We start from the raw sequence: 71,864 nt of genomic DNA on the forward strand, positions 1-71,864 counted from the left end.
AAAACTGGACTTGGAGAAAAATCCACGTGATCACGGGGAGAACATGCAAACTTCAAATACAGGGACTCCTAGTTACGAAGGTTTGTTTGTAGGTCCAACTTTACTCTTGTCAAACATGTATGAAATGTACACTAAACACGGGGAATGGCTTTAAAAGTTGTATAACTTTATAATCTGTTTATGCCACTGGTTCTTCATGTTCTGCTGATGTAGATGCCACCACCATCTATTGCACGGCGGTTGAACTTATGACTCTTTTTCCAAACAGTAAACTGGACATACGGACAGGTTTGTTCGTCGTTGAAAGATTGTAAGTCGAATGTTCGTAAATAGGAATCCCTGCATATACCAGGCGTCAGGATCGAGCCCACGACCTGTACACCAGGCGAAGGAGACTCCACCGCGGTGCCTATGCAATCTTGGACAAAGCAGCAAAAAAAGTCACAGCTCTACTTAATTGTATTCTTATGTTTTTTTCGGTAAAGTCACGTAGGTAAAAATAAATAATAGAAATAAGAGTATAAATCCTTGCAGTCACGAAAGCTTCAAATCTAGAACTACTTAATTGTTTTCATAAATATCGAAGCACTGTAAGATTTGGCGATGCGTGCACGGCACGACTGATCACACTCACCCACGTGCTCGCCTAGCCGGCCATTTATTTAAAAAGCCCGAGTCACGTGCCACCTCCCCCCCCCACCTCGGCGGCCGCGCGTCTGCAGCGAGCGTGACGTCACTTGCCTTGACCACGTGGACCGACGTATGCCGGGCCCGGGTCACGTGACGCAAACACCCGACACCCTGTGCCACGTGATCGCGGGCAGGCGTCCGCTTCTGTCACGTGACCGCGGGCAGGCCGCTTGTCACGTGGCGAGGGTTCCCCCCCCCCCACATCGTGGGTCACGTGACGCGCGCGGCTGTTGGGTTCAGAGGTCGTGGTCGTAGCGAGCGGCGCGCTGCGTGGTGGCGGAGGTGGTGGCGGTGGTGACCCCCGTGGCTGCGTTGCAGCGGCTACCGGGGCGGGGGTTGAAGGGGGAGGTGGGTGGTGGTGGTGGCTCCTCAGCGTTTTCCTTGCCGCGTCTTCGTTCACGACTCCTGTGACCCCTTGTAAGTATAAACTCGCGTTTATAGACAAGGCCTCTCACGCGCGGCGCGTTGCGACACGATCCCAGTAGCGTAAACAAACAACACAACAGTTAACGTTAAAACGACGACGGGAAACAACAACAACCCCTTTAGTAACGGAAACGTACACGCAAGAGAAAGTGAACGTGTGTGTTTCTTCTCAGACGAGAGCCTCTATTCTAGATTTGAAGCTTTCGTGACTGCAAGGATTCATACTCTTTAGGTTTTTTCGGTAAAGTAACGTAGGTTAAAAAAAGTGATTTATAATGTTATTTCTATTATTTTAATATTTATTATTTATTTTTACCTACGTGACTTTACCGAAAAAAACCTAATAGTATGAGAGCCTCTTATTATTAATAAACCTCGACTCACCGAGAGGTCCCGAACGCGGACCGGAGGAATAAAACATTTCACAAACAAGGCGGGCGACCACCGACAGCTCCATCGTGGCCCATTGGACTCAGGCGTGTGTCCTTTAGGTTCAACTTGCATTTAGTGGATCGAACTTTTGGCTTTATTCTCTACGGGACGCGTGTTGGGGGGTGGTCATGCGAGCCTGGTCGCAGGGAGCGGAGTTGCTGACCCCGAGCCGGGCAGCTCCAGGAGCTGTTCTGTGGTGTTGTACTCGCGGTTCGGTGGGGGGGGGATTGTTGGTGTGTTGTAGGGGATGGGAGGTCCTACGAGGTTTTTCAGGGCTTGGGTGTTTTAGGAGGGGGTGCTGAGGAATGTGAGGGTGCTCTTAAGGGGTTATGGCAGGGGTCGGCAACCTGCGGCTCCGGAGCCGCATGCGGCTCTTTTGAACCTTGACCGCGGCTCCGGGGCGGATGCTAGCGAGGGGAGGAGGCGCACTGTGACACCTGCTCTGGCGTTGCCGCTGCTGACAGGTCGCCGCTCAGCTCCACACTGCCCGCCCGGTGACAGGCAATAACGTTGCCGTTGCTTTGTCACATGTTTGGAAGAAGTAAAAACCTTCCTGGGCAGCAAAGAGCTCACCTTTGCTGAGCTGGAACAGCCAGAGTGGCTGGAAAAATTACATTTTATGGTAGACATGACAGCACATCTAAACACGCTAAATACAACCCTTCAGGGGAAAGGAGGCACAGCCCTGCACATGCTGGAGGAGGTTTTGGCATTCGAGCGCAAGTTGACAGTGTTTGTCAAAGATTTACAGAGAGGTACACTGTCTCACTTTCCCTCTTTGAGAGAGTTCAAACAAAGTCATGATACGATAAATTTGGAATATTTCAAGTCTGCAATCACCACAATGCAAAGTTCGTTTGGGAAACGATTCTGTGAGTTCAGAGAGGAAAAAACGACATTATCCTTCCCTGTCACTCCCCTGGCGATCGATCCATCCCTATTGAATATGACTGCATTTGCAGGTGTAAGTCAACCTGATCTTGAGATGGAACTGGCCAGAGGTGTGGACTCGAGTCATGTGACTTGGACTCGAGTCAGACTCGAGTCATGAATTTGATGACTTGCGACTCGACTTGGACTTGCATAACAATGACTTTGTCCCACCTATGAGATGTGGACTCGAGTCATGTGACTTGGACTCGAGTCAGACTCGAGTCATGAATTTGATGACTTGCGACTCGACTTGGACTTGCATAACAATGACTTTGTCCCACCTCTGGAACTGGCCGATATAGCCGACAAAGATATATGGGTGTCCAAGTTCAAATGCTTGACCGCTACTCTTGAGGATGTTGCCCGTCAGAAGGCCATTCTGGCTCAGAATCATAAATGGAGTGATATTGAAAACCTTCCCAAACAGGACAAACTTGTATTCGAAACATGGAATGCCATCCCCAACACTTATATAAACATGAAAAAGTATGCATTTGGAGTCCTGTCGATCTTCGGCTCCACATATGTATGTGAGCAGGTCTTCTCCAACATGAACTATATTAAAAACAAACATCGATCACGCCTCACAGATGACAGCTTGCAAGCCTGTGTGAAAATGAAGGTGACGTCTTACAGCCCTGATGTGCAGACACTGTGCACTGAGGTTCAGGAGCAAAAATCCCATTAACCAGGTAATTTAGCTATTAATTTGCAAAAATATATTTTACATTGTTAAGTGAAAAAGTCCTTTTTTTATTCAGATTGACAGCTGACTGCACGATCCTATATATATAGCAATAAGGTAAGAAACAATATATGCAGTGTTATATTTGTTTTAAATGTTGCAATGGTTTTGCGGCTCCCAGTTTATTTTTTCCTTCGGAAACGGGTCCAAGTGGCTCTTTATGTCTTAAAGGTTGCAGACCCCTGGGTTATGGGGTGTTGTTGAGCGCTCCTAGGGGCTGGTAAGATTATAGGGGGTGGAGGGGGGCTTTGGTGGAAGTGGAGGTTCTTTGGGATAAGGGGGGGGGGGGGTCCTAGGTGTTGTAGGGGATCTTGGAGGGGTTCAAGGGAAGGCTGGGGATGTGTTGGCTCCTGGGTGCTTCGGATTAGCAGGGGGATGGGGGGTCAGGGTCCTGAGGGTGAAGGAGCGGGGGATGAGGGGTCAATGGATGTGTGACAGCCATTGACCCCTCCGTCTCTGTGCGAATGCCACTACTATTCTACAGGAATGTATTCGGTTCAGATCCATATCCGTACTCTTAGGTTTTTTTCGGTAAAGTCACGTAGGTAAAAATAAATAAAAATAATAGAAATAAAATAATAAATCACGACGTTTCGGAGGCAGCACAAGTCTCCGTCATCAGGTGGGACCGTCACAGCTGAATTTACTGTATTAAGTGAGTAAAAAAATCCAAGAGGCAAGCCCTTAAATACAAGTTAAGGGGGGGAGGGAGGGGCTTATCTGAATGTGGTAGCCAGGGGTATGGCCTGATGGTCCTGGGGAGCGGGGCTAAAAGAGAACATTGGTGCACATCGGCTCATGGTTGTGGCCGGTGTTAGCTGGTAATAAGCATAAAAGTAAGCAACACTGGTAAACGCTGTGGATGTCAACACTCGGTAAAGTAGAATAGTACCTGTCAGATAAGATGGTACAAATGTGTAGTTAACTCTTTTTTACATGGTTAATGACATCTTTCCAATGATTACTCAGTTTGTACCCATCATCACGGTTGACGTTATGTCTGTGTTTGTATATCTGGATGGCTTCGTGCACAAACCTCTGATGGTAGCCAGAAGGTTTGCAGAGCAACTTGGTCTCGGAAAAGACAATCTCATGAGAACCCACAGCATTGTAGCAATGATCAGCAACGGGAAGACTCAATTTGCAGTCACGAAAGCTTCAAATCTAGAATCCATATCCGTATTTTGGTTATGCATTGTTACACAATAGCTTATTTTTGCACTTTTTTGCATAACATTTTCTTTTTAGATGCGTAAACATTTTTTTAGGCTTTTACATTTGACTGTGAAATTGCCATAAATAAACATGCAAATAGACATAAAAAATATCCGACTGTAAAAAGTTTCTGTATTTACTGCACTGCACTTACCACTCCAGTCTCCAAGACTCTGCATGGGGTGATGATAGTGGGGTGTAGAATTGGAGGTGGTTATTCAGAATCTGAATTCAACTGTGATATATGTTTTAAGTTGTCAAGTTTCATTTATTAGGTATAGCCCTTGTGAGCCATTCGGCTCTTGAATCGGGTGCAACCGCAACAAACAAAAAACTAAAACATGAACAAAGTGACTATGTGACTAAGTGCAAACAGAAAATCCAAGAAAAAAAAGCAAAAATTCAAGAAGAAAGCACCGTACACCAACGCTGTGTGCAAAATTCCCAGTGGGATGCAAGTCAAACAACAACAACAACCACAAGACAACTTAGATTAACGCCATCAGTCTCACTCCGTACTACAACAAACAAACATGGCCAAACCAAAACACTTTTCGAAATCACCAAAATAAAGCCATAAAAGCAATGTAAATATTGCTCGATAACGCAATCGAACACATTGCTTTTACGGAGCAACCTACTTGGACGTACACTCTTGTTTAAACACCCAATGTGTTTGCCGTTCACAGGACTGATGCAGCCTTTAGACCGGCGCTCAGGCAAACGCCGAATTACACAACGCACTTTTCGCCGGATCGCATGTTATATTTTCTGTTTTTAATTAGTTATTAGTCATGAAAAATGTATATATATTGAAATCGTGCAAAGCTACTTTTTTTTTGTCACGCACATGGTGCCAATAGCCGGACTGGTACAGCCTTTGGAGCGGTTTTCCGGCAATCGCCGGATTACATGCCAGATGACATGCCGGTTTTGTCCGATCCGCCCGGGACGCCCGGATAATGTGAGAAGCCGGATAATCTCGCGTCGGATAATCGATGGTCTACTTTACTTATTTTCCTGAGCTTTTTTTTCTAAGTTGTCCATCCCTGCAGATATACATTGTGCTGCTATAAGTGTTGTGTTTGTGAACCTTTCAGTTGCTAAAGTTGTGACACCATCGATCGGCAACCATGGGGGACATGAAGTCCTCTCCCGAGTACAACTTCTTTCGCAGCACCGTGCCTCTCAAGCGGGTGAGGAGACAGGCAGCGTGTTGGGCTCGACTTTGTATGGTTAAAGAGAGAATCGAAAGAAAGCTTAATCCTTTTACAGCAGTCAAATGTACCGCTGTGCGCAAATAAAGTTAGCAGCGCACGTTAAGCAACAGCACACAGTTTGGTTTATTTTGAAATGTTTGCGTAAATATTGGGCAATGTACCTTTCTAAACCAGTCAAAGTTGCACGCTTTGCCCACTATATGGTGTTATTGCCACATTATCAACCAACAGCCATGATAATCCACTGGTGGATTAAGGCCTCCTCAAGCCGTCACCATTTCTAATAGCCCTGCGACATAGAAATCCATTCAGCACCTGCACAGAGCTGATTTAATCGCTCCATCTCCTTGGTGGATCTAAGCTTTAGCCTGTTCCCTAGCTGCCAATTCGACTTTGGGTTTGATCTCCAGTCATTATCTATTATAGCAATGTGTTCTACTCAATCTCCCTGAAAAGTTAGCATTATTATAAAAATGGCAGAAATATTGAATTGTCTGAAATATAATTTCGATTTTATTTGAGCACCCCTTTAAAAGTTACCAATGTAAGATATGTCCACTTTCAAGCATAGATTATTTTTTAGGTCTGGTTCAAATACAAAGTAAAAAAATAATTATTGGAATTTTGTAGGACCCAAATCTGTTCATTTTTTATTTTGTCCACTTATAAGCACAGACTAGACTACAGTTGTCACAGATTTCTACTTTAACTTACTCAGGACTGTCTACATGTATATGTTATGTACAGTAATGCATCTGATGTGTCGTTTCTGCTATGAGTGTAATGATTGAGCAGTTGCACACAGAGATGATTATCACATAAATGCTTCCTGGCCATGCCAGTTTCATAACACTGTCATTGTCTTGTGATTACAGGCTTTTAGCGAGCAGTCTTGCCAACAGTAACTTACTCCTATCATTGTAGTAGCCAATAATGTAGGAGCCCTTGTGAATTTATAACACTGGCAACTTGAAAGGTTACAATTGTTTATGTATTATAGGTGGCTAATTGGCTCCGCTGGTTTTATGCAACTTATGTGCAATTTATTTGTATGTCTGAAAGGTTGTTTTTGTTCTTTAAAATTGTATTAATTTTTCTGACATGTTTTTATAATCTCAATTTTTTTGTTCATATGTTCGTACCATACTCTGCATGCTCAGCTTCCTTTAGCCAGGAAAATATCATTGAGTATCGTGATTTTTTTTATATATACATTGGGATGTTTGGCAATTACCATTAATAAGTGTTTAGCTCTATGTAAAAGAAAGAAAGCCGTAGTACCCAGAGAAAATACACGAATGCAAGGAGATAAAACCGAAATATTTACAGATTTCACAATAAATGTTTTATACATTATGCTGGCCACCTGACAATGCTCATGTGTGTAAAACCCTTTGTGCAAGGGAGACTCAAGTACACTATCTCATTCTATCATCAGATTGTTGTGGACGATGATGACAGCAAGGTGTGGGCACTGTATGATGCGGGGCCGCGCCAAGTGCGTTGTCCTCTCATCTTTCTGCCGCCCGTTAGCGGCACCGCCGACATCTTCTTCCAGCAGATCCTGGCGCTGACAGCTCGCGGCTACCGCGTCATCTCTGTAAGCTCGCTCGCCCCTTTTTGAACAATCAAACGTTTCTAAATCTCATGAACAGTGTTTTTGGTTATGTGTTGAACGCAATATTATACTTCCTGTCATTTTGCTCATCCACGCATTCCTGTCCTGGCTAATCATCTCGACATCCACCCGGACAAGGCTTTGTATCCTGAATTACCACTTGGAACCACCTCTTTCTTGGCCTGCCACTTGGTTATCACGCTGGTGCTTCCATATTCTTCACCTTTCCTCTGATGTGGTTGGTTTTCCTCTCTTCTTTTGAAAGAAGTAACACTTCTAGATTTGAAGTTTTCGTGACTGCAAGCATCCATACTCTTTGGTTCTTTCGGTAAAGTCACGTAGATTAAAAGAAAATGAAAATAACTTAATTAAATCACGACGTTTCGGAGGCAACACAAGCTTCCGTCATCAGGAAGCGTGTGTTGCCTCCGAAACGTCGTGATTTAATTTAGTTATTTTCATTTTATTATTTTTTATTTTTCATCTACGTGACTTTACCGAAATAACCAAAGAGTATAGAAGCAACACTCTTGCGAATTCATAGTACACAATTGCGCATATTAATAATGGTTTATTTTATTTTTCTATCATTCATATTCTCGTGCCACTGACAGGTGCAGTACCCCGTCTATTGGAGCCTGAGCGAGTTCTGTACAGGATTCCACAGACTCTTGGACCATCTTCAACTCGACGAAGTCAGGCTTGCCTCATTGTGTTTAACAAACACCAAGTTTTTTATATACGAAACGTACACCAAGTTTAGACTAAAGACTCTGTAAACACTTTAACACTTTTTAACTTTGGAATGGAGGATTTTTTTTTCAAATGTTGTACCGTTGCAATTGAGTGATGTGCCTTTTGTTTGCAGGTACACTTATTTGGGGCATCTCTGGGTGGGTTTCTGGCACAAAAGTTCACAGAGTACACATTCCGCTCACCCCGCGTTCATTCCCTCATCCTGTGCAACTCCTTCTGCGACACAGCTGTCTTCAACCAGATGTGGGGTGCGAAAAGGTACTCCTGAGGAATTCGTCACTTTTATTGTAATTAGCAATGCGAGTTGTACTTGTGAAATATGGCACTTCTTCCAGATAGGCATGAGCCACGTATCAACAAAATATATGCAAGTTATTTTCGGTTTTCCTGTGAGGAATCTACAAGTCTAGCAGTTGAATCTCATTGCACAATTTTAGCAATGTATTGTTTTTGTTAAATCAATGTGACCATAGTTTTCCAAATCTTTTAGTTCTATATGCCTCCCTATAAGACAGATTTCAACATCAATCGCCAGAGGTCAGGTGTGTTGTTTGTTACCTAATTCCAACTGGTGGATTTCATGGGATAGGGAGGGTTTGATTTCCAAAATCCCTGATGCAGTTCATTATGACATGTGTTTGTTTTGCTAAATCGAAGCTTTGGCATCTCGGAACACTGAGCAGCGCTACTGAGATCCTGGATTCAAATCCAGGCAGTGAACCATGATGAAAACAGTTTCTCAAGTGTAGCAAGTTGGATGGTCTCAGCCCGATAATCAGTGACCGTGAACAAAAAGTATTATCTGTGTTTTTACTAAAATTTATTTCAGCTCTTGAGAATTAAGAAAATTCAGTTTGACATGTCACGGACACTTGTTGTAAGGCATGTTAAAGTTGTCCCCTTGGTGTGCATACAGATGACTATTGAAGTGAATTTTTTAAGTAGTTCTTTGACTTCATCTTCTGCAGTCATTCTCTCTAACAGAGTGGTGCACTTCTATCTACGCGAGTTTGGAATATAATTGATTCATAACATGACTACCAGTTAAACAATTGGAATGCTGACATCGAGTTGTGTTTGGCAGCTTCTGGATGGCCCCATCCTTTGTGCTGAAGAAGTTTGTCATGGGGAATTTTGCATACGGACTCATGGATGCTGCCATGGCCAATGCCATCGACTTCATGGTGGATTCGGTGAGAGTAAGGAGTTGACACATCAGCTTCTCGAAGCATCTTATATTTTCAAATATTCTACAGGTCACCCAACTCATCAATCTGTACCGGCATATCTGCCAGTCGCCATTGACTGGTCGACAGGACACAATGTGACCTGATTGTCCCAAGCACCAGGATATTAAGATACATCCCCTGCTGTTTTTCTGTGTGCAGCTCATCTACTCACCTACCGACTTACCACTCAATCATTCACTCACCCTCTAACCCGCTACATCAGCCACCCACACTCGCTTACATTAGTTGTGTCTGGCCCATCGACTTAAGACTCGCTGTTTGTGATTTGTCTCTCTCAACCAGTTCAGCAGTAAAAATGTTCAGTAAAGCTTGCAAAGCATAACCATAGCAACTTGGTGACAGCCTTTGTGCTGTAAGTATGGCACTAATACCACATGTGTTTTGTTTTATTGAAACATGTCTTTAAAAACGAAATGCTATTTTAAGTAAATATTTGTACTCGCTGTTTTATTCTGTACAGTAATAAAGCGATGTTAGTAATTTTCTATTGATGACAAAAGTCAATTATGATTTTTACCGATTGTCAATGATAAAAACACACCACTTGGAAAGAGAGAAGGTACAATGCAATTGGAAAAAAAAAATCTCAAATGATGGTGTAATGATCAATTAGTGCAATGTGCTTACGATCGATGTGCCTGATGGCTGGGGTGGATGAATTTGTATATTTCTGTAGCAGGAAATATCTTCATGGTGCTTCATATCTCGTATTGGTCCTCATTGTTATCCTTTCTGATTTAACTGCGTGATCCCACTAGGTTGAAAGCTTGACTCAGGGTGACCTGGCATCGCGCCTCACACTCAACTGTCAGGATTCATACGTGGAGCCGCACAAGCTGAATGGCATCGTCATCACTGTCATGGACGTAAGAAAGGGGTGGGGAGGGGCTCTCCGCAAGCAACAATGTTTTGTGCAACGATTCTCCCCCTCCCAGCGATTTGCTACATTTTCACGATTCTGGATCACGATTTTTACGAAAGAATCGATTATTTTCAAGAATTAGGAAGTGAGAATTGCCCGAAAAAATGTACTTCCATTTTTTGTTGCACAAATTCAAGAATTAGGAAGTGAGAATTGGCCAAAAAAATGTACTTCCATTTTTTTGTTGCACATTTTACAATCCTGGTGACCCGCGTTTGATTCCTTGGCCATAAAAGTTAGTGGACAGTAGTAAGTGAACCTTCTAAATTGATAACTCATTTCTTTAGAACTGCTTCGTGTTTATTTTGTGGTCCTTTCCCCACACCTCTTGATAAGCACGGTTGGTTACGTACGGTGCGAAAGAGGTTCAGCATACATACACACATCGTCATTCTCGATGTCAACTCATCCTTAAAATAAATACCTGCGATGGTATGCAAACATAAGCACTTAGGAAAACTAATCAGCCGTGCATAGTGCTGGGCCACATAACCACTTTGTGTACTGTGCCAGCCTTGGTAGGTTTTTGCTAACGATGCTTACCCCTGCAAGTCTACAACTATAAAGAAGGAAATGTCTGTAATCACCTTGTCGCGTGTGTGTGGGGGTGGGTTGGTGGGTGAATGCGCGTGTGGTGTAGGTGTTTGATGAAAGTGCGCTCTCCGTGGACGTGAAGGAAGAGATGTACAAGTTGTTCCCCTTGGCCCGGAGGGCTCACCTCAAGACAGGCGGCAACTTTCCTTACCTTTCCCGTAGCATGGAAGTGAACCTCCACATCCAGGTGCCAACAAGTACATTTAACGAACTTTGATCCCTGTTGAGAAATGAGTTTATTATTTGATTGCTTTTAACAGTCACAAAATTATGTAATTATCCATCCTCTCATTGGTCACTTAATTACATTTGTTTAATAAGCTGTGATGGTTACGTTGACACCAAAATCCAGAATCGCATTTTGGCGAATTTTCCCCATGCAGATGATTTTTAGGAACGATGTGTCAATGTCTCCATTACCAAATATGGCACAAATCAACAAGGTTATGCGTTTTGGCTCAAATTGTCAACTTGTGAATTGCACTGTCAATGTAGAAGCAGGATCATTCTGGGGAATGGTTTGACAGCTGGCTGTCTTAAATTGTGTTCCTCAACGATTGTTAAACCCTGTGCCCACTGTCCCGGCTTGTGACGTTCTGGCCAGATTCACCTCCGACAGTTCCTCGGTACGTCGTACGCCGCCATCGAATCCGACACGATCAGCTCGGAGGAACTTCAGTTGTGCCGGGGTGGGAATCTCACTGAGGCTTTGGAGGATGAGGAAGGAAACCACAAAAAATAAGAGTTTGTTGAGTGACTTGTCATTGCTGGTGGGGTGGGGGGGGACCTGTTAGGGTGGCCGTGGGTGGCGGCGGTACAGGAGTCTACGGGAGTATAAAATGCATCCGTCGTCGCTGCCCACAATTATGAGGTGCTGCTAATGTTTGGTGTTGAATCTTTGTGCACCACTGCTGTCATTTTATGCTCATTCATGCCCCACAATGTTGTGAGCTTAAGATTTCCATGTTTACTTTGTGTTAGCGTCTGTATGTTAAGTTCTCTGACGAGAGACCCAACTGATGAACATACAAATGTTAGATGGACGTGGAGTTTTTTTCTTGATGAAGTCATACCAGTGGAAAGTTTGAATCTCGAGAAATGTTTTGGAGTTAAATCTTTTGATACTGCATTTGATGGGATTTATAAAGTAGTTACATCTATGGTACCCTTTTGGTGAAGGCCAATATTCCTTGTTATCAAGGAATATTTGTTTGCATTTTTGTACAAGTATGTGTGGTTAATGCAGACTTTATGCGTTGTAATGTGTCTATTTGGTGTTTGAATACCTCAACACCTGCATGCATACTAGAAAGGGTAAAGCCTTTTGTTTCATCAGTTACTGACACTTTGGTGTATGACTTAACTCCAAAATATTTCTCTCGAATTTCAAGATGTCATGCAATTTTGAATATTTTTTGTTTCCCAGCTGCGGATGTTTTAATAGCTGTAACTATTGTTCACAAATATTTTGCACCACAATCATAAACTGTAGTTTTCTAGTACGGTAGTGTGATATACTGTTTTGAGTTTGTTTTTGTGTTAAAACAATGGTTTTGTGTGAGGTGTGGGGGACACTTGAGTAGAAAAGCCAGTAGTGTTGAATGGAAGTTGAGGTGTTGGTGTTTACTAATGTAATGGTTGGACTTGTTTGGTGCAGTACACATATAAGCCAAGCCACAAAATATCTCAAGAGTTCAGTCTGGCCAGATCCTCTGACATCCGTATGGACTTCTCATCACTAGAACATTTATGAACACGTTAAAAAAACATGATCATCCTGGAAAAATCCTATGCAAATGTTACTTTCTCATCTTCCTGCCTTATGATTGTCACTGACAGATCAGAGGGCATTGAATCCAAATTTTGTTGTCACCGATTCGAGTTAGTATTTTTCAGCACCACGATATTAAAGCAATACGAAGCATACAAGCAACATGTGTTACCTTCCAATCAGCTGTTTTACTTGGTAGCTAAATTACATTTATATCACATGTTTAAATTGCATTATTTGTATTGCTATTAAAACACTTAAGTGTCATTGATGTGATGTTATACATTACAACATGGCTTTTTTTATTTAAACAAGCATTACTCTTACATTTTGACGAAAATAGAAAATAGCATCTGGTAATGTGAATGTTGACTGAAGATATAAGACGACACTAATTGATAGGGACGTGGTCTGTAGATATAACCTGTGCCTTTTTCTCTAAAAGAAAAACAATCAGTCTAACTGAACACTTTGTAATATTTGACATGAAACCACCGTACTCCATTTACACCCCAGAAAGCATTAATTGTTATCAATAATATCCTCAGTTTACTCATGATGCAGTATTTTTTTCTTTGCTGAATTTGTACATCGTGTTTGAACAATATATTCCATTTTATTGCAATCGTTGGTATGTTTTAATTATGTAGACCACTCATTTTTCTGTATAGTTTACCACATTTTATATTCAACAAAACATAAAAGTGAACTGCCAACCGTTGTAGTTATCCTTTAGGAAGTTGTATTTGTATATGTAGCATTTATAAGGATCTTTCAATGTAGGTGCCTTTAATAAAACTAAAACCTCGCAAATTACCCTTCTGCGTAATGAGTGAATTGGGCTGCAGAATGGAACCAGTGCCTTGAGTGGACTTGCATTTAAGAATGCTGTGGTGTTTTAGGCGGTGAACATAATAACTGATCAGTTTCAGATATCATTTCTACATTAACCTCGCGATTCTTAAACGTTTTCAAAACTGGATCCACAAGGTGGACAACTTCATTGGATTTTTTTCAGAAATCGGTAACAGTAACTGCATTTGCAACTTTTCCTCTTGATTAATATCTACGTTCAATTTGATCATTTTACTTTACAAATACAATTAATCAACGGTAAATCCCTTGTGGTCCATACCATGGGGCATTGTATATGTGCACGTGTTTGTTTGTTATATAACCATTTAAGATACAATTTAGGATAAGCAAACTACAGTATATAACATTTTATCAGTTAAAGTAAATTTTCTATGAAAATGTTACATAAATGCTCGATTAAATTTAGAATTATATGCTCACTGAATATCTTGCAATGCTGGGGTAAACAAATTCGTACTCAAATTATAGAAACGCACGTTAATACATTGAATTTGTAAAGTAGAAGGACATATCGTCTTGACTCACGGCGGAGTAAAGTGGGTTTGGGCATCCCAACGTCGTTACGAGGGCTGATGGCCAGTGGTCGATCGAGACAAAACGGGGGTAGCAGTCAAAGGTGGGAACCCCCAAAATGTATGTACGTAGCAGGAACTACATGGATCATTGCATCGTGAGACGTGAGAACTCCGGTCATCCTCACAGCAGCGGCTTTTGGCTCGCCATCGAACAAAGACGGCCACCGCATCGCGCACTTTCAGATGCGCTTCTGCGGCCGTCTGGAATGCTCTTCCGCCCGATATTAGGAAGCCACTGGAGCTATGTTATGGTGTCAGACACTGGAACCTTGGTGAACAGAGAGACCACATCAAAGCTGACGAGGACATCGTCAGGAGACAGTACAATGGCCTTGACCATGGAAACCAATTGGGTTGAGTTAAGTACTGCTGAGGTGGTCTTGCCAGTAAAGGGAAGCAGAATATCCGATAAAAAACAGGCTTGCTTGTAGGTAGGTGAGTTGATCGTGGACGCGATGGGCCGTAGTGGGGTACCTTCTTTATGGACCTTGGGAAGACCATAGAATCTGGGAGGTCTTGCAGCCGAGGGTTTTAGGGAGGGACGTTTGATTGGTTCGATTAGGGAAGTCGAACTAATGATCTTCGATTTAAAGCTTTCGTGACTGCAGGGATTCATCTTCTTGGTTTTTTCAGTAAAGTCACGTAGAATGGAAATAATAAAATAATAAAAATAAAACAATAAAATACAATTCTCACGACGTTTCGGCCACAACGCAAGCAGCCGTCCTCAGGTGAAGAACAGGTCTGTCGGAAAGACAGCGTCTGAATGAACACCACCAAGCTTGGCAGCGTATATTTAAGCTGGGTTAGAGGAGGAAGGGCACCTTGACAAAGGAATTTCCATATCAACAGAGGAATTTAGCATATTTATGGAAAATGCAGATATGGGATTAATCACTACTTGTGGAATGCGTAGGAGGTGGGGGGGGTCTCAAAGCCCGTGCATTATGTAGGATTAGCAGCAACAAAGGGAGGAAGTAGGGTTAGCAGTAATAAAGGGAAGGAATTTTAATAGTAAGGAGCTGCAGCAGCCCAAACCACCACGTAAAAAACTAAAATATAAACTACATCAATATCAATATACTAAATATACTCTCCAATAAGCTGAGCTACTAACAGTAAGTCATACATTACAATTCTATGTCGCAAAAAATATAATATGCCTCCAGCTAAACTTTTTCCTTACATCACACGGATCTACCCCGTACTATATACTGCCATAGACAAACCCAACATTAAATTACATACTGCATTACTATACACCAACCTTAGACTATACATTGTAATATTACACTATGTATTATTCTACCCACCCTACTGTATACCACACTGCTGTATATTCACTATACAATTACGATACTATATATTACCTTATGCATTATATTAAACATTACACTTTTATACTCTTTATTATTATACAAAGACTCCATTCCCTGCAGAGAATACAAAGGATATATAGTCAATACCAGTGAGTGGACTGCGGTCTGAAAGTCTGAAAGTCACCGTAAACGTGAACACAATCAGTTAAGATCCGAAATGGTTTATTACGTCCTTCCAATGATTGCTGAGCCAGAATCCATCTTCTCGGTTCAAATTGTCTCTGTGTTTGTATATGTGGATCGCCTCATGAACGAATCTCTCATGATAGCCAGATGGCTTGCAGAGAACCTCTGTCTTGGACTTCTCCACACAATTTCAACCTGACTTACTGTTAGTAGCTCAGCTTATTGGAGAGTATATTTAGTATATTGATGATATTGATGTAGTTTATATTTTAGTTTTTTTACGTGGTGGTTTGGGCTGCTGCAGCTCCTTACTATTAAAATTCCTTCCCTTTATTACTGCTAACCCTACTTCTTCCCTTTGTTGCTGCTAATCCTACATAATGCACAGGCATATGACTTTGAGACCCCCCCCACCTCCTACGCATTCCACAAGTAGTGACTAATCCCATATCTGCATTTTCCATAAATATACTAAATTCCTCTGTTGATATGCAAATTCCTTTGTCAAGGCGCCCTACCTCCTCTAACCCAGCTTAAATATACGCTGCCAAGCTTGGTGGTGTTCATTCAGACGCTGTCTTTCCGACAGACCTGTTCTTCACCTGAGGACGGCTGCTTGCGTTGTGGCCGAAACGTCGTGAGAATTGTATTTTATTATGTTTTATTTTTATTACTTTAAGTGATGATCTTGTTGGTTTTTGTCGCTATGCTGTTAGTCGGATCACTTTTAATTTTGAAGTAACTACCATCATTGAGGTCCTGGATTTTGTTGTATGAGTTTTAATCCATGATGACAGTAGCATTGCCCTTGTCGGCCGAGAGGATGACTATATCATCCCTCTTTTTCAAATTTGCGAGTTCAAAGCGTTCATTTTTGCTCATGTTGCTAATGGGTTTCTTAGAATTCTTGAGAATAGTGGCTATTTCAGCTCTCGCAACATCCGCTTGGATGTGATCTATGCCTTTGAGGGCTACATCGACCTGAGAGATCACATCCTCTACTGGTATATGTTTAGGGGTGACAGCAAAATTCAGCCCTTTAGCCAGTACCGTTTTCAGATTGTCCAAAATCGGGATGTTACTCTGATTAATAACGATCTTGTTAACATCCAGCTTTGTGATGTGTGGTTCTGGCTTCTTCTTTGATAGGAGGTTGAATTTAGCGATCAGGTTAGCTTTACATTTGGTTGACAGTGATTCAGCAGAGGCAGCTGTCATGTTGTCAACGCGGTTCCAATCGGAAGGGGACATTTTTTGTATTAACATTAAATATGATTGTAAGAGAGTCTTGTCTAAACTATCGAGTTCAAATCGGAGTAATTTTATTCTCTGAGATTCGTGATAGGCTAGCTTTAAACAAAATCCGTTTAGAGTTCGGTGAAGACACATCAGCAGATGTGGGTATGAAAGTGATGGGTATTACCTTGTTATCGCGGCATCTCTTGAAGGTTATGGATCCTTGCAGTCACGAACACTTCAAATCTAGAACTATAAGGGCTGTTGCCGTTTATTAAAACACTTTCTCACTCGACATCCTACACTCACACCCGTGTAGGTGCACTCTATCTCCGTCCTTCACATGGACACTGAATAACAATTTGGACCCTACCCCGGCTATCCCTTTGGCTCTCTCGTCTGCCCAGAGCGGGGGATCAGCCAACACCACTCCACGACGAGGAGAGAGACCCCCCTCCAACCGGTCCTTACCTTGGCCCCCAACAACGACCCCGCCTCCGTCACGGGGTCCCCCTTAAGAACGCTTTGGGCGGCTCCTCCCCCCAGCAAGGCCCCGCCCACTTTCCCGAAAGTGCTTTCAGAAAGCCCCTTACGTAACCCGTGACGTTACATCTTTCATGGCCCCGTATGACTCTCAACCCACTCGCACCTCCTTCCGCTCGCCCCCTCATTAGTTACAATACGCCTCTACACATGTACATTACTGTATGTTAAACATACAGGTGGCAACGTGGGGAGGCCTTCAGAAGTGGACAGGGCACGGCTGACTATGCATGATATGCAATATCACATTGTATTGTTGTAAGTGGAGTGATTTCTCCAGCAGGAATTGGAAGGTGAGTGAACGATGTATAAACATTGGTGTGAAAGATATCCCATTCAAAGTTTACACCCAGAAAAACATATCCCGTGTTCAGATTCCCCCATATAAGAACCCTCCTAAGAGGACACATCGCTTGTGTGAATATGTATGTAAAATGTATGGATTGTACTTGTATAATGTCGTGCAAAACTACAAATACATGGTCCTTCCCCCACACCTCCGATTAGCTAGGTGGCTACGTACGGTGCGAAAGAAGTTCAACGTACGTGTACTCTAACGTAAATAGGCGTTGTTAGATATCTGCTTTGACCTTGTTATCTACTTTGACCTTTGCTTTTAGTCAACTGGTCTTAATTACAAACTAAACTCAACACATTCGTCGATAACATTGCCCTGAAGGAAAATACATAAAACCGGTGACGTTTCAGACAATGACCCTTCTTCTGAGCACAGCGTTTAATGCGATAAAAAAACATGCCTGTCCAATTATGATAATACAATTTATGTTCTAATTAGATTGCCCAGGGGTGCATTTCTTTCACGATATTTCCAAAATAAAAAAAGAATTCTTGTATTTTGTTATACTTGTACATCTATTATTATATGAGTACCACTCCGCTGATGCGGTGGTCTGGCTAAACCACCTGGATGTCAAATCGTAGCTGTCGCTTTGCATCTCTACATCAGAGACAGTGCGGATTATCTTCGTAGCAAGAGTAGCTACATTTGCTGCGGGCCCCGCACTTTCAAGGGCCCCGCGCTAAATGCTTCTAAGCTATCAGTGATTCTGCACTTGCTCTATTACTATAGTACTATACCGCCTTCAACTTTTATGAACGATTGGGTGTTTAAGGTTAGCGAATGGTCGTATTATCTGGCTGTTTAGCAAATGAAAAAATACAATTACTTTACTATGCAAGTTCAAGATTTGTGTTTTAATATGTATGTGTTTTTATATTTAGGGCCCCTTTTAACATATGCGACAGGCCCCGCACTAGCTTCATCCGACACAGACATCAGCCGTACAAAACAAGATTATATAAAAGTGCTTGACATTCAGGAACACGGTTACGATGTTATGTAAAGCGCCGAGATGGCCCGTGCTTATGATGTGAAGTGCACTGTATAAATATTGATTAGCTATAGCACGTGGAACTTGTGTGAATACAGCCACGGGGGGGTTGGTGGGGTGGAGTAAATTGGGGGGTGGGTGGCTTATTCCATACCCCAACGACACCAGCCATCGACGCTGAACTTACCACTAAGGGGCCGTCCATAAATGACGTCACGCGATTTTGGACGATTTTTGACCGCCCCCCTCGTCACACGGCGTCACAAACAGTCAGACCCCCCCCTCAAATATGACGTCACAAAGCTCTGCCCCCCCCAAAATAAAACATGCTTCAAATCGCTTTAAACTATTGTCATTGTAGTGCGTATTTAATGTGGCGCTGCACTCTGATGTTGTAGGAGAAAACATTCATAAAAAAGTATATTTAATAAAATAGAACGTGTTGTCTATATTGATTTAAAGTTGCGCATTTTGATGTGACGTCACATTTCTCAAACCCCCCCTCCCCCTCGTCACACATCGTCACAAATGTCTGACCCCCCCCCCCCCTAGGTGCGTGACGTCATTTATGGACGGCCCCTAAACCAAACTATTTTAAAATCTTACTGAGCTGTCATTAGCTGCCGAATTAATCTTCGTTTGTACAAAACGTGGAGGGGGCAAACAGCGGAAGAACCCTCCGGGGAGAGAGATCCACGCGACCAAAGGCAAAGATCCCCCGTGTAGCCTTAACAGACTGTCGGGGCAAGTGCTGTTAGCGAGCAGCACCGATGAAGGCCGGGCACGTGGCACACGAGGGGGTGGCGTGGTCAGTAACCACGCCCGGCCGTCTTTGTCTCCCTAGTGGCGATGTTTTTAAGCACCGCACCAGCTACTCATTTGAGGCCGAGTCGACCTAGGGGAGAGACCCCTGGCACCGGTAGCAGCAGAGAGAACGAACGCGCCCACTCCACAATAGGTGAGCAACAGGCACCGCCAGGGACCCGGGACCGAAACGTCGTCCTCAGAGACGCTGCCGCGGCGTTAAAGTCGATTAAGCACAGGAGACGAGGGGGTGGGGGTAGAAGGGCGGGTGAGTGGGGTGTTAGTGGGGGGGGGGTGTTAGTGGGGGGGTGAGTGGGGGGGGGGTGAGTGGGGGGGGGGGGGTGAGTGGGGGGAGGAGTGATGTGGGGGGGGTAGTGGTGAGTGGGGGAGGAGTGATGTGGGAGGGAATAGGGGGGCGGTGGTGAGTGGGGGGTGAGTGTGGGGTCGTGAGTGGGGGGGGGTAGGGGGGTGGTAGTGTGTGGGGGGGGGGGAGTGGGGGGGTAGGGGGGCGGTCGTGAGTGGGGGGTCGTGAGTGGGGGGGGGGGGGAGTAGGGGGCCGGTGGTGAGTGGGGGGTGAGTGGGGGGTCGTGAGTGGGGGGGGGTAGTGAGTGGGGGGGGTGGTAGTGAGTGGGGGGGGGGGAGTGGGGGGGTAGGGGGGCGGTCGTGAGTGGGGGGGGAGTAGGGGGGCGGTCGTGAGTGGGGGGTGAGTGGGGGGTCGTGAGTGGGGGAAGTAGGGGGGCGGTCGTGAGTGGGGGGTCGTGAGTGGGGGGGGTAGGGGGGCGGTGGTGAGTGGGGTTATTGGGGGGCTGAGTGGGGGGGGGCTGAGGGGGAGGGATCTCAGCCCCCCCCGGGGAGAGTGAAGCGACTTAGACTGGGGGGGATCACTTCTGCTGCTGCTGCTGCTGACCTTGAGAGGCAGCTGAGCCATTGCGCATTCACCGCCAGAGACAGAGAGAGAGAAACGGCTGCCTCGTCCCTCTCCTCCTCACCCTCCTCAAAAAAGACAGCAGCGACGACGGACAAACACCACCACCATTATTTTCCATCTGCAACGGCACCACCACCACCACCACTGCACCACCATTATCATCGTCATCACCGAATCCTCAACAACACCGCATTCATCATCTCCAACAAAAACATCGTCAACAAACAACTCCCGCTGCAACGACCATCATCATATTCAACATCACCACCATTGGCTTCAACAATAACATCACCACCACCATTGGCATCAACAATAACATCACCACCATCATCATCATCATCTACTACGACAACAGCAACAAGCCGTGCGACGCGACTGCGCGAGGTATAACATCGAATCTGCGACACCAGTAATGTATATAAACCTGCTGCGTGTTTTTTTAAATAATAAGAATATGAATCTGCGATATGCGAGGTTGCATGGACCGTATATGCTGCAGTGTAGACTGTATTGTTGACTGTATATCCTTACTCTGTGTATATACTGCGGAGCCATTCTGCTTGCCGATGGTGTTGATTTGGGACTAAATTTGGCCGTGATGGTGCCGTGTGCGGACAGTGGTGGTGGTGATGGTGGTGCACGTGGTGATGATGGTGCAGGTGGTGATGATGGTGCAGGTGGTGGTAATGATGGTGCAGGTGATGGTGCAGGTGGTGGTGATGGTGCACGTGGGGGTGATGATGGTGCAGGTGGTGGTGATGGTGCACGTGGGGGTGATGATGGTGCAGGTGGTGGTGATGGTGCACGTGGGGGTGATGATGGTGCAGGTGATGGTGATGGTGCAGGTGATGGTAATGATGGTGCAGGTGGGGGTGATGGTGCAGGTAGTGGTAATGATGGTGCAGGTGATGGTCCAGGTGGTGGTGATGGTGCACGTGGGGGTGATGGTGCAGGTGGTGGTAATGATGGTGCAGGTGATGGTGCAGGTGGTGGTGATGGTGCACGTGGGGGTGATGATGGTGCAGGTGATGGTGCAGGTGGTGGTGATGGTGCAGGTGGTGGTGATGGTGCAGGTGGTGGTAATGATGGTGCAGGTGGGGGTGATGGTGCAGGTGGTGGTGATGGTGCAGGTGGTGATGGTGCAGGTGGTGGTGATGGTGCAGGTGATGGTGCAGGTGGTGATGATGATGGTGCAGGTGGTGATGATGATGGTGCAGGTGGTGATGATGGTGCAGGTGGTGGTAATGATGGTGCAGGTGGGGGTGATGGTGCAGGTGGTGATGATGGTGCAGGTGGTGATGATGGTGCAGGTGGTGCAGGTGGTGATGGTGCAGGTGGTGGTGATGGTGCAGGTGATGGTGCAGGTGGTGATGATGATGGTGCAGGTGATGATGGTGCAGGTGGTGATGATGGTGCAGGTGGTGATGGTGCAGGTGGTGATGGTGCAGGTGGTGATGGTGCAGGTGGTGATGATGATGGTGCAGGTGGTGATGGTGCAGGTGGTGATGCACGTGATGATGGTGCAGGTGGTGGTAATGATGGTGCAGGTGGTGGTAATGATGGTGCAGATGGTGGTGCACGTGGTGATGATGGTGCACGTGGTGATGGTGCAGGTGGGGGTGATGGTGGTGCAGGTGGGGGTGATGATGGTGCAGATGGTGGTAATGATGGTGCAGATGGTGGTGCACGTGGTGATGATGGTGCACGTGGTGATGGTGCAGGTGGGGGTGATGGTGGTGCAGGTGGTGGTAATGATGGTGCAGGTGGTGGTAATGATGGTGCAGATGGTGGTGCACGTGGTGATGATGGTGCACGTGATGATGGTGCAGCAGGTGATGATGGTGCAGCAGGTGATGATGGTGCAGGTGGTGATGATGATGGTGCAGGTGATGATGGTGCACGTGGTGGTGATGGTGCAGGTGGTGATGGTGGAAGTGATGATGGTACAGGGTGTAAGGCGACTCGGGTCGCATAATGCTTGTGTCAAGTGCAGTGCGTCGCATGTTATTGCGATTGTGGTGAAACGCACCCAGCCTCGCCTCTAGGGCACGGGACCGCCAAAGAGATGGAGCGTTGAAATCCGCTCGTGTGTAGTCGGCGGATTAATTATGTCCTTGTAGAATCGTTAGGGATGCGACTGTCCAGCAGTCGACATTATGATAATGGAGGGTAATGTTAGCTGCGTTTTCAAAACCGCATGTTTTTGCTCGTCTGCTGCATGCCCGGCGGTACAACGTAGGGACATTGTTTTTCCTTTATTCATCCAATACAGTCTTCACCGAGGCTCATTTACAGGAAGGTCCCCCCTCCACCCTTGTTATGAATGACCAATGCTTTGCAACAGCGTTACATATCTGGTATAATCAGTAAGTCGTGTTTGTGTATGTACAGTACACTATACTGCCCTGTGTATTATACACAACGTTTTGTCATCTGCGTATTTTGCATTGAGTGTTCGCGTATGCATTGCAATAAGACCTTTACAATTTCTGATAATTGTATCATTGATAATGTCATTTTAATGTATGTTGCAGGCTTAGCCACATGTCATGATAATTACTAAATGCCATAACAATGCAGTTAATAGCATCATGATAATAACGGAGTGGTTACATCTCGTGCATTGGAGACTGTATCCGTGTTTTCCAACAGCTGTCTGGATCGTCACCAGCAATATTGTTCATTATATTAAGAGAAAAATGTGTGAATAAGCGTTGATAATGTGTCGCATGTAACCTATAAATTGGTCAACGTGGATCGATTTGTAATTAATTGGTTCACTTTGGTTTATCTGCCCATATTAATTGTTCGGCGGTTATTGGTCCATATTAATTGGCGCAAAGGAACTGACCCGCAGTGTGGGATGATTGATGGCAGTCGTTCGTTCAGGCACCGAGTTATTGTTGGTTTGATCGTGTTTGGCCAAGGGACCTGAACTGGGAACTCCCCCAATTTAATTGCGAATACGCTGATCTCTCAAATGTCACATGCATGGCAATCGCAAGTGTGTGTGTATATTCTACATCGTAAAAAAATCAGCCTTACCAACAATCTCGCACCTCCATCGGTTATGAACCACAACAATGGCTCTTACCCCTATCCAATCCCTGCAGTCTCCTGCCACCACTAGTTAATCTCATGCCACTTTCATCCATTGCACACCTCCAACATAAGAGATCTGCTACAATGTATGACTTGTTTTTGTGTTGGTTTGTAATTGATCATCAGGCATGAGACACCCAACACGTTGGGCCATGATGTGGTCAGTTAGATGGCAGTACAATAAGTAGGTGGAATTTTAAACCGTATATCTGAATCTATTCAGCATTAACCCCATATTTGCATAGTTGGTTTTCTATGGGTACTCAGGGTTCTTCTCGCGTGTAAAAATACTTTGTATGGAATTGGTCAAACATCCCAATACAGGGGCCCAACAGCCTTTGCTGGATAAATAACATTATCATTTATAGCAGTAATTTGGCCTGTGTATAATACATATATGTATTGTATTAACGGTGCTGTTTGTACATCCCTATGTCTCCAGGTCACAACGTGATAAGGATCGTGTCATCAAGGGTTCCACCACACCTGAAACTACATCAGCTGACAGCGTGAATGGGAGGGCCGTAGCCAGGAGACGCACCTGAGCGCCACTCACGCGAGCGCCACTCACCTGTCCGTCCTCGCCTGTGCCACGCGCTGCCCATGGAGAGACGATTTAAATTATTCAGACAGCGTTGCGCGCAGCCCTTGAAGCGTTGCACTCTGCGAACGGTCGGCAATCGCAGAGCCACGAAAAGGCCAATGTTAAACATGTAAGCATCCGAAAGTTGTTTGCAAAGGTAGGCAATCAAAATGTAGACTTTATGTCAGTAGGAATTCCAGAGGAAGGTGAATTTAGGCAAAACTTATCAAATTCTAAATCTGCTGGTCTCATCAATATGCCAAGAAAGTGCACCATTATTGCATTGGCCGCAATGTAATTTCTGCATTGCGTTTTATAACCTCATAACGTTCGGGCTGTTGCGTGCCATTGACACTCCGAGCCCGAAGTGCGCTAGCATAAAACACACGGACGAGGGGCGGGAATTTCTCGGAAGGCTGCAGGCCACTGCAGCACCATGTTTTGCTGCAACCCGTGCTCCGCCACCGCCAACACAGTGGGGCCGGTGAGCGTTGCGCCGGGCTGCGGCGAATTCGAGCTGGTGGAGGTGCGGCCCGGCCGGGTGCTGCGAGTCCGCCACGCCGTGCCCGAGCGCCCGCCGGGATCCGAGACGTGCGAGGACCCAGCCGACCGTGCGCACTGCACGCTGCGCTGCCGCCGCCGCATCTGCGTCTACAAGAACGGGCAGATGTACATCGAGAACTCCGACGACGGCGAAGGAGAGGAGGTGGTGAGCAGCGGCGGCGGCTCTGGGAGCGGCGAGCCCTTGAGCGCCAAGGTGGGCGAACCGGGGCCTCCGGTGGCGACTGGCAATTCCGGCGGCGCCGAGAACCGATCTCCATTGCCAAGCCACAGCAGAAACAACAGCAACACCAGGCCCTCGGAATTTGGCCACGGCAAAGGGGCCTGCAGCATGCAGTCATCGGCAGCCAGCTTAGGCGGGGACCCCAGTAGCACCCAGCCTCCAACACCCGGCATCCCGGTTACCAACACCCAGCCACGACGGCCCCGGCGCAGGTGAGTCAATGAGTTGGTCAGTCCATACCTGGCTGGTCATATGGGCACCATGGCACAGTCTGCAATCATTTTCATCCAGGTGCCAATGTTGTTAGTGACGGTTAAAACAACCAACATTTCCAATTTTTTATGCTTTCCTCCTAAGGTTGAAAGCATTATGCATGACCGCCATCCGCTCGTGACAGCGGGGGACTCTGGAAGATGATTTACTGTGAACCAACCTGCGGCATAGAATTGTGTCGCTATATTAGAGCCTTATTCTATTGAAAACTGGCCAAGTTGTTTAAAGGGTTATCTAAAACTTGGAGACACAATGCAAAGCAAAAGGACTATTTGCAAACATACAAACGCATTTTGCCCTGACAGCAGTTACCCAACGACTTCCATACTGCAAATTAAATTACTGCCAAAGACAAGCGCACATTCGATAGCATTACTAAATCCACGTGAATTGATTAACTGTCTTTACACCGTTATCGTGAAGCCTTGAACGAAATCCAAATGTCACATCGCAACCTCGATCTTTTTTCCGTGGAATTTCTTCCCCCGGTTCCGGCACAGGAGGAGGAAGCCCAAGAAGACGGTGCTGGTGGAGTGCGAGCGCGTCATCACGAGCTGCCGCGGCACCGACTCGGACGTGGTGCTCTTTTTCTTCCACGGTGTGGGCGGCTCGCTGGAGGTGTGGCGTGAGCAGCTGCGGGCGCTGTCGGCGCTGGGTTACGAGTGTGTGGCCCCCGACCTCCTGGGCCACGGTGGCAGCTCGGCACCCGATGCCGCCGCCGCGTATACGTTCGCCGCGCTCGCCGAGGACATGCGCTTCATCTTCCGCCGCTACGCCAAGCGGCGCAACGTCCTCGTGGGCCACTCGTATGGGTGAGAGACCCCGAACCTGGCATGTCGGCCAGCTAACCAGGTCATAGATATAGGCCAAGCCATAACCATCACCTGAGTCATTAGCTAACCAGATAGGAACGAGTATTGTATATATTGGTATATTGTATATACCAATAACTTAAAGGAGTGAACTTGTAATTATGCACTGAATATTGAATGCAGTACAAACGATTGTGTACACATGTACAGGGACTCCTCTACTTACGAACATTCTACTTACGAACTTTCAGAGATACGAACAAACCTGTCCGTATGTCCAGTTGCCTGTTCGGACTGAGAGTCGTAAGTTCAACCACCGCGCAATATATTGCGGTGGTGGCATCCACATCTGCAGAACATAAGGAACCAGTGGCATCTATATTGACAGGAGATTATACAACTTTTAAAGCAATTCCCCATGTTTAATATACATGTGGTTCACCATGTTTGGAATCGAGAGTAGTAAAGTTGGACTTACGAACAAATCGACTCACGAACAGACCTCCGGAACCTAACTCGTTCATAATTAGAGGATTCACTGTAAGTTTAATTTATTTCACACCGTACGTAGCCAAACGTGCTAATCAGAGGTGCGGGGGAAGGACAGTTAAAATGAAATTAGTTTAAAATCTAGATTTAAAAGTGCATAGTCTAGTGGTATTGGCCCTAACCCTAATCTAGCTAGCCAACCCTGGCGGTGATGTTTCTGTCCCTGAGTATCTTGGCTAACACAATGACCTCCAGTGAAGGTCACCACCACTTGCCAAATCCTCTCCTTAGATTTTCTGCCTAATTAGCCAAGCGAGCACCACGCTTCTACTGTCTTGTTCATTTAATCGATCCGGAAGACCTTCACTTGTCCGGACACTGAAGGTATGTTGTTGTTGCTTGGGTAGGTTTTATTTCAGTTGGAAATTATATTGGTGTTCAGGCTTTTGATTGCGATAAAATAACCTTATTAGAACATACCTGACCAAATAAATGAAGATTATAGTTAGTCCTCACGCAGTTCTGTCCTTTTAGACAGACAAAATTAAAGTGCACGGGAGCAGGAAGGCAGCCTTTGTGTCTGCTTTATACCACAGTGTTGTTTAGGGTTTTTTTCTTTTCTCCCCACTCCACAATATTGGACAAGCCGAGTGGGTCGGGCTTGTCCAATACGGTTAACCGCTTTATTGACACCCGATGTTCCGTGACATGCGCATGCAAGGCTTTTGCTACAGGTCATGTAAAATGCGAGCTTTTTATTCGCTTTGCTTAACAATGTTGAGAGAGAGAAAAAAAAACATGTGCATTTGATCTTAATGGAGAGCTCTGATTTTGTGACTGTAGCCAAAGATGCAATTTCACAGATAATATGGATACATGACCACATCAGAAACGGCTGTTGCAGTCTAGAAGTAACAGGAATGTCCTACCTTCTGTTGGATTTAGCATAAAATTGGCATTAAAAAGAAACGTGGAATATTGAGTTCTAAAAAAACTGTGTACTCTGAAGATTCAGCTCCCATAACAATCGCCTAAAACGAATTTTAATATGATAGGTTCAAAAACAAAAGAATAAAGGTTTTCCTTCCAATATTCTGGGTTCTAAAACCAAAAAAAGAATATTTGTTTTTGTCAATCCACTTTCATATAAAGGTCTCCACACGCGATGCGGGTCGTGGGGGTTATTTGACCATACTTCACCACGCTGGTCGTTATGGGTTTGTGAACACAGGAAGCATACACAGGAGTGTAGAAGTACAGTGTAATAACGTTGTTTTTTTTATCCATATTTACCACAACCACTCTGTACTATTTATGTACAGTATTAAAATCTGTTTCATTTATTTGTTTGTTGTTTAATTTAAAACCAAAAGCTGGACGAGGCCATGAGGCCATGGTGGAGAGACGGCACCTGAATGTCACGCTAAGGCCAGCAATTAATTCCTGTCGCCATTGCTGTTGTTGTTGTCGTTCCACTGCCAGCGTGTCGTTCTGCACCTTCCTGGCTCACGAGTACCCGGAGCAGGTGTGCAAAGTGGTGCTGATAAACGGCGGTGGCCCGACGCCCTTAGAGCCCAGCGTGTGCTCCGTGTTCAACCTGCCCTCCTGCGTGCTGCACTGCATCTCGCCCTGCCTGGCGTGGGCCTTCCTCAAGTGAGCGCCGTCCTTGGCTTTGGATGCCGCTTCACCTTGTTATTGTGGAGACCCACGAGGTTGCTTCATCCCGGTCTCAATTCTTACAATTCGGGGTCATGATTACATTCAAGAATAGTTTTTTTCCAGATATTTCTGCGAATGTAGTGGCCTCAAGTGGCATCAGAGGTCATGCTAAACCATTACATACATTGGAATATAATCGATTGTTTACACACATACATTCCGGTGCACGTATCACAAGCATGTGAATGGAATGTAGTTGATTTTAATCGATGCACCGCTTTTCGACGCATTATTTTTGTTTTTTTTAAACGTTTGCGCAGGGCCGGGTTTGCACGTCAGGGCACCAAGGAGAAGCAACTGCTGCGGGATGGAAACGCGTTCAGCGTGCCGCCCTTGGTGCTGCGCGCCACCATGAGCGGGCAGTACTGGCCTGAGGGCGACGAGCTGTACCATGCGGCACTCACCGTGCCCACGCTCATCGTGCACGGCTTGCATGACCGCTTCGTACCAATCGAAGAGGACCAGCGCATGGCCGAGGTAAGTGGTGTGTGTGGGCCCAAGCAGGGCACACGCACGGAGCAAGCGGACCACTCGGTCGGAAATCAAGTCATCGGTGCACAAACGTGGACCTATGAGTGACCATAATGTTAGCACACCGGTGGGAAGAAGAGAATCACGGGTGGCACAAAAAAAAGCATTATGGGTAGGTGAAAAGTGAGGACACAGATGGACAGGAAGCGGAGGCGTAGAAAAGGCTGGGACGTCTGGCTGCAAAGAAGGCAAAGATTTAATTACTTGCACCTGGGCCCATGCCAACCATGTCTTGCTACTAGCGGGAAGAGAATCGTGGGTGGGAAGAAAAAGTTATGGAGACATGGGTCGCTAGAAAGAGAGCTTCCTTGGTGGTCAGAAAAGTAACCATGGGTGAGTATAATGAGAGTCATGGAGCCATAGGCAGGGTTACCAGAACAGTCTTTCAAGTGGCCTGTGTACCTTATATTTCCAGATTCTCACACGATAGTCTTTATTTTTTTTAATTCTAAATAATGAAACAAACATCTTTTTAAGCAGGCAAGAGCCTGATGGGATTAAATGTATATCCTTTAATAGAGATGGCAGATAGCAAACATGTTAGTGAGATTAGAAAGGCATTATTCAAAGTAGGCATCATATTCAGGTATGTTACCATGGAAAAGGGTATAGTTCAAAAGCGCTCACATTTACAGTGCTCAATTGGTGAATCCAACAGCTGCCAATTAAACACTCAATGGAGAGGAATAGTTTTTAAATGTTAACAGCAATGCAATGCTGTTCCATGCACGAGGAGAATCATGTCCCGAGCTCACACTCTCTCTCTTTGCTCATATCCAGATCCTGCTGATTGCCTTTCTCAAGGCGGTGGAGGACGGGAGTCACATGGTCATGTTGGAATGCCCCGAGGCGGTCAACACACTCCTGCAGGACTTCTTGCTCTGGGAGTACCGCCCGCCGCCCAGCAGCCAACCCGACGCAACCGCCACAACTCCACGGCAGGAGGACACCTGCGAACAACTCGGGACGACCGCGCCCAACCACGAGGCGCCCAGCGTCGGTGCAAACGTGGAGCATCTCTCCGTGCCGACGGGCGCCGTTGGCGGAAACCCGGAGTGCGTGCGCGAAGGCGCTGTGAATGGCGAACTCGTAATGTGCAAAGCGGACGATCGTGATCGCGCCAAAGCCAGAGGTCAGGTCTCTCCCAGGGTAGAAAAACTAGCACGCAAGGAAAAGGTGGTGAACCGTGAGGGTGTGAAGTGAGACGGTCGATGCCAGCGATGGTCATCCTTGTTTGTTATGGAGGTACGAGCACTGTCGATTGACACAGTCCCGTGTATTATAAGCGGCGGAAGTGTCGTATGTACCGGCGAGGCTTGAGTAAGGAGATTCGTTGTAAGTGCTAAGCCTGAACAGATTGGTGGCCGGTAATGCTATTAACACTGGATATGTGTAAGTGTGACCTTGCACAGACACTAGAATGTGTGCGTTTGGAGTACATTACTCTATAAGGGTCAGTGGAGTTCCACGTTCTCGAAAGAACCTGGAGACCTGAGGTTGCAGGATTGAAAACATCCCAGCAGACCTCCTGGGAAGGTGACGTGTTCATCGTAAGCCACCGCATTAGTCCTTGCAGCATTTTCGGGCGCAAATGTCATTGATGTGCTAACAGATGTCATCTGATGATATAATGTGTAACTCATTGTTTGAGTATTAGTTACGGCTAAAGAAAATAATCACAACGTATTGAAAATGTGGCACAGGATAATAAGTCATGTTTTAAACTATATACTGAAGTAGTTAATCACATAGTAGTTTAATACGAGAGAGGTGTGGTATCTCCACCAGGGAGAGTGCATGGGTGTGATGTTAGCAGAGAGTGAAGACACGGGAGGATCTTGTACTGAGACAGAATCTTTACCTTGGAGGACTGGAGTTGTCTCTTAAAATGTAAAACCACCACCTGGCATAATCCAGCTGTGAAGGAGGCTCTTCTCTTTCACTTGCCTGGTGCAGTTGGTGGGAGTTTGTTTCCAGGGTCCGTGCAATTTGAGTGCTATCTAGGATGCCTTATTGGATTATATATAAAGATTGTTCTCTACCAGCTGGGAAGCCTGAGACAATGCATGCATTACCCTGTCCTAGTTTAGGCAAGATGCTCTTAGCAGCATTGCCTCCCGCTAACACTTGAGTGTGTATATTTAGCTCTGTTCCCTCCAGGAGAGTGGGATGATTCATGCGATCATATGCTAATCGGATGTTAAACCCTACGCCCGTGACATCTGACTCTATTTCACATCGGATCGAATATTTGTTTCGCTAACTCTGACCCGTGGCGTATGCCACAGGTGTGCCGAAACCTTTACCGTGTCACGTATACACCTGCATGGACACAGCTTAAATTCGTAGGTCTGCGATAACATGTACAGACTCTGAATTTTCTTTTTCATCATTAGCATTGTTTTTTAAATAACAAAATCATCTTTCATGCTTGTGAAATTCAGCCCTCATTTTTTAATACTAAATAATATTACCAAAAATATGGTGCAGTACTGTGTTTATATTAAAGGTTTAATTGGACATTGCTTACAGTATTCATATATTTGTATAAAAAAAAAAACATTGCAAGTGTTTGAATGTGTTTTAATATTTGACCCATTTTCTGCGTAGACCATGTGGTTATATTTGGGCAACGTTTTATACTGATAATTCAAATTATATTCGGGTATTGTGTACGTACTTGCATACATACGACATTGTACTTTCAACATTCTGACAGTTCTGCTTACATTTTCATCAGCAAATGCAAATTCACACCTTAGATTACTGTCTATACTGTAGTATTTAATGCACTTTACTGATGCTACAGATGTCATGCCAATATAGTATAACATTGGTGTCAAGCGCTTTAACATAATAAAATGTTTACATGCACATGAACCATTGGCATTGCCATTGAACATTTTAGAGCTTGTGCATAAGACAATTGGGAGTTTTAAAGACGATATTGCTCTTTGCCATAACTGCCAAGTATTTACAAAAAATATATACTGTACTTATGATCAATGCAATTACGTTGCCATGTAGCCAGAACGACAGTATTTTTGTTAAAAAAGCACCTGCTGCAAAGCAGACTCGCTGTACTGATGTTTTTTTTAATGTGAGTATATGGGGGTTGTTTGTTAATAGAAATGATATTGGAGCAACTGCTGCAATAGGTCGAAATGGATGAGTGAAATTAACCTTCATTGTCTGAAATATGCCTTGGGCTAATGTCGGAGATCAATGTGGATACGTTTCCTTCCTCCATTGGTCATTCTGATCAATTCATAGTTGTAGATTACATGCAGATATAACGTTCAAGGCTCTGGACTGTCTTTGGAACGTGCGACTGTACACTTTGTTGTACATTTAATTAAGACATTGCAAACTTGTTTAATTCCTCTCGCATCAATCAACAGTGGAGATAATTTTAACAACAGACATGATGTATAATTGCAGTTTTGTGAATTAACGCTGGTGTAGACGAAACACTGACACGTGATCATTATTTACGCTGGAGGTGTTGAACAATGTCTTCAAAATACGTTGAGCGAAAATAAAGGTGTTGAGTGTTGGTTTCTCCCATGTGTGTCCTTTGGGCCACGAGTGGGAAATCACCTGGCCCATCCCTGATGTCTGTTCCATCAACATTTTCAGCTCATTTAAGGCATTGATTACTTGATTGGAGGATGACGAAAGTAGGCCAATAATACAGCACTCGGCTTTTTAATACAATCTCAGTATTGGTGGTGGTAAAGTGCCTTTTATTTTATGTTAATAAATAACGCTTAATAATTTTGACATTTAATTTAATACCAACAAATTGACTTTTTTTCAAATTATTATTTCATGCGGCAAGGGGAAATTAGCAAAGTTATATGTTTATCGAGTTAATTTACCCATTCCGTAGCCTCAAGAGTAGTGTTCTTCATTCCAAGGCCCGTGGGCCACTGGTGACCCCTGGTGGCCTTTAGTGCAGTTCCTGACGTGCGAGCCCCGACAGTACACAAATGTGAAAACCCAATAGTTTAAAATGTGTGGCGGTCCCCCCCCCCTCCCCGACAATTAGTGAACACTGATCTAGAGGCGTTTCTCAACATTTTTTGGCCCGCGGACAAGCCAGCCCCCCAACCCTGGTGGCAAAACACATTCGCTTCTCTCTAAATAACCAGTAACACAATTGTTAATATTACTGGAACATAACATTTTTTTAATGCAGCTTTAAGGTTTATTTTGTTAGGTGGGGGCGTTTAATCGGGGTAGTTTACCTAACTTCATTTTTAATTTAAATTAAAGTAAAATATGAATGTCCGGTCAAACTATTAAGTTTGCAGCAGTCACCGTGGAAGTCCTTTTGAGAAGCGGACCCCAACCTTTTTGGCACCAGGGACCAGTTTCGTGGAAGACAATTTTTTCACGGACCGGAGGCGGGGGGTTCATCATCGGGTCTTTCCCCCTTTTCAAAAAAGCTCTCTCCAGCGACGTTTGTTTTTTACTCATTTTGGCTAGGGGTTAGCAGCTTGTGGGCTTACCAACACTGTGACACTGAGACCAGTGCGCAGTGCGGGAAAGAGGCGCGGACGGAAGTGGTGAATAATAACACAATGGGGTCGGGTTCCACGCGCGGACTCACCGCTCTCACCTCCTGCTGCTGTGCGGCCCGGGTCCTAACAGGCCACGGACCGGTACCGGTCGGGGGTTGGGGGCCCCTGATGTAGAGGACCGTCGCCTCCAACTGGTGATGCGGGGGACTGCACATTGATAACCTCTGGGCTCGAGGTTTCGTGGAGGTTGTGATGTTGCCCGTAAATCGGCGGGGTAGGGGGGCAGTGTTGGATCACGTTATCCACGGTCTGGCTTTCACATTGCGGACTGCTCTTCATTTAAAAAAAAACGAAACGATTTTTATTTTATTTTACCAGGTAAGACTTACTGAGCTATATTGCTCTTTTTCTGAAGCGACCTGGCCATAAATGATGGCTCAACGAAGTGGCTTATGTGAACATTTATAGTAGCCAAATACTTACAGAATATAAGTTTTTTTTGGGTTACATCGCGTAAATATATTTACGAGGGCCGCCGCATTTGAAATATATCTAACCCAAAAAACAATATTGGTCGTGAAAGCCTACGTGTTAAAACTAGCCAAATACTCCAAAAACATGTTCTAAATGTGAAGGGGAAAACCGGAGGACCCGGAGAAAAATCCACGCGACCATGGGTCGGGATCGAACCCACGTTCTCCTGCATACCAGCCAAGGAATTTAACATCTCGCCACCGTGGCGCCCTCCATCATTTTTCCATTGATGGAGGTGGTTGCATCTGCCACGCCCTGTTAAAATAGACATGTCGAACATGTTTCGTGTAAATAGATGAATTAAAGTATAAAGCGACCTTTTAAATTGAGTAGGCCAAAAACGATATGGGTTCATTAGAATAGTTTTTTTTTTAAACCAAAACGTTTACAGTACACTTTAAATGTGTTGCATTTAATCTATGATAGCATTTTAGCCAGAAGGTACAAACAGGAAAGAAAGATGAAACAACGAAACGGATCCCAGGCAGTCTAACACATTCCTCCTGCGGAGGGAGCTGGTAGGAACGTTGGGTTGCTCGGTCAATGGCCAGGGTCAACGGCGGTGTGGTGTATTCCGCAAATATGCCCGACTGTGAGGGCGGACACAAGCCGGCGTGAGTAGGTTAAACGTTGAGTTTTATAAGGGCACCACGGGGTGACCAGCCCCTCCCCTCCCCACCCAGCCTCACTCCTCCCACCCAGCCTTTCCCCACCCAGCCCCTCCCCATCCAGCCCCAACCTCCCCACCCAGCCCCTCCCCACCCAGCCCCAACCTCTCCACCCAGCCCCACCCTCCCCACCCAGCCTCTCCCCACCCTCCCCACTCAGCCCCACCCTCTCCACCAAGCCCCACCCAGCCCCTCTACACCCTTCCTCCCCACCCAGCACCACCCTCCTCCACCCTCCCCACCCAGCCCCTCCCTTCCCACCCAGCCCTCCCCTCCCTGCACGACGGACACAATAATCCCCTGTGGGCTGGTGTAACCAGGAGGTTCCTATCAGTATTAACGAGGCAATACCAAGCAAACGAACCTCCAAACGAGACAGCCGGCAGTGGCACACCATTACAAACGAGGGGGTAGAAATGAGACGGGAGAATACAGAGGGAACAAGGCAGTGTAGACACAAACCTGTCAACCCCTTATCAGTGCCCCTACCTCATCACAGACCGGTTCAGACCTTATTGGTCACCACGTGGCTCTTATAAATCTCCTACAAAGTCCCATCATCACAAGGGAGAAACTCAAACACATAGACACATTTATTTTTGCCCGTATTGTGTCCTCTGTTGTTACAATGCCTGGAACACCCATGGGAACATATCAGCTTTGCTCACTGATCTCTTGCATACCTGTCAACCCCTTATCAGTGCCCTACCTTACTACAGACCAATTCAAACCTTATTGGTCACCCCGTGCCCCTTATGCATCTCAACGTTCATCCTACAAAGTCCCATCGCAAGAGAGAAACTCAAACACATAGACACATTTGTTTTTGCCCGTATTGAAACGGCTGTACGGCCGTATGGACCTGAAAACACAATTCCCCTGTACAAGAATAGGGGGTTATAAACCTTATGGGGTTGACAGCGATGTAGAGGAGACGCACAGTCCAACTGAGAAAGACGACCGGGCTAGGCTCACGCCATGGATGACACAAAACCAGTAAACAAAATAATGGAGCTGTTGGATCAACGTTGAGCCGACGTTGGTTCAACGATTCCAACCACATGCTCATCAAGTGCCCAATGTTGGTTCAACGTTGGGGATGTTGTCTTTTTCTTTCCCTCTCCCCCCACAAAATATGTCATTAAATATCGACACAGAATCGTTAAGAATTGACGGATCGTTGGGTGCGGTGGTGCTGCAGCAATGTAAAACAAATCTCTCTCTCGCTCTCATCCTAAACGCGACGTGACGCAGCACAATAAAGGGGCAGATATTTTTTTGGTTCTAAACAAAAAAAAATCCAAACAACAGCTCAGACCACACGGGGGCAGTCGCCTCGCCCTTTTTGTACGACGCGATGCAGGAAGCAGTGACTGCAAATCCACCGCCACCATCATCAACACCGCCACCATCAACATCACCACCACATCAACAACATCAACGCCACCATCAACAACAACAACGCCACCACCACCACCGCTTACCCGCCCGTGGCCTCATCTCCACTGCACATTGAAGGTCTCTCGCCCCATCCTCCTCTTCCTCCTCCTCCTGCTGCTGCTGCTGCTTTGCGTCGTCTCCTTCTTCTGTATTTGCTCCCCGTCGTCTCCTTGGCCCAGTGGTGGTGGGGAGTCATCCGACAGGCAATCAAGGTGGTGGTGGTGGGGGTGGAGCGGTCGAGTCCGGGCTGAGTCACGCCGCAACTCCATGAGTCATCGTCTCTCTCTCTCGTCCTCTCTCTTTGTTTACAATCAGTGGAAACAAGAAGATGCTCGGTATAGTCGGCACTTTGCTTCGTTCATCAATTTTTTTAATGCTTTGCTTTATGTAACCTCCCACCCCCCCCCCCCAAATGGAACGCTTCACGAATTTGCGTGTCATCATTGCGCAGTGACCATGCTAATCTTCTCTGTATCGTTCCAGTTTTACTGTACTGCCGGAGCAAGTACCCTCGTTCTCTCTCTCCTCCGAAACCTGGGACCGGAGTTCAACTTGAGCCCACCACCTCCCCCCCGGGCAACACGAGAACACGACAGGGAGCCCCTCCCCGGCACGACTTTGCTCGCTCGGTGTGACCCCCTTTTGGTGGGGAACGGCCGCACGCCCGTGAGTGAACTCGGTGCAAAGTGTCGCGAAGTTGGGTGCCCCCGTGTGCATTCGTCGACAGCGGACACGAGACACGCACGCCGCTGATATTCATGGCACACGCGATGCACGCACTGGCTGTGAAGAAGGGTAATTGGCCGAAACGTCGCCCATACGGTTTCTCCCCTCCCCCCTCCTCCTTTTAAGGCCGCAGTGTCATTGACGGGCGTGTTGAGTTTGTGTTGATGCTTGTGCACCTTTGCCAACGTATTATCCATGGAATAATGTCTAATCGCGTAGAGACTTTGTCAATCCACTGCTGGATAACGAGGGTCTCCCGCCCCCCCCCCGTCGGCGTGCTGGCCATTTGACCATACTTCACCAATAACTTAAAGGAGTGAACTTGTAATCATGCACTGAATATTTAATGCACTACAAACGATTGTGTACACACGTACATCGACTCCTCTACTTATGAATAATCGACTTACGAACTTACAGAGATACGAACAAACCTGTCCAGTTGCCCGTTCGGAACGAGAGTCGTAAGTTCAACCGCCGCGCAATAGAACATGAAGAACCAGTGGCATCTACAGGATATTATTCAACTTTTAAAACCATTCCCCGTGTTTAGTGTACATGCCATACAACATGCTTGTAATCGACAGAAGTCAAGTTGGACTTACGAACAAATCGACTTGTGAACAGACTTCTAGAACATACCACGTTCGTAAGTAGATGAGTCCCTTGCAATGTGTAATTCGTTCCCTGCATTGGAGTTCCTCATTTCACCGTTTGCCCCCTTTGCAGGTGTTATTGTGGAGACTGCAGATTTGGCGACATGAAGGCGCAATCACTTGGTGTTATTGTCGCCTTGCTTTTGGGAGGAGTGTGGGCTGGAAGATGCAAAGGTACCACCCGTCTGATTACACGTTGCATTTACGAATAGCAATAATTAAATACAGATAGTCCCTGAGTTACGACAGTTCGACTTACGATATTTCGATCTTACGATGGCGATACGACAAAATTATAAAATATTTTAAATTTCGCGCGGTAGGCAAACGCAGCAGCGTACGAGGTACGATACTGTGTTGGGACGCTGCCAGGATGTACGCATCTCCCGCCTTGTGTGATGCAGATAGGCTTGTTTCCTGAAAAAAACTTTCTATTAAATAGCAGTTCATATAGGTAGTCTAAGAATTTACCTTGTCTTTTATACTTTACATTTTACTGTGCAATACAGTATTGTAATTAATAAATACATACAGTATATAGTTTATAGAGTACGGTACTGTAAATTGCTCTGTTTTGCTAAATTATCTTCATTCTTTAAGACTCCTGGGTAGGCTAGGCCATCTTTGACTTACGATATTTTGACTTACGATGGGGTCGTCGTAACGCATCTCCATCGTAAGTAGAAGACTACCTGTACAGGTTGATAAACGTGAACAAGGATTTCAATAAGCACACGCTCTTAAAAATATACAATGAAGTGAACAACAGATGTGCTACAATCCTCTTAACACTCGGCCACTGCCACTATCGTTTCTTCAAAATACACCGTAAATAAACTCCTTTAAAAAAGTTTTTTTTAAACAACGCTTTTATTAACAACTTTGTTTAACTCACGGTCGAGAAGTACGTCAATGGCGCATGAGACACGCGGAGCCTACTTTTTGTGCGAACCGATTCCACAGTTTAGGGACCGTGGCATTTTTGACTTACACAAATATATATCTAATCTATGAAAGTAAATTTTTGTCTGTCCGTCTATCCATCTGTCTGTCCGTCTGTCTGTCTGCGCACGCGCGTTTTCGAGGGATTTGGCTCTCAAAACGTGGGGTTTACGTAAAAAAAATTAGCTGAGTACCCCACGCCGTAAGCCCCTTGCTTGGCATAGGTTATTCCGTTTTCCCATCCGTCAACTTTGAAGTAGTTAAGTTAACAATTGAGTGCGATTTTTATTTAATTATTTCCCTGGCCCGCTCCCCTCCTCTCCCCCCCACTCCAAATGTGTGCACTTACTACTATCGGGTTGGTAGATACTAATATTATAGCGCTTAGATAGTATGATTGTAATCTTGATTTGAAGCTTTCGTGACTGCAGGAATCCATACTCTTTGGTTCTTTCGGTAAAGTCACGTAGGTAGAAAATAAAATAAATCACGACGTTTCGGGAGCAACACAAGCGTCCGGCATCAGGTGGGAAAACATGGTCTGCTGCTGAGGCAGTCTGTTTTAAAAGGTTTGAAATGGGTGTAGCCCAAGGGTCATAAAGAAGTGGCCGGGGCTAATTATGTTAATGTGAGAAATTATCATGTAACTGTATGATTATAGCTCGGGCGGGGGGATGGTGGGGGGGTAGTGGCCCAGCCCCCAGCCTGGCAATGTGTCACCTCCTCTGGCTGGGCAATCTAGGCGAGGCCGCGGGCTCTGCACAGGACTAGGCTTCACCACGGCAATGTAAAGTACAATGTTATTGAATCTTTCGCTAAGAACTCAGGTTCATTGTTTACTATTATAAATCAAATATGTTGCCAGATATTACACTAATAATGTTTGTGTGCAAAAAACTAATTTTTCATTAATAGGTTGCTAAATATTTCCTTCTTTAGGTGTGTTTTTATGATGCTGCGAGCGTGTACTGCCAGTCTGTGCTGTGGCCTGCTGACTGCTCATTAATTAACGTCAGTGCACTGGCACTATTATCTACACTGCTAATTTTTCTTTTAGCCATTGTGAGTGTATGCCAGTCTATAATCTGTTGCCTGCTTCTTTACCTCACTCAGTGTACTGCCAACCTTTCATGTTGACAGTATCCTGCTTTTTCAGCTGCTGACCGTATTGACAGCTTTTTATGTCGACTGTAGCAATGCTTATGTCATTGAGTCGGCGTACTGGCAGTCTATAATCTAGACTGTAGCCTGCTTAACTTACCTGTGCGTACTGCTGCTCTTTAATGTACACTTAATTCAGCTTATTTCTTCAATGCATTTATATTGTTTCGATTGCGCATGTCACGCTATTTACTGATACGTAGTACTGCGATGCTGATAGCTGTGCCATCATCGGGGATTGCTGTGCACGTCGATGTGTGTGTGTGAGTCGATGTGTTGGTGTGTGTGAGTTGATATGTGTGTGTCAGTCCATGTGCGTGTGTGTTAGTCGCTGTGTGTGCGTGGCTCCATGTGAGTCGGTGTAAGTCCATTTCTTTGCGTGTCTGTAGGTCCATGTGTGCATGTGAGTCCATGTGTCGATACGTGTGTGATACCATCAGTAGGCTTAGCCTCTGGGTTGTTTTTAATGCTTTCGGAGTCCCTCACCCTTTGCTCACGTTCCTTAAGGACCTTAATGATGGTGAGCGGCCCCGCGTAAAACTACGTGGCCGTGAGTCAGAGCCATTCACTCTACACCTTGCAGTGCGACAGGGATGTCCTCTGGCTCCCACATTATTAGCATATATTTTGACCACGAAGTTTGTGAAGCCTTCAATGGCTGTACCGGAGGAATTCCCATCTGGTACAGATACAATGGGAGGCTGATCGATGCCCAGGTGCGGTCAAGGGATGGCTCCCTATTGCTCAACCATGTTATGTATGCCGATGCTCTGGTGATTGCTGCTCACTCAGAGGAGGAGTTGGAGACACTACTGCTGAACCTGGAGCTTGCCACTAAGAGGTTGGGCCCTTCTTCTTGGTTCTTTCGGTAAAGTCACGTAGAAGGGAAGTAATAAAATAATAAAAATAAAACATAGTAAAATAAAATAATTCTCACGACGTTTCGGCTACAACGCAAGCAGCCATCTTCAGGTGAAGAATGAGACACTGCCAAGCTAGGAGCTTATATATAAGCTGGGTTGGAGGTGGAAGAAGAGCGCCTTAACAAAAAGAATGTGCATATCAAGAGGAATTTAGCATATTCATGGGAAATGCGTAGGAGGAGGGCGGGGGGGTTTCAAAGTCATACTATGCCCATGCATTATGCAGGATCAGCAGCACCAAGGGAGGGTGCAGGGAGTAGCATTAACAAAGGAAAGGAATGTTAATAGTGTGCAGCTGCAGTTACTAAACAACCACGTAGAAAACTAAAGTATAAACTACATAAAAAACTAAAGTATGAACTGCATAACATCATCAGTATACTTACTATACTCTACAATAAGCTGAGTTACTAACAGCAAGCAATACATTACAATTCTACGTCGTAAAAATTATATAATAGGCTTCCATCTAAACTTTATTCTCTTACATCACACGAGCATACACCGTACTATATACTGCCATAGATAAACCCAACATTAAATTATATACTGTATTGCTATAAACCACTATGTATTATTCTACCCACCCTAATGTGTATCACACTGCTATATGTTTACTATACAATTACGATACTATATATTACTTTGTACATTGTATTAAGCATATAAATGTTATACTATTTGTTACTATACACTGTACCATTGACTGTCGTGTCAATGGATGAGTCGTGGGGTTGGGCCCTACCATCAGCCCCACCAAAACTAAACACCTGCCTGGGTTTTTTGTACCATCGGACAATCCACCCCCACAACTCACAATTGGTGATGGGGCAGTTGTGGAGAGAGTGGAGAGTTTCCCATACCTGGACAGTGTGCTCATGACCGGCTCCGGATTAACATCAGAGGTTTCACTCCGAATCAGTTGAGCGGCATTATCTTTTCATCGGCTGCGTAACGCTGTGTGGAAGCTACCTGGTCTCTTGCTCCGCGCGAAGCTCCAGGTCTTCTCGGCAACGGTCATTCCCTCCCTTCTTTACGCTTGCGAAACGTGGACCCCCCTAATGGAACATCTTCGCCAGTTAGAAACATTTAGGCTGGCCTGCCTACGATCCATCTTGGGTTTAACCAGGCTGGATTGTGTGAGGAGCTCACAAATCCTTTAAAGATCTGGACAAAGTCCCATTGGTGACCTCCTACGGCAGGCAAGGCTGCGTTGGCTGGGCCATGTAGCTCGCATGCCCAGCCATCGCATGCCTAAACAGCTTTTATTCCGCCGGGATCGAGGGGGCTAAACGGGCGCGGCACGGGCTAGAGAAGAGATGGAGTGATGTGGTACAGGAGAATGTGGAGCTGAGTGGACTTGTCGATGACTGGTACCAACGATGTCAAGATCGGCCTCTGTGGAGGAGGCTCGTGAAGGACGCTACTGGGCAGTTGGAGGCAGTCGCCCTCCAACAACAATGGAGGGCGGAGGAGCGACGCTCAAAACAACAAGCGGAGCGCCGGGTGGCTAAAGCACAGCAAGTTAGCACAGTAGGGGGCACAGGTGGTTCATCAGCCAGTCATCTCAGTCAGTCGACCCGTAGCACCTGAGTCTGCCCCGTGACCTCCTGCCAGCGGGCGTTCGACACTTCACGTGGCGTTAAGGTGCACATAGCCTGGCACAAGCATTGTGATGATGTCAACGAATGGCGGTTGTTGTTGTGTGTGTGTACGTACGTGTGTGTGTAAGTCCATGTGTGTCAGTCCATGTGTGTGTGTCAGTCCATGTGTGTGTGGCTCTATGTGCGTGTGCGAGTTGATGTGTCAGTCGATGTGTGTACGGCAATGTGTGTGTGTGTGACAGACCATGTGTGGTGTCTTAGTCCATGTGTGTGTCTTAGTCGATATGTGTGTCTTTGTAAGTCCATATGTGTGTGTGTAGGACAATGTGTGTGTGAGTCTATGTATGTGTGAGTCGATATGTGTGTGTAAGTCTATGTGTGTTTGTGAGTCGATGTGTGTGTCTAACTCCATGTGTGTGTCTAAAGTCGATGTCTGTCTGTGTGAGTCCATATGTGTGTGTGTGCGTGTAAGTCGATGTGTTTCTATGTGTGTGGGTCGATGTCTGTGTAAGTCGATGTGTGTGTCTGTCTTTTTCGCCAAGGCAACGCCGGGTACTTACCGCGTATAATCTATAATACCTTGACTTTAGGCATACTTTAATCTTGATGTGGATCCTGAAGTTCAGTCAAATAACTTTGGAGGAGATATTTCACGTGGTGTATTTCCCCTGTGGGTGTGTGTGTCAATGGATCTGTCAGTTTCTATGCATGATTCAAATACATGCAGCACAAAACTTAACTGCTGGCCATGTTGTGTTGGTTGATTTGGACGTTGCTGAGAAAAGATGGATTCCAATGGAGACAATTCATGTTTTTTTCTTGCTCGCTGTCGCCTCTTTCCGATAAAATGGGGTGCACTGCATTGTGAGATTTTCACACGGATTCTTTGTCTTGATTGAAAGACGAAACAAGTGTCGTGTAAAGATGGAGACCCAGTCTTCTCTGGAGGCAACACGTTTATTTATAATAACTGTAACGGTAACACAAGGTCCCTTACACAAAGGGGTATTGGCCCGTTCCACCAGATACCCTGGGGAGGTATAGCCTCCAGGCTAGTGTGTCCTCACTGGGATTACTTCCTCGATATAAGCCCTCCGGCTAGTGGGACCTAGGGGAGGCTAGCTGACCCGACCCATCCAAGGTCCTCGGGGTCCCGGCCACTGGTCCACTCGGTCCCGGCCCTTAAAAGGACGTCGGGTCCGGGGGTTCCCAGGGTCCGAGTAAATAATAAGGCGTCCAAACAAAATGTAAATTGCTTTAAAGTAGCGAATTAATTGATTAATTGATGCCGATTTTGATACAGGCATGCATTGTCACCGGATCTGAGTCCGTGTGCAAAATGTGGAATTGATTGGACAACGGGAAGTGGACGAAATTTTGATGACAAGATTTGACCACGACAAACAGAGGAATCAAGTTAAGTAAAACCGTTGAAAAAGTGGGAAAATATCTCATTGCAGGATCCCCTTGACAGTGTTTTAATACGGTATTTAACTAAGTTTTCATTGAAATGTTGTAATGTCCTCGCCACCTCGTGCTCTGAATGTGTCGTGCCGTCAACTGCAGGGGGCGCTGTGGCACAGCCGTGCGCCGCACAGAGCTTTGGCCAGAGCTCCGTGGTTTGCCGCTGCGACTCGAAAAGCTGCGACTCGCCCGAGCCACTGGGGCCGCTGGGACGTGCACAGGTGGCTCTGTACCAGACTGACCGCAACGGAAAGCGGCTCGTGCGAAGCAACTTGGTCTTCCAAGCTCAGCAGACGCAACCTGGTCAGTGCTGATATGCAGTGACGTGCATCGCAATAGCAATCGGCGGCAGCTAATATGGGGGGTCGATATCAGTCATCATAATCGCCATGAATATTGTTACGATCAAAACCAACACGATTGCTGGTTGAGGATGAATGTTGGTTCATTGAGCCAATTCAAAGTCAAACAAATACAAAGTCAGAGCATGACTGTTATTACAAGTACATTGACAAGTGTGTAAAATGGTGCAAGTACACTGACGCAAGTGAATGGCTAATAATGAACAGCGCCATGCGTTAGAACAACATTAAACTTGCTGATTGCACATTTTGTTGTCAACCACAGACCTGACCGTGAAATTAGACCCGACCAGAAAGTACCAAAAGGTGAAAGGTTTTGGAGGTGCGCTGACTGACGCAGCAGCCATCAACATCTTGAGTCTTCCACCGCCTGCTCAAGAGATGCTTCTGCGTGCATACTTCACTGAAGACGGTGAGCAGCGCTCATTTGACCCTCAATGTATTTCTTCTCTTGTGATGACAGCATGTGTAACGCCCCTGCTTGTTTTCCAGGAGCCGAATACAACATCGTTCGACTGCCGATGGCAGGATGTGACTTCTCCACTCGGCCCTACACTTATGCCGACACTCCCGATGATTTTGACCTCAAGAAATTCAGCCTCGCCAAAGAGGACATTAAGTACAAGGTTGGGGAAAGTTATTTTTATAAATGTTATTACATTTTCAGTGTTTCCCACCAATGAGCATTTTGCAGCTTTTCTTCCTTTTGCCCCGCTTAATTTGCAGATCCCACTGCTGAAGCAGGCACTTAGTATGTCTCAGCGCCCAGTGTCACTGTTTGCCAGTCCCTGGACATCGCCTGCTTGGATGAAAACCAACGGTGCACTTACAGGCAAAGGAACCATCAAGGGACAGCCTGGAGGTGTTTACTACAAGGCATGGGCCAACTACTTTGTTAAGTGAGAACACCTTATATTTTCAAAGTATACACACCCTCCAGAAAGTTGTTCACATGTGCTATGATTACTTATGGTACGTTGCTTTACTACTGCAAGTCGTTAAGGAGCATAAACCATCACGCAAACTCGTCATCCTCACCGTGGATTCTGGCTAACCATCGAACAAAGATGGTCTCTGCATCGCGCGCTTTCAGATGCACTTCTGCGGCCGTCTGGAATGCTCTTCCGATATTAGGGAGCCACTGGAGCTATGCACCTTTAAATCTAGATTTAAATCTAATTTCTTTAGAACTGCGTTTTGTGTTTAGTTTGTCCTATCCCCGCACCTCCGATTAGCACGGTTGGCTATGTACGGTGCGAAAGAAGTTCAACATACATACATACAGTGTCATTGAACGGTTTGCATGTGATAAAAAAATACTTCTGCAACAATGACACTAAGCATGTGTGTCCGTACTTGAAGGTTCCTGGATGAGTATGCCAAGCACAACTTGACGTTTTGGGCATTGACGGCGCAGAATGAGCCCACCGACGGCGAGTTCACCAATTTCACCTTCCAGTGCCTCGGCTTTACACCCGAGCAACAACGGGACTTTATCGCCATGGATCTGGGGCCTGCACTGCACGGGAGCCGCCACCACAGCGTACAGCTCATGATTCTGGACGATGAACGCATACAGCTTCCGCTTTGGGCACGAGTGGTGAGTCGAGCTTTGTTGATCCAAGGGGACTGACAAGTATTCTATTTCTGATGCAAAATGTTGAAAAATGTAAGATTTGAGTAAGTTGGCTTGGTGGATCAGATAGCCGACACTAACACTAACAAAACACCAAGTTGGCACTGCTGAGATTCTGGATTCGAATCAGGGCAATGGCCTGTGGTTCAACCTGTTTCTCAAGTGTCATCAGTTGATGATTTCAGTGAGGGCAACCAAAATATCCTGATTTTTACCAAAATGTGCAGTTCCAGCTCCGAGGACATTGATGGTTTGCCTTGCAACAGTAGGGTATTGAGCTGCACAAACAAGTGCGGATAACATAATCACCCTTACAGTCGTCATATAATGATGCAGTGGTGCACTTGGGCTATCGGTTATCAGGAATTATATGATCCCGATAGCACCATTGGAATACAATTGGAAAAAATATTTTTAAAATACAAAAAATGTAGGGTTTGAGAAATGCATAACCGCCACCTTTTGCATTTGAGAATATTGGTAAAACAAAACCACAGCATTTCTCTACAAACTGTCCTTTACAATCTGCAAGGCTTTGTGCAGAAAATATCAAAAGGCGTTTGTGTGATCTATGGCCATGTACGATAATCTCTTTGTATTAACTTCGAAAAATGGAAATGTTTGGATTGTGTACCACTACGTTTTCTGATACGTTTTATTTTAATAGATATGTTAATCATAATCAAATTACTTCAGGTGCTGGGAGATTCAAAGGCTGCAAAGTACGTGAGTGGCATTGCAGTGCATTGGTACCTTGACCTCATCATACCAGCCGAACCCACTCTCAGCCTGACGCACAACCTATTCCCGGAGCACTTTCTCTTTGCAACCGAGGCATGCGCTGGCTCCAATCCCTGGGAGAAGGCAGTACTACTTGGCAGCTGGGAGAGAGGCGATGAATACAGTCACGACATCATCCAGGTGCGAGCCATTTTTACGAGAAAAAACATTCAAGTGTACGTTTATTATACGAAACCATGATGCAGTTTAGAAATGTGTATCGATTATAAAAATAGCCAGGATAATCGCTTTCTTGTTTTGCAGGATCTAAACCACTGGGTGGTGGGATGGACAGACTGGAACCTAGCACTAGACCTCCAGGGAGGTCCTAACTGGGTGCAGAACTTTGTGGACAGTCCCATCATAGTGGACAGAAGCAAAGGTGTCTTCTACAAGCAGCCCCTATTCTACCACATGGCCCATTTCAGGTTTGCAAAACAATTACAGGCAACATTAATCCTTACTATGCTAGGCGTTTGGCGATAAACTTGAAATACCGTAGAACAGGCCCATCCCTAATGTGTTATTCTGGGTGAACAAAGAATTTAATGCCCCTTGAAAGTAAACCTCTGGTAATAGCCATGGCATGTTTTCTTTTGTTACCTATTATTTGACATGTGTGCATGACCCATTATATACCCCGCTTTATAACGTAACATTAAATTGGCTACAACTATTAAATATTATGTATTTATACATTTTCTATTGCTCTTACAGCTTTGCACCCTGGGCAAGTACTTTGATTGCTATCCCCTTAAGCCAAAACTGTGAATATGCTGCCAGTCTTAGCTTTATTTTGCATCGTGGTGCAGCGATCAATGATGGCATTAATTTTTACTATTTTCCAATTCACAGCAAGTTCATACCGGAGGGCTCTCAGAGAATTGCTCTGGAAACTAGTGGCAGCACAAAGCTGGAAATGGTTGCTTTTATTCGACCAGACGGCTTGGGGGTAATGGTCGTACTAAACAGGTGAGGAATTGCTGTACAAATAAACCTCAGTGACATCAGGCAAAATATAGGCTAGATGGAGGGGACGCACTTCACACTTTATTTCAAAGACATGGATTAGTTTCCAGTGCAATATGGGCACACCTCAATTTACGTTTGGATTGCGTTCTTGAAAAACCTGAACGTAAAGTGAAAAATCATATATCGAAACATATTTTCCCATAAGGTCCTATTATTTCGCCTAACATGCGTTCGAGAAATATTTTTCAGACCCAAATTCTACTAAAATAACTTTTCAACACAATATAATTTAATGCATAAATATGGAGAATAATAGATAGGTAATTCAAAGCAAATACTGTACAATAACTTAATAACCAGAAACTGGTGCACACAGTGTGATGATGCTACGGTGAGGGGTTGGGGGGGGTATTGGGAGGGTGGGAGAAGGGCAGGAGGAGCGTCTTCCTCCCCGTGGGGGGCATCAAATATAATAAGAGATGTAAACCAAAAGTCATGACGAACAAAACAGATCACCGTTAATCGAATTAATGTATATCGGGGTACACCTGTATTCATTCGGAGAAAACCCCATCATTATGCTAAAACTAGTCAATGTTATCGTTGGTATTTTACATGAGTTCATTGGTCATCTTGTGGCGTAAATCCTTGGTGGCAAATCCAGTTAAACTCATGGACGGGGTATTAATTTATTTATTATAAAAGTATTAATTTCTCGTTCTCGTTGTCCCTGTAGGACACCTGAAGCTGTCACCTTTACCTTGTCAGATCCAGACATTGGGTTTGTACAATGCACAAGTCTCGAACACTCAATTCAGACCTACATCTGGGGCCGATGAGAGGGTGGTGTTGAACATCACGAGTTGCATCATCATCATGTGATCTCCTTGGTTCAGAAAACCTCATCACTTGTCGTAAAATATGCATAATTGTCACGAGTGCCTGACTGATTTCACTTTTTGGTACAAAATGCCCAACTTGTGTTATGATCATGTTCACGTTGATCTTTTTTTAAACAAAGTTCTACTTGATTTGAAGCTTTCGTGACTGCAGGAATCCATACTCTTTGCTTCTTTTGGTAAAGTCACATAACTTTACCGAAAGAACCAAAGAGTATAAAGTTCTGCTTGCACAGTGGATGTGGAAAACTTGGGTTTGTTGCCGCCTGATAATTGTCAGAATAATAAATGCAATTTTTTTCTAAACCCAAATGAAAATGTTAATTATTTTACCGCAATTGCAAACAATATTTTAAAACATATTTGGAGCGGCTATACAACAATACTGTGTGCGTGTTCTAAGTAGTTTTTTCTTAGAAAACACTTAAGAGTAAAAAAAAACTGCCACCAGGCAGTTTACAAAACACAGGTCATTAAATAAAACATTTACACTTCTAAATAAGTAATATTTTAATAACTTTTTTTTAAACACGCTTTTATGAAATGTACGAGTAATGGTAGAACTCCACGACTCCAGGAAGTGGCCCCGAAGCTTGCCATTACGTAAGGGACCGTGGCCAATTACAGCCAACGTCAGTTGACCGTAGACAATTGGACCCAAGCCGAAAAACATAACATATAAAAAAGAATATTAAAAAATATATATATTTTTATGATAGAATATAGTATTGTCATCATTATGACATTAGTATACCAAGTTTGCAGTCGACACCACATTGGGAAGTGAAAACTGAGTTACAAGATTTGTGGATACAACGACAACAACAGAGTTAAAAGAAAGCGTGTAAAAACTTGGACAGTTTGTCAACATTTCAATGTGAATTTTGTGTTTAATAACACTTGCAGAATAAGCACATAAGTTTATACATAGTTATATACAGAAACAAAATACGAGTTATGAGTCTCCTATAATACATTATTGAACCCTGAAGAGCCAACCAACATTATTTTTATTTTTAAGCGGAGTTATGCGATGTAGAAAAAAAAATGAAACATCCTTTCAAAGGTGTTTAACGGTTGACAAAACCACAAATGTTTCATTTCAAAATAATCTTAACCAGCTATTGCAAATAAAGAACCAATTGCCATTTCCAATAAATCTATAGAATTTAAACAAAGGTAACGATGTATTTAAGTAAAAGCCGTACAAGTGTAAAGCACAATGATCAAACACTAGGCATACTTCAATTGGAGAAAGTGCATTTCTATCCAGTGCAACAGATTTCACATACTAGCAATAATGCATGTCTTCACCTTAATAAAGTTGGTCTCCAGTTAAAACATTCCATTATCAGACAATGATCTGGGTCGCCAACGCTTCGCTGATAAACCACTGCAATTTTAAAAACTCCGCATTTATAATTTTTATGTGGACGGTGAACCACATGTACCTTGTCCCTGTGTAGGCCATTAACCGAGACGTAGTACACAACACAAATCTTTTGATTGCACGACCATCGACACTCCCTGATCACATTTACCAGCAGCGGACATCTTTCATCACCTCTCCTCCGCCGTGTGCAATGCACACTGGCTCCTCTGCTGGGCCTTGGACAGCAGGCCTGAGAGAACGACGAGGCAACTGAGGGCCGCTAAGCTGACGGAAGCGGAAAAGGTGCTCCGTTCTCCGTCGGCGTGGAGGCCGTCGTGCTCGGGTTTGACATCTCCCGCCGCGCCACTTTGGGGCTCGCCCGCAGGTTTCCGTCCATCTGCAAAATGAACGAGACTCGATGCATTTTGATAATTAAAAAAACCAGATGTACTTGACTGCCGAATGTAACGTCACAAGTTAAACCAAACAAATGAAATTGAGAAATTGCAAAAATCTTGTTTCTTAAACAATTAGGTGAAGTCATCATGAAGTTTGAGAACCACAATTATTTTGCATCAAAAAAAGTTCAGTCTGGACTTTAAATGTTTTCTTCAAAAGAGTTCACTCATCATCATACAGTGGTGAAGATATCATTGGATATATTTAACCTTTGCTGAAACAAACGTACGGCCAACACTGCACACATTGGATGCATTGCTCTACGGTGAATATTGAAGGCAATCACATTTGTAAGGTCATTCCTTAGGCAAGGAAATGAGGAAATCAAGGTGAGGAAATGTATATGAGCAAGGTAAAGATATAGGGAAACGATAAGAAAGGTGGCAAGCATATGGAGTGGGGAAAATAATCATGCAATCAATAAAAAAAACACATGCAGCTATAGTACGAGGGTCGTGATTTTTTAAATTATAAATGGACAACACTACACAGCACTGCTAGCTCAAGCAACGCCACCTTTTCGATGAGGTTGGACTCCATGTTTACCAGCTGCGTCAGTTTGCGCAGTTTGGCATCCTGCTGATTGGGCCCTGCTGGGGACCCTGATAGGGGAAAGTTTACTTTCAAAAAGTCACAAAAGTGCAGGGAGAAAAGGAGAGTGTACTTTTTTGGGTGAAGTTTGGTTTAAAAATGGCAGGCTTTGTGGTTAATTAAAGGAAGACACAAACCCCCAAAAACAGTTATTGTAGATCTATATCTTGGCGGTGTCCAAGTCTGACAAGAGTTTGAAATTGTGTCAATGAGAATAGACGTTGTGTTTTAGTAATAAAGCTGCATCGCAGCTGCATTCGCAAATTAATTGTATTTTATTATGTTTTATTTTTTTATTATTTCCCTTCTACGTGACTTTACCGAAAGAACTAAGAAGATGAATCCCTGCAGTCACGAAAGCTTTAAATCAAAATTTAATAACAATTATGTTTCTCATAATTGAAGCTTCAAGCTCACGTCGGGCATTGTGATGCAAACAACTATATTTTCTTCAGTTACGTCTCTAAATAGCGAGCACAGGAGACAGCATACTCAAGTATGTCTTGTAGAAAGTTTACTTTCTTTATATTCGTAATCAACTTCTAACCTGTCTTACCACAAAGTCTGCCGGTACATTTCAGGTGCATGTCGTGCACTGCTGTGCGTGGCATCATCCAAGAATACAGTACCTGGGGCCTGTCCAGGGAAACACCTCAGTAGCACTCTCTCACAAAATGCACAGAGATTTTCAATGGCCTTGAGATGCAGTTGAAGTTTCTTGGTGAGAAGTGGGGCTTTCAGTAGTGGGGCAAGGTGACCAAATACGACCGCATCCAAGCTCGAGGGCCTGAAAAAACCAAAGGGTAGCAAACATGGTGAGAATTGCTGACACTTTTCATCGACATAATTTATGTTAAACCATCATTCACTAAATGTTTAATTCATTGTTGTGTCGATAATTTTCCTGCCAATGTTACTTGTATACAAAAACTAGAAAAGTTATAAACTCACATTTCTCCGAAGAAGAATGCTTTTTCACCCAGTTGGAAGGACAATAGATTCAAACACTCCTTGGCATCCCAGTATATCTGGATAGGCAATAAATTAAAGATAAAGTATTTAATTAAGCCATGTAAACACATCATGAGCTCTCATATGGTTAAGCTGATGGAAATGACTACAATATTTATCTCATTTAACTCTTCCTAGTAGAATGAAAAAGGCGATTTGAACCACACGAAGAATAACATGGTGGGCTGCCAATGTATGTGTGGAAAACGCTGACATTCAGCATTGGCTCACAAACCTGGGCTTCCATTTCGGCGAGGCTCATATACGGCGGGCGGCCCACGCTGAGCTTGAGGCGTGTTAGCGCCTGCTGGCTGGATCGGTATGGCGCGAACATGTTGAATGGGAACGGCATTGTCGACGCATACCACGGCCTCGTGACCCCCGTGTAGTTCTGATCGTCCACCCAAAATGTGTGAAGCTGGTAATGAACAAGTTTTGATTATGCAAGTCAGTAAGCATGATCTTCTCATGTTTGGTAGATTAACAAGTAAACCCGTAAAAACAAAGTTTTTCACTCTAAATCCTTTATATGCGTGGCGGCTAGAGTCCTCTCGTCCTCTGGCTTGAGATGGCTGCAATCTATGGGTCAGATGATTGTCTGCCAGTATTAAGCAATTGGTAATTAAATATTTAATTTGTTTTCCCTAAACAGTGTAAAATTTTTGAAAATTTTTTTCACAAAAATTAATTGTCACACACAACGAGTCTGTGTGGAAAATGTCAGCTCGATTGGATCACGGGAAGTGGGTTAAAAAACGAGCGAAAGATTTGCACGGTCCTAAGCAAGCAAGCGAACTTAATATAAAGGATTTAAAATATATTCGCCTGTGGAGGACGCGGGGATCGATCCCGCGACCTTTAGCATGGGAAGCGAGGGCGCTACCAACTGCGCTACTCCGCCACGGCCTGTGGAGGGGTTACGCTCTGGGCTCTTATACTGTGACGTTCAGGCAAAGCCAAGAATGAGTTATATTTGAATATATGTAAAATACATTTTTTTGCCTAAAAAGTGTAACATTTTGGGATTTTTTTTTCACGTACATTAATTGTCTGTCACAACGAGTCTGTGTGGAAAATGTCAGCTCGATTGGATCACGGGAAGTGGGTTAAAAAACGACCGAAAGATTTGCACGGTCGTAAGCAAGCAAGCACGCAAGCAAGCAAGCACGCGATCTTAATATAAAGGATTTAAAAATATCCATCTGCGAGGTAAACACTGCATGGCTGATATTGATTTTTACCACAAATATACTCACAAGAGCTGGTAAAAGCTTCTCTTCGATCAAAGCTACGAACGCCATGGTGTCGGCCCCTTGCTTAGGAGAAAGGTCATAGTCTGCATTGTATTGCTGAAAAGTAAGAAACATTTCCTGTAGTAATGCCTGCCAATGCTTTCTTAAATTATATACTTTATATTGATGTTAAATAAACAGTTCACAATACACGACAGTCATATTAGCAATATTTAACCCGCACATTACGCAAAATTGTGGTTTTTACATCATAAAAATGTTGCCTTATTTGAAATTACTAAATCTATTTTTCATTTTCGTGTGAAAGACCGTTGAAAATGTTCACATTAAAACTAATTAAAGATAACTGTGCTAACAAGACTTCACACAAAGTTAATTGATGAATCCGTAGCTAGGTATATATTAATTACGTGTGCTTAAAATATCCAAAACATTTACAGTGTCCTACTGTGCCGAGTATTTTAAAACAAGGTCAATAAATTAATAAATATTGAGGGGTGATGGCTGATAATATTCACTTGCTCAGTCAGGCACAGACTCGTTAAATTCACTATGCATTCTTCGAATCCTTGCCATATCTTCAGCGTACAGGATAACCACTTCTTTGTTAAACTTAGCCACTTTTTAAGAGCTGCTAAAATGCAATAATTACCCTTATATGACTGAAGCAAACCTTCTGACAGCAATGCCAACGTACCATTACTCAAACACTGTCACAGCAGCTCTTTTTCTCACCTCTTTGCGAAAGCAGTTGAGAATATTTAGTGGTTTGGAAATAGTTTCATCTCCAGATTTAAGGATAGGCAAACATCCTGTGAACACAACATATGGAACACATAACACATTCAGTGCATGTTAATGTTAAAAAGGCTTTTTTACAAAGACAGAAAAAGACCTGACCATGCTGTCACTGACCTGTCACAGATTCCCTTGGATTCCCAGTTTTCTTCAGTTTTACTGGTGCATTGGAAAAATGGGCATATGCCTGCAAAAGGATAATCAATGTCATTACACTATACAGTACGGTATTCCCTCGTTATTCACGAGCTTGCTATCCGCGATTCGCATCTGGAACTCTACACGACTGCATCGAGGCAGAGAAAAAAAGTGATGAGAAGTTATGAGATAAAGTGATGATGGGCAGCATCATCATAATTTATGTTAATTAGAACAATTTGAAATTGTCTTATAATTGTCATGTATTTCATAGATTATTTACATATTTATTCAAGATAATTCATTCAAAACATAGGTTTTCGTAGGCCAATATCATTGTTCACAAAATTGACTATTCACGAGCATCTCTGAAACATATCCCTCGCAAATAACGAGGGAACTGTATTGCAGCAAAGATAATTTACTGCCATAAGTACGTAGCTGAATATTCCAAATGGCTCTATATTATTTGTTTACGTGGTAGATGAACTTGCTACTCCAGGCCGAAATGTACTTAATCGGTTGAGTTTCATGATATTTTCTTTCCACGTTCTTCAAACTGCCCGGGTAAAAAATGCTGTTCAAGTCCTTATACGTAATTATTGACACGACGAGGTTTTGCTTCAAAAACTGTAATTTAGAATGTGTGCTTTAAAGGGAGTTTATTTGTTCTAGTCTGGATTTTAGAGATAAACAGGATCAGCTTTTTCTCCCAACCCAACAGTACAATGAGATAACAAAATACACGAACAGCCCTTTGTCAATCCACTGCTGTTTGAGGACCTCACCACGCTGGTCGCGGAGATTATTTGACCACATTTCACCACGTCGGTCTGTATTTATGTACGTAGCCAGCCGTGCTAATCGGAGGTGCGGGGAAGGATATATGCAAACGATTAGCAAAGATTCATAAAACTAATTATTAAAATAGATGCGGGTTGAAAGCGGGGAGCGTTAGCGTTGGACCATAGTACGGCAAGCACAAGTACTGTAGTATGTAACAGGGCCCCCCCCCCCTATGGACCACACAATAAAACACTAACCGTAGTCTGCGCTCCTTCATGTGAGGAATAGCAGAACTACACCAACTCTGAACTCCTGAAGCCGTCCTGTCGTGCCTACCAGACCTCGGCATTTAGCTTCTGAATATATTGCTACCACACGCAGTCCCGTCCGCCTATGCAGTACTGTACTGTGCAACCTTGAAACAGGAGCCGTCCAGCGTTGCGTTGAAATTAAATGCACCCCTAGTGCCCTCCCTGTTCGCACTGCAGTATATCGTAAGCACTGCAGACTTTGACCAATACGGCGTGACTGTATCAACTAGACAGGCCACTGCTAAATGTATAATCTCACTCGGTGAAACCCTCCCCCGGGTTGAAGGCGCAACCTCGAGAACGGGAGGCGCACGAACTGCGCACTTTCAATACAAACAGGCTGCGCGCAAAGCTGCCAGCAGCTGCGCGAATGCGTTAGCGGTCAATGCGATTAGCAGCGGACAAAAACGCCGCTAAATAGTTTTTTTTTTATCAGGAGGCTAGCTCTCATTAATTAACATAACTGTACATACAATCCTACACCACCCCGCCCCACACCTGTCAGTGGCGACTACCGCTGCAGTTGAACGCGACCCACAACGCAGGCCCACACACAACACCCATCTCGCTCCAAGCGGCCGTGGCAATGCCGGAGCCTCGGCGCTAAACGCCCTTAACAGAAGCGGCAGCAACATGAAGTGGCCGTGCGACGAAGGCAGGCGCGCTGTGTGTGCAACAAGACGCCGCTACCATGACGATGAGGCAGCCCGAGTCGACCGAGGGCAGCCCCCAGGCTCCCCGCCAGCACAGCAGCTCCATGTGCGCGGCGGCCATGGCGCGCCCGGCGGCGACCTTTAACCCTTCCTACTCCCCCTCCCACTCACCCCCCACTCCTCCCCCCGCCCACTGCTGCCCCACACTTCCCCCCCACTGCACCCCCCACAATCCTCACTACCACTCCTCCCCCCCACAATCCCCCCCCCACGATCCCCCCGCCCACTGCGCCCCCCACAATCCCCCCCCAGGATCCCTCCACTCCTGCCCCACTCCTCCCCCCCCACTGCTCCCCCCACAATCTCCCCCCCCACAATCCCCCCCCCCACTCCTCCCACACACCCCCCCCACTGCTCCCCCCCCCACTGCTCCCTCCACAATCCCCCCCACACGATTCCTCCCACTCCCCACTGCGCCCCCCACAATTCCCCCCCACTCCTCCCCCCCACTCCTCCATCCCCCCACCGTGGGGGGGGGGGGGTTCCTTAGGTTTCAATACGAACGGCGAGCGCCGCTGTCGGCAACGCGGCACCGTCGCCGCTCGAATCGTCGTCGTTGTTGCAAAACTACAGAAGTTGTGTGATATAGAATATGGCATCCACAACCATCGCTTTCAATTAAATGTCACAACAACGGCAGAACACACCCTCAACACGTGAATCAATAACACCTGCTATTAAAAGAGGAAAATCAAGTAAAAATAAGCGACGTTTCGGGCAATGACCCTTCCTTTATCACACCTGTCAACCCTCAACACGTGAATCAATAACACCTGCTATTAAAAGAGAAAAATCAAGTAAAAATAAGCGACATTTCGGGCAATGACCCTTCCTTTATCACACCTGTCAACCCATAGGGTTTCCGTATTCTTGTACAGGGAAATTGAGTTTTCAGGTACAGCCGTTTCAATACGGGCAACAACACAAAACAATTTAGTCATTTGTTTGTGTTTCTCCCTTGTGATGGGACTGTAGGATGAACGTTGAGATTTATAGGGGCACGGGGTGATTAGTAATAAGATAGGGCACTGATAAGGGGTTGACAGGTATGCAGATGTGTTCTACGTCCAGTCTATATTTTATCCACAACCATCGCTTTCAATTGAATGTCACAACAACGCCAATCAATAACCCTTCCTTTATAGCACGTAAATACAGTAGCACTCCAAACCAGCTCTCATACACCACTTCATTCTATAATGTGTCTGCCAGTCTGCCTTTAATAGCCACCGAGTAATGCATACTCTGTTTCGGCTTTCAGAGTTGTATCCCTGGGATGGATTGCTTCATTTGTTTAACCAACTTGTAAATGTGTATTTTTTAAAGCCTATAAGGCATATCACTCACTGTGTTTTGTCAGCAGCGGTAATCCAGCACTGTTGAGACTATGGTTGGTGGATCACACAATGTTGTGCAACTGGATTTCCCATGGGCGTCGAGGTGCCATAACCCTGGCTTGCCAGGAGAAGGCAGTCCAGTAAAAAATTAACCCGTAAAAACAAAGTTTTTCACTATAAATCCTTTATATGCGTGGCGGCTAGAGTCCTCTCGTCCTCTGGCTTGAGATGGCTGCCACCTATGGGTCAGATGATTGCCTGCCACCATTAAGCAATTGGTAATTAAATATAATTTTTTATTTCCTAAAAAGTGTAAAGTTATGGAAATATTTTTTCACGAAAATAAATTGTCACGCACAACGAGTCTGTGTGCAAAATGTCAGCTCGATTGGATCATGGGAAGTGGGTTTAAAAACGACCGAAAGATTTGCACGGTCGTAAGCAAGCAAGCAAGTGAACTTAATATAAAGGATTTAAAAATAGAACCATCTCCATTGTTTCATCTGCATGAGAAACAAGTGTTGTTCCTTCGCACGCATAGGTTTTGTCCGGGTGCTTCGGTTTCCTCCCACATGCATGAACACTCATGAAATGGGCTGAAAACATCTTAATATTTAGAGAACCGCAGAGCTTGAGCAGGTGTTGGTGTCGGTTGAACGCCTGACTGCCTTCTCGATTGTCTGTGATTCCTCGTGCCCCTGAACTTTTCTCTCGCTCTCGAGTGAGCAATTACCATGTTCGTTACAAGTTGAAATTATTTTCCTATTATATAACGATGTGTCATGTTTTCTTTACAACCCATCTGCGGAGGCCATATCGCTTAAGTTCATTTTTTTAATAATCTTGGCCTCTCTAATCTGGTCAAACAGTACTGCTTTTCAGGTACAGACTATAACTATAACCCACTTTGCAGACTCGTCCATTTTTGCTAATTACCATGACAACAACAATGGTAATTTACACCCTGGAAGCAGCAGTGAATTACAAATGGTCTCCATTACAAACTAATTTATTTCAGCAACCACAATGGTATTTAAGTGCTCCAGTGCTCATATATTTTATTAGAGCAGGAAACATTTATTACAGAATATTTTTTCCAAGCCCTTATACAATTAAGAGTAATTTTATACCACAACATACGCTCGGCTTCTATGAAAACAAAGTAGAAATAACTCAGCTCATTCGGATCCGCATGTATTTGTATAAGTTGAGTAATTTACCATTTCCAGAATGGTTTTGTTTGCATTTGAACAGCCACTACTGGCATAGTGGGCCGTGATTTATAAATTAATTTTACAGTCGCATCCTGATTATAACTATAATAAGGGGGGATTGATCATAATTTTCTTACTTAAACTCTTATTCGGTATGTTCTCAATGCATTTATTTGACAAAATAAAAATTATTGCAGTTTGTGTATCTTACTCTCTGGTTATTTTGGTTAAAATCAAGACTTTGTGTATCCTGTTTGTGAATAAGATATGTTTTTTAAAAGGAAATATACATTTGTATTATCCTCGCTTTTTTCAACTATTAAACAGTACGGTACTTGTTTGAACACAATGTGAATTAGAAACCCAGTAATTGTGTTTTTTTAAATTATATTGTGATTTAAGCTGTCCACGTGTATTTCATAATTATATATTGGTAGAATATATGGTAGAATAGCTTGACAAACATTTTCAAAGGACCTACCAACTTATATTACCTAACAACTTCTCGAGGGCTTATCTGCCATTTGTATAATACACGGAATTAAGGTCATCCCTTTTTTAGTAGGAAGGTTGACCACTGCCATCCATTATGAGCCCAATTTCATCACCTCTCCTTCCAAGTGTAATAATGTTGAAAAAATGCTGAACTGCTGATAGCACTGTGTAACAATTTATTTATTCTTTTGTTCCTGGGTAGAAAGTGTTATTTCCTAATTGCGTATGCCTCAAAAGCACAGAAAATGGATATTATTCCCCACAAACTTTGCTTTTGTGACCAGGACAGTGATATTTTGAAATTGACCTATTTTCCAGAACATTCCAGATAGATTCAGTGCTAAGTAAACTTGGAGTAACTTTTCAGTAATATAAATAGTAGTATAAATATAGGGGCCTTAAGCCCACCAGTTCAGTTTAGTTCCAGCTGCCTAAGTGGATACATAGATGCATTTTTCTGAGATGGCATCAAGAGTCTGCAAGCATCCGGCAGACGCATTCTGCTATGTCTGCGGCCAATTTATCAAGACACGAGCGAAAAAGTACTCTGTGGAAGCATCTGTAGTGACTGTGCTTGTCACTGTATGGTGCCGGGGCTTGCGAAGCCACGGCCGGTAATGTATTGTCATTTCGGGCAGCCCGGGTTACGGGGTGTAGTACCACCAGCCCTAGCGGGGCTTGGGTGAGCGCTGGTTAGCGCGGAGGCACCGCAAGCAGTGTGCAGTGCGGGCTCCCGGTGAGGGAGTGAGAGGGAGCGTCAGCCAGCCAGGGTTACCTTGGGGTATTATATGCTGGTTGACCTGCTGTCACGTGACCGGACGATATTGGAGGGGGGCCACCGGTGGACGGGGGCCGTGGGGCGGTCACGTGGTCCAAAGGAGCTCTCGGGAACCTTCGAGAAGGAGCTCGAGAAACCTGGAAGGTGGGCGGGGCGAAGGGCGGTGCCAGCCCCAGCCTGGGGGCATATAACGAGGTCACCGTGAGGAGCTCGGGGTTCTTCGTGTGCCGGTGTTACGAAGATCCATGTCGGGGAGAAGAAGCCTCTAGCCACGCGGTCCGGGACCCCGTTTGTGGTCCGGACCGGGATAGCGAACCGTGTCTAGTTCTGCCGTAGCGTGGTTAGATGGGCATTCGAGACCCGAGTGTACATCGTGTTGTGTTGCATGTTAATGTGTAATAAATAGTGTTGCTCCCAAGATAACGTCTGCCACTCAGTTGGACTCACTACACATCTGCTAAGATGTGTGAGGCCTACAAGGCATATTTCGGCATGCCTGTCGGGGATCAAGACAAACCCTGGGCACCTCATTTCACCTGCGAGCAATGCTAAAAAACTCCGGAAGTTAAGATGGACAATTGTTGCTCGGAATTTTACATAATACAATTTTTTTAAATTGTTGAAATTGTAAAAGCTTTTTTTTTTTATAATTTTCAATGTTATTAAAAAAATATATCATATATGAAAAATGTTGCGAGAATCTCTTACACATTAGTCATGGGTGAAATAAATATATTTTTGTAGGATGGTACAGAGGGGAAAAGAGCCATGAAGTTCGCTATCCCAAGAATTTGACGGGAACCCACTGACCACTCAAGCAACTGCTACTTCTGCATGGTGGACCCTTCCAAACGTCAGACTGGCAAGAATGCACCTGCTATCACGTATCCGGACCGTCCTTCATCCATTGCCCCGGTGCCACACTGCCATGAGCTCCCAGTGCCCAATCCTCCGGAGAAATAACAGCCATCTTTATAAGAGAGCAGCAAGTCGGAGAGCGAGGAAGACGTTGTAGATCCAGATGACAATTTTTGGAGGTGGAGCTGACGAGAGAAACTCACACTACCCCAACCAAAAAGACCTCAACGACTTGATCAGAGATCTTGGTCTTACCAAGTGCAATGCCGAGATTTTGACGTCTAGGCTCAATCAGTGGAACATGTTGGATAAAAGTGTGCAAGTCGCAGATCAGAGGAAGCGTCACCAACCTTTTTGCAGCTTCTTCACCCGTCAAGATGGGCTCTGCTTCTGCCACAACGTGACCAGTCTGTTCGAGGCAATCGGAATTGCCTGTAACCAGAATGAGTTGCGCCTCTTTGTTGACAGCTCATCCAGGGGCCTCAAAGCCATGCTGCTCCATAATGGTAATAAGTACCCGTCTCCTCCTCTGGCTCACTCGGTGCACCACAACAGTATCAAGATTTGCTGGTCGCCTTGAAGTATGATGATGAACGGCTGGGAGATCATCGGATACTTCAAAATGGTGGCATTCCTGATGGGTCTCCAAGGCGGTTTTACCAAGTTTCCCTGCTATATTTGCCTTTGGGACAGCAGGGACACCAAGGCGCACTACCACAGGCGGGACTGGCCACAGCAGACCGAGTTCTCTGTGGGGAGGAACAACGTCAAGTGAGAACCACTGGTGGACCCCCGGAAGGTGCTGATGCCACCACTGCACATAAAATTGGGCCTTATGAAACCGTTTGTCAGAGCTGTAGATAAGGAGTTGGCAGCCTTCAAGTACCTTCAAGACTTCTTCCCTAAGCTGTCTGAGGCAAAGGACAAATATGGTGTCTCCGTCGGACCACAGATAAAAAAAAGATCCTGGAGTGCAATGAATTCCCAAAGAAGCTCACTAGTAAGGAGAAAGCGGCTTGGAACAGCTTTGTCGCAGTGGTTCGTGGCTTCCTGAGCAATCACAATGTCGAAAACTATCTGGAGCTGGTTGAGACTCTGGTGAAAAACTACGTCACAATGGGATGTAGGATGTCCCTCAAAGTCCATATCCTTGATGCTCATCTTGATAAATTGAAGGAGAACATGGGAGTGTACTCGGAGGAGCAAGGCGAGCGCTTCCACCAGGATATACAGTACTGGATTTTGAACACCGCTCCCAAGGACAGTATAACGAGAACATGATGGGAGACTACATTTGGGGGCTGATTCGTGAAAGTGATTTACAGTATAATCGTAAATCTCGAAATATTACGCACTTTTAAATATGTTGTCGTCATTTTGTATTACTTTAGTATAAATACATGTTAATTTTGATTCATATGTTGTGAACGAAAAGAGACAAATTCGCCCGTTTTCTCATTGAAAATAGGTAAATTTCAAAATATCACTGTCCTGGTCACAAAAGCAAAGTTTGTGAGCAATAATAGCCATTTTCTATACTTTTTAAGCATAAGCAATTACGAAACAACACTTACTACCCAGGAGCAATAATTGTGTTACATAGTGTAGTAATTCTTGGAACTTACTGGTTTGTCCCTAATTATCAACTGTGGCCTATGGGATTGTATTTCCCAAGCATGTCCCACTGAAATGAACCTCTTATCCCCTTTCCCACTTTTATTATTATATGTGGAACCGTTTATTTTATTGTACATGTATTAGTTCTTCCAATTACCCATGCTTTCCCGCAGGTAATAGGCAACACATTATCCTATTATCCAAACTTATCCCTTGACTTATAGGGGTAGTTAGAGGTTGTAAATTATACTATCTTCGGCAAAGAGACACGTGACAGTGATCTCCCAAAAAAATTCATCCTATTTTCTGTACAGAAGTACGTATAAGAGAGACAAATCCCAAAACGTGGACAAATTAATCCTATTGTCCGCATAAACATTGGAATTAAGGAGTAACTTATACTTACACTCACGGATAATAGGGTTCGATCACCCCCTCCCTTCACATCGGGGTAAATAAAAAGATGTACACTGCACTTGCACATCACAGTATTTCAGTGCTCGGATTGCAAAACATGGAACTGCTCAGTAAGCATGGAACGTTGGGCCAACGGTTCCAACCCACACGCCAATGTTGGCCCAACATAGCACATTTCCTGGGTGGACACCCAGGGCGGCTGCAGCAACGAAGGCAGCTCATATTTGACAAGATCATACTCCAGTAGAAGTGCTCAACGACTATGAAATGAAAACAGGCGGTTTATTTCACTGAAACATAAACAGTGGTGAGTTAAGTCAGCAGATGGCAGCAACGGTCCCGTTTGGGGAAATTTTCAGGGCAAACCGGGCAAGGACATATGCGGCAAATTACGCTGTGGATAGCGGCCGACTTATTGTTATTGTTAAGCAAGTGGGAACACGCACACACACAGCACCACCAGGTGTCATGTGGCCTGCCCTACTTTCGTGACAGAGCTTGGACGCCACTGGAATAATATGGAGAGCAACTTCCCATGAGGACCCCTACTTGAATGGACCACTGACAGGCCCCCTAGCTTGTTGTCAGGCCCTGTGCGTCATAATAAGACTATAATTAATCCAGAACTTAAAACCAGATGGTATTTTACTTAATGCTTAATTTGAATTCCATTTTTTACTTGCTTGAAACATTTGATAGTCCATTCTGGTTTTACACTGCTAATGTATGGCAACAAGCCCTCTGCTGGGCCATCCACCTCCCCTGACCTTGTAAATTTCTAAAATTGGTCATTCTAATGTCAATATAAGGAGCGTGTCACACATAGACCACTGTGTGTAGCTCACTGGCAATGCCCTGTAAAGGAATAGTGGATGCGTGTGCTTACCGTGAAAGCATTTCCTTACTTTTCGTGTGTTTTGAGTTGGCATGCCAGACGCACAGCATCACGCTTATCCTTCATCATGACCATGGCTCACAAGAATGTTTCTAAGACGCAAACCCAAATATTTTACTTTCAGTCGCTCAGTTTGCTTTTACAGCTGTGGCTGCATACTGTGAAACCTTACTGAGAAAAAAACACGTTTTAAAGGGCTATTATATGATTACAAAAAATTAACTTGTAAAATGGAAATTACTTTCAAGTGTAGAATATAAATGATGTTCCTAGCCTTTGCCACTGATCTCTTTATCCCTGATTTAAAGCCATATATAAAAAAAAAATCTCTCGAAGCCCCTGTTTGTTGATAAAAGACCACTATAATTCAGTCTCTCAGGGCCATAGGGGTAAGTGCTTCTGTGGTGCTCTTGCTTCATGGGTGAGCTCCTGGGTGGGTGGCCTTCCTCTCCCCAGATACCCTCATCGCCAAAACCTCCTATCCTAACTCCCCTGCGGTGCCTTCAGCTCCAGGTACTCTTTTCTGGCTATGTCAAGCCGAACGCGCGATCTGAAATAAACTCCCACCGGGTACTCTTTTCAGTTCTAGATTTGAAGTTGTCGTGACTGCAAGGATCCATACTCTTTGGTTATTTCGGTAAAGTCACGTAGATGAAAAATTAAAATAATAAAAATGAAAATAACTCAATTAAATCACGACGTTTCGGAGGCAACACAAGCTTCCGTCATCAGGTGGAACAGCCACAGCAAAATTACTGTAGTGAATAGAGAGAGCTATTTGTGTTAGGTTTAACGTGAAGATGGTCCTCCCTGGGCATTTGCTTGCTTAGTTGGTAGAGGATGGAATTGAATTTGAACCTGGGATTTTGCTGAAAGAGAACAAAAGTCACTGTGCTTATACTCTATGGAGCCAAACTAAATAGTATGTATGTTTAATAATATAAATAGTGACCTTTGTTAATCAAGGGAAGCCACTGTTTATCAAGGAAAGACTCACTGAGTCTTTAGAGCCTGTTGAGGAGGGTCCTGCATGAGTGTGTTGTGGTAGTTGTATGAATGAGTGCTTCGCTTGTGGGAGGAACCCTCAGTTACAGGATACATCTCACATGGCAGTCCCCTTGACACCTTGCAGACCCACACCCATGCACATGAATGGATACCGCTGAAAATGATCCACAAATGGATTTAATCAACTTTCTGGAAAGCTGACTTCTGGACTTTGTATCCTCGCAGGTTCGGCAGTTTTACAATGTATGTATGTATGTTGAGCTGTTTTCGTACCGTACGTAGCCAACCGTGATAATTGGAGGTGCGGGAGAAGGACAATAAACTAAACACAAACGCAATTCAGTTTTTTTGTCCTTCCTCTACTCGGGGCAGGATAACACTAATGTATACACAAACACATGTGTACATGAAGAGATTCGTGTGTAAAGACAAAGATCCCCTGTGGACACTTTAAAGGGCTGTTTGGGGCAAGTGCTGTTATTGAGCACCTATGAAGGCCGGCATGGTACACGAGGGGGTGGGTGGCCAGCACCACGCCTGTTACACGTGTGTGATCTACCAACCCTTACCTCCTAATTGCTGGATTACAGGTGTCCCCACCACAACCTCACCCATCTATATTGTATGTGATAGTTGATGGTTCTTCACTGTTAGTTAACCTTGATTGGATGTACAATGTACCTAATGTAATCACATTCAACAGAGCTCTCCGATACCTCAGCCTACGGATGATAATGACACGACAGTATGTGCGGCAATGACAATCGCACGTATCTATTTCAATCAAGGTAACACATATGAATCAGTGAAAGCATCATCGTGCAGCAGATCGTGCAACTAAGCCACTGTTTGAATGCACGATTCTGCTGGTAATTTAAAACAAAAAGCGTGAATATGTAACAGATAAAAACGTGAATCTAACCAAGTATTTCATTCCTCGGGGGGAGGTGGCGAGGGGATCGCTGTTGACCTGAAATTCTGGATTTACGCTCGAAGCCGCACAGCGCTGGTGAGGTCCACCTCATTCATCAACGTCGGTTGCCCGTGGGCGTACGGAGCCGGGCTCCCTGCGTGTGTGATCGTACGCCGCCTGTGCCTTTGCCGACATCCTGCCCTGCCCGAGGAGGCGCTGGTAATTAGTCAACAGGCAAGGGCCGCCTAAGTGCACTTGTTAAGAGAGGCACGGGGGGTGGGGCATGCACATAACCCTTATGAGGTCCTCAGCTTCCACGCAGGCCCTACCTGACCAACGTGCACGGTGCACACCCCAATCTCCCTTGGGCTCACTGCTCACAAATCCCACCAGCCCCCCCATGGCTCTCGCGAATAGTGTTGTTGTATTGTTGATGCCTCTTCCAGAATGTTATTCACCTGTGCTATGAGCATTATGTTACGAGGTGAAGAAATGTCCACTTGGAACTCTTGCAGAGCCCTTCATCGTGACCCTTGGAAGGTAATATCATATAACTATTTCGGAGATCCTTTCAAGTGACCACTTATACACACTTAGGGATGCGGCACTCCCCTGTATTCCCTACTGTACGGATGTCCGTCACATGGCTGTCTGAAATTTGTCATTTCTAAGCGCTGCAATCTTTGCCAAATTAAGTAAAAATCAAAATGTCATATGATGAGAGCAGTGCTCTGACCCCTGACCCACCGGCCACCTCTGACTCCCCTAACTCGAATAGTCTCAATGTTTCACCCTCTGCATAGACCATTCAGCTTGGCATTGGTAAGTTTGCACAAAGCCCATTATTTAGTGACGAGCTCCTATCCACAAGCTGCTATTAGTTAATTAGTAACACAAACACCCATGTTTTAAAATTATATATACACGATTCCCTTTATTAACTGTTATATAAACTCCATTAGAGAGTACTTTAGTGATGGAACATTTAATCATTAATTGCTTTGAAAATAAATCTAGGCCAGACCTGACATCTGTGACCTCAAATTAGCAACAATTAAGCATAGCGAAGGAGGCATGGTGTACACATTTAATGCCATCCTTTACGCTGCATTATGTCGACAGAAATCAATACATGGCTGGCTGTCCCCATAATAATCTCAGAAAATGCTTTTTATTTTTTTCTCCGCTTCACTTTAAATAATAAAACGTGAGAGCATCCCAAATGGGCTGATGAGCTAGGGGCACGCGGCCCTAGGGAGAGGGTGAGCAGAGAGAGGGGTGGGGACGTGGTGAACGGGCGAACCCAACGACTGGCTATATTTTTCATATCTGGATGATGGAAGATTGCTTTCATCTATCTCTTTGCCACATCGCCGACGCGTTTAACACGAATCCAATTACAGACGGCACGAGGCGCACGGTGATTGAATGGAAATGTACAGTAATAAAACCACCAACACCTGCTTTGTGGCACGAGTGGCATTTATTATGGGCAAGCAGCGGCAGGCCTCACTCACGCTCTCCTCCGCCGCTATTGCAGATTTCATTGCTCCTCCGATGAGCAATATCAAAAAAACGGGGGGCGGCAATGTACGCAGAAATATAATGTCCGTTGTTAGATTTGTGTTATAGGAATAGTTATGATGTGTGTCACTGACAATTTGACTCTTCGGATCTCAAATGTGTCCCTCTTTGCAATACCGTTTGTTTGCACGTGAACATTGGCCACACACACACACACACAGACGCATTCAACATTAATTCTGTATTCAATCACTGTGTTTTGGTTGACGTTGCATGTGAAATAAAATAGTTCGTGTCATACGTTAAAGGCAGGACAAAAATCAAAACAATCACTTGGAAGACCGCGGGGCAAAACGTGTTAGCGCGGATGGAACTGGTCAGCGCAGCACTTAACGCGTAACAAGCTGGACGCGCGCAACCATTGTTATGCGGTAATTTAAATTCATTAAAGGAAATATTTCCCCGCATTCATTTTTAGCACGAATGCCTCATTAGGTTCTCTCTCAGTCTCCCACTGAGCCACTTCGCAGTCCAACAAACGAAACAAACAGCCATTAGCCAACCTTAGCTTGTGTGTGTTTCTGTGATTCCGTCATTAATAAGGCATAGAGAGAGCTGTCCCTGCTCATGCACAAATTATCTCAACGGGGTGTACATCTGCTGTTCCGAGTCTTCGTTTGCCGGATTGATTTGTTTGGACTACCCTCCTTTATGCTGTATGATAAATGTCAGAGGCATAACATGAACTCTCGGAGCCTCCGCTTCCCCTCCATTCCTCTTTTCTCTCTTGCCTTGTGTCCAATAGCTGAGCAGAGGTAATTACGGATCAAATGACTTGGCCGTCCAAACCTATTTGTAACGCAGCGAGAGCCCCCGCGTGCGCACGGCAGCTTACAACCCCCAGCGTTCTTTACGGCCCACTAAATATTTCATGAGTTTTTCCGTCATGAATATTGCATCCGATGGAGCGATGCGAGTTGCATTTCAGAAGCCATTTCGCTACGGTTTGTGCTTTGGGGCAGTCACAGGGTGCAGGGCACACAACATCGCGTGCACACGACGGAGATGTCCATAATTATCGCCCGGGTATCTTGTGCACACAAAAACCCCGAGCTAGTCACGCTGCAAACAAAATAAACCTGGCAATAATATATATATCCACACGGACAGACAAAAATAATCATTTTTGAAATTCGTGGCCTATATTCTTTCATTAATTTGTTGGTGTCTTGTTACTTGTGTGGCGTCGTGTCGATGGTCTCTGGCAACGTTACATTTCGGTACATAAGAAATCCAATTAAAGCCGTATAATTTTGTCGAGTGAAATCAGACACCATATGGGTTAAGGCAGACTACCCCAGACATAAATTACGACGCTATGTAGTTTACTGTAATGCACTTGTCCCCAGCTGATCTCAGGTGGCACTAACAATGAGGGCCTGGCCAGGCAAGTCAAGGTCATTACAATGACAGCGGTTGCTCTGGCTCCAAAGCAACTTTCAATTGCATTGAATTTGCATCACATTACAAATGTACACATGTATATGTAAATATCCTGTCCTGTCAATTGGTGATTTCACAAGCTTTTCATGTAATTATTATTTCACTGAAATATTAGCTATGCTATTCGTATTTTTGAATAATCGTAATAAAAAAAGAGATTGTTTAAAAAAAATGTGTACACAGCCAATAGGCAGAGCAGTGGCACTGGGATGACCTCACTGCGGTATGAACCCGGTGACCTAAGTTTGCTCCCAAACCACTGGCAAACATCAGTGGCGAGTGATATCCGAAGCGGTCCCTGCCGTCCACTACGCTGCACTGACTAGGGTGGTGAAGTATGGTTGAACAACCTTTAAGATTGATACGGCATGGGGAGACCTTCATCCAGAAATTGACAGCGGACTGTCAATTATTCGACATGGCTGATGCAGTAAAAGCATCTGGTGCTAGATCAAAGGTGATTAATATTGTTACACAGTATTAATTAAATACATATAATTCACATAAATTGTCTGCCAAACTGCATTTTTTTTGAGTGGTGGCACAATGGGACCCATTGTGAACCCCTGAGACTCCTGGCAGTGCATGCAAATGAGGGATATTGCGCGGGCAGGATGGGAAGCGGGGACCTATTTGGGTGCTGTCGAGTTTTCGGGTTATGGCACATGAATAGCAGCGATGGAGGCAGGGTGTGCGGCTCCGCCGTTCTTATCCAAAGCAAAGCCCGGCAATTCACTGGCAAAGCCACTGCATGGCTATGAGAGTGATCAATGGGTGGCTTTGTTTGGGCTGAGGATCTGTGCTGGCGCATGGGCGGGTGGGTGGGTGGATAGCACGCTTGGCGAGAGGGGGTGTGGGGGGGCACGAGGGGGTGGGGGGGGCACGCGGGGACGGGGACACGTGTTGTCTGCTCCTCGTACAGTGCATCTGCCTGCCAATGCAAGCAGCTATGGGGCGAATGTTGAATGTTGTCTTTACAAAATGGGTGCGATCCACTCCCCACCAGTGCTACGGGATTTTTTTTAGTGTGCGCTAAATTTAGACGTACTGCGTTTCATAATACGTCGTAGATCATTCGCCGAGTCACAACGGCCGGCTCGGCTTGGCATTTTTTGGCCAACCCTTGTTGTAAATTCTGAAACAACATTTCTGTATCCTATGTTAACGTGATATAAACGCAGAACACCTACGCATTGCACTATGCTTCCCTCCGAAATAATTGTGCAAATAGAGGCACCGATGATATTTGAACAAAAATTGAATCTCCCGAAATGCTTTTGGGAAATAAAACACACGGGGCAACGATCACGTCCAAAGTCGGTACTGGAGGTCTATGTCCTCACAAAGCAGGACCGTCAATTATATAACATGGCATGGTGAGGTAAATAGCTTTCCCCAAATGAAATCGGACTTGGGGATGAATCTGATTATCGGAGAGAGAAACATCGCTGGGTTTACTTGTGTGAGCTAAGCATTCCCTTGGGCAAAATTATCCGGGGAGAAGGCTCGTGAATTATTGCTCGCTGCGATCCGCTTTGCCTGTGCAGGAGGCAGAAGCCGTCTGCTAATACAACAATCTATTTCCGTGACTCTAATGCATTCCAATTGCCTCGCACGCGTGACCTTTACTGAACCTTCGCTATCACTCGACCGGCACTGTCGGTGATAAAGAGAAGACGCCGGAGCTGGGCTTGCGTGCTTAGGACCCACGGCCCACAACCACTTTCTGCCGCATCAGTCGCAGCAGCAGCAGCAACTGGCTTGGCCGTGGGCCATGTGTCGTTAAGGGCAGGCGGCTCTCAAGTAGTTGCAGGCAATGTTTGTTACAAAGCAACCCCGGCGCAAGTGCAAAGGCGGTCCAGGATGTTGCGTAGGTTTGTCAACCTTTTTATGAAATGACGGGATAATTTGAGTAATTGTGTGGGGCGCATTGGTGAAGTGCGCTATGAACTCCGTCACCCGCGTTAAATTCCCAGTCATTGATATCTAGAGCCCCACCTTCACAAACCCACACTAACCAGTGTGGTGAAGTATGGTCAAACAATCCACGTGACCATGGTCAGACAACCCACGTGACACTGTGTGGGGAAGCCTTCACCAGCATTGCATGAAACGTTGGCCTGTAAGCCATGACATTAATGAATAATTTACATTTATTTGTCAATCTGCTGCTAGATGAAGTCCTCCTCCATGCCTTTCAGTCGTGGGGCTTGTTTGGCCATACTTTACCATAATGGTTGGTGAGGGCTGGTAAAAGGTTGGGGGAAGCAAGGGATTGATTCAGGTATCACTCACCACTGATTTTAGCCATGGTTGAGAATGAAACTCAGGTTCATGGTGCAGTGCGCTAACCACTGATTATTTTACAAGGCCAAAAATGACACCTGTTAATAATATTGAGTAACGTCTGCGAATTCGCCAATTTTCTTTCAAAATGTGATCTGCCGTGATTATTTACACGTCCGTATTATGAGCGTCTTTGTCTTGTTTCCAAGGAGGTGGCTTTTTTAGACGTAAGAAACACGATATGTTGAAGTCCGTGCCAAGGAGTACATTAAGTCAATTACGCTGACTCTGGGTTAGAGCAAAAGGGGAAAAAAGTGAAGTCATTGGAAAACAAGACCATTCTGTGTCTAAAATGAATCTGGGCTGACCATCAGTGAGAGCCGATCCGAAATGGAGTTTTATTGTTGAAGAGGAAGAAGAAAAAACAGCAGGGCGGAAATGAGTTCGTGTCTCAGCTCATGGGAAAGCTGTGCCATAAGCTACGTCGAAGAATATTAAAGTGCAAAAGGGGGAAAAAATACGAACTCATAAAAAAACCGTAGAGAGTTGCTTAATGCTGTCAAACCCGTTTCTTATGGATCCGTACACAGAAGTGACACCAGTAATGAGATACGTAATGTGTGGGAGGCATCCCACGGGAGACACATTCATCCTGGTATGGAGTCGGAGCTGTATGAGAGATAAATTAAAGTGAGCCTATTTTTCTCCTTTCTCAATATTTCTTCTCCTGTCCAGTCATCAGGGATACATGCATACGAAGAGCACAACATCCATTTCACCATTGAAAGCATTGTATTCCAGCCTTTTATAAAACTGCCTTTTAAGCAGTTTTTCCATTCACAAATTGACTTCATTGTATTTTCCGAAGCCGGAAAGACCGCCCCACCTTTTGCCATACTTATTTTTCTGCAATAACCATCACCCTAAATATCACTGGTGTCGTCACATCTTGGAAGTATAATGGGTTGCTGCCACGTGGTGGCCAAGAGATGGCAATGTCGAGTATGCCTTTTGGCGTCCTCTGGTCTGACACCGTTTGAGACGAGGCTCAAAAGAAAGCTGTCTCTGATGTGGACCAATCAGTTTCAAATACAATGCATATATTATCAGAGTATGTTTTTAGTTTGCATTTTGACCACAAGCATTGTGGTTAATGCAAACATGATTCCTTGTAAAAGGTTTCAGTTTGGTGTTTTAACAACCGAACACCTGTTTTGTTGCCAGAAAAAAGAGGAAAAACCTATTCTCATCTCCAATGGCGGAGCCAGGATTTTCAGGTAGGGGGGGCAACCCCTCCAGCAATGAAAAATGATAGAGGAGTTGTTAGACGCGAGTGTGGCGATGGCACAGCCATCGATCGAGGGTCCAATTCGAACCGTGTGTGATCGGCATCGCGCTCGCTGAAGGTGAATGCCTTCAGGGAAGTCGTGTACTGTATACGCAACTGCGCACAATTCTGTGAGTCACTTATAACTGCTTTGCCGTTACTTATTGCCAATTATGGACTATTGTCATATCATCTCATAGAGTCCCTGTCACATCATAATAATCTGCTACACAGTGGGGGTCGCAAAATGCCGATTTATTACTAATAAACCACAATGATCCGA

At 44.8% G+C, this 71,864-nt stretch overlaps 3 protein-coding genes and 1 pseudogene across 5 annotated transcripts; 2 read left to right on the forward strand and 2 right to left on the reverse strand.

Moving 5' to 3' along the window:
- Positions 1–796: 796 nt before the first annotated feature.
- On the forward strand, positions 797–31,180 carry LOC144935607 (uncharacterized). Its single transcript, XM_078862432.1, has 14 exons — positions 797–1,107; positions 5,542–5,637; positions 7,100–7,261; positions 7,894–7,974; positions 8,148–8,293; positions 9,120–9,228; positions 10,044–10,151; positions 10,848–10,988; positions 11,406–11,540; positions 24,453–25,072; positions 25,634–25,945; positions 27,917–28,087; positions 28,414–28,630; positions 29,465–31,180. Exons 2-14 carry the CDS (start codon positions 5,575–5,577, stop codon positions 29,885–29,887), a joined length of 2,688 nt encoding a protein of 895 aa, XP_078718558.1. The 5' UTR covers positions 797–1,107; positions 5,542–5,574; the 3' UTR covers positions 29,888–31,180.
- A 4,588-nt stretch (positions 31,181–35,768) lies between these two features.
- GBA1 (glucosylceramidase beta 1) lies at positions 35,769–48,722 on the forward strand. Of its 2 annotated transcripts, none has more exons than XM_078862029.1 (12): positions 35,769–35,930; positions 36,336–36,518; positions 37,308–37,408; positions 43,431–43,631; positions 43,956–44,102; positions 44,183–44,316; positions 44,417–44,589; positions 45,053–45,290; positions 46,023–46,247; positions 46,371–46,534; positions 46,962–47,078; positions 47,815–48,722. In XM_078862029.1, the coding sequence occupies exons 3-12, from the start codon at positions 37,339–37,341 to the stop codon at positions 47,915–47,917; spliced, it is 1,572 nt and encodes a 523-aa protein (XP_078718155.1). In that variant the 5' UTR covers positions 35,769–35,930; positions 36,336–36,518; positions 37,308–37,338; the 3' UTR covers positions 47,918–48,722. The 2 variants fall into 2 exon arrangements, with proteins under 2 accessions (XP_078718155.1, XP_078718156.1); XM_078862030.1 differs by lacking the exon at positions 35,769–35,930 and adding an exon at positions 36,044–36,064.
- LOC144935625 (U6 spliceosomal RNA) lies at positions 36,263–36,356 on the reverse strand (annotated as a pseudogene).
- Positions 48,723–48,928: 206 nt separating the features above from the next.
- LOC144935420 (metaxin-3-like) lies at positions 48,929–55,518 on the reverse strand. Of its 2 annotated transcripts, XM_078862032.1 has the most exons (9): positions 55,387–55,517; positions 53,579–53,648; positions 53,399–53,475; positions 52,667–52,759; positions 51,646–51,828; positions 51,351–51,427; positions 51,029–51,186; positions 50,325–50,410; positions 48,931–49,746 (listed from the first exon to the last, which is right to left on the reverse strand). In XM_078862032.1, exons 1-9 carry the CDS (start codon positions 55,468–55,470, stop codon positions 49,630–49,632), a joined length of 945 nt encoding a protein of 314 aa, XP_078718158.1. In that variant the 5' UTR covers positions 55,471–55,517; the 3' UTR covers positions 48,931–49,629. The 2 variants fall into 2 exon arrangements, with proteins under 2 accessions (XP_078718157.1, XP_078718158.1); XM_078862031.1 differs by lacking the exon at positions 50,325–50,410 and having other exon boundaries at positions 48,929–49,746; positions 55,387–55,518.
- Positions 55,519–71,864: the final 16,346 nt, after the last annotated feature.

The sequence above is a fragment of the Lampetra fluviatilis genome, chromosome 13 (assembly GCF_964198595.1).
Source record: "Lampetra fluviatilis chromosome 13, kcLamFluv1.1, whole genome shotgun sequence".
In the NCBI taxonomy this organism is placed as follows: Eukaryota; Metazoa; Chordata; class Hyperoartia; order Petromyzontiformes; family Petromyzontidae; genus Lampetra; species Lampetra fluviatilis.

Coding starts and splice junctions, on each gene's coding strand:
- LOC144935607 (XM_078862432.1), top strand. CDS start 5,575: ATGGGGGACATGAAGTCCTCTCCCGAGTACAACTTCTTTCGCAGCACC. Junction 5,638..7,099: donor GCACCGTGCCTCTCAAGCGG/GTGAGGAGACAG, acceptor TTCTATCATCAG/ATTGTTGTGGACGATGATGA. Junction 9,229..10,043: donor TCGACTTCATGGTGGATTCG/GTGAGAGTAAGG, acceptor TGATCCCACTAG/GTTGAAAGCTTGACTCAGGG.
- GBA1 (XM_078862029.1), top strand. CDS start 37,339: ATGAAGGCGCAATCACTTGGTGTTATTGTCGCCTTGCTTTTGGGAGGA. Junction 46,535..46,961: donor TACCACATGGCCCATTTCAG/GTTTGCAAAACA, acceptor TCCAATTCACAG/CAAGTTCATACCGGAGGGCT. Junction 47,079..47,814: donor GTAATGGTCGTACTAAACAG/GTGAGGAATTGC, acceptor TTGTCCCTGTAG/GACACCTGAAGCTGTCACCT.
- LOC144935420 (XM_078862031.1), bottom strand. CDS start 55,470: ATGGCCGCCGCGCACATGGAGCTGCTGTGCTGGCGGGGAGCCTGGGGG. Junction 52,760..53,398: donor TCAACTGCTTTCGCAAAGAG/GTGAGAAAAAGA, acceptor CTTACTTTTCAG/CAATACAATGCAGACTATGA. Junction 51,829..52,666: donor AGAAGCTTTTACCAGCTCTT/GTGAGTATATTT, acceptor GTTCATTACCAG/CTTCACACATTTTGGGTGGA.